Below are 70,187 nucleotides of genomic sequence, written 5' to 3'. Positions count from 1 at the left end.
TCATCTTCAATATTGGACAGCTAAGTTTATTCTCATTCAACACAGGATTTGAGCACCTGCTATGAGTCAAGTAGATGCTGTGCCACGATGTTAAGGATGAGGAAAGAAATAAGCAAATAAAGAGAATTATAATGCAAAATGGTAAGAGTTCCAAAATTATAAGTCTGGAAACAGTGGAGAGGGATGCAGGAAAAGCAGAGAAGGAAAGCTATACCGGGGAAGGGACAGTGGAACTGGATCAATGGGAGTGTGTTATGTGAACCAGGGCAGAGGGCTTTTCGAGGAGAGACTCAGCATTTGCAAGGGCATAGAAGTATGTAAAGGGCTGTCGAGGTTTGAAGTGGCAATCTAATATGGCTACAGCACAAGCTGGCGGTGGTGGGGGGCGGGCAGAGAACAGTGACTGAATCATGAAGAGAAGTCTTGGGCGTGGTGCTAGGGTTTTATGCACGAAAGGCATAATAGAATCTCACAAAGATAACTTGCAGCAGTCTGAAAGATGAGAGAGAGGGAGGCCAGACAAGTTGGTGGTGGGAATCCACAGGAGAATGGGAGGACTTGAACGACATCTGGGCATCTGGATGGATGAAACACTCTAGACTCTTTGTAGGCCATGACAAAATCAAGGTCCCAAAGCAGTCACATGTTTGTGGGGCCGAGCGAACCTTTCTTTATAGAAGCACTTTACCTGCAGCTTTTTCTTTGTACCAGGTTGCTTGATTGTGCCTGAGTACTTGGGAGAGTGGAACAAGCATGGAGTGTGAAGTGGCTTGAGCCTCAGTGTGAATCCTGGCCCTTTGGCTCCTTAGCTGTGTGGCCATGGGCCGATTTCCTAGCCTTTCTGAGGCTAATATGCACTTCCCTCCACCTTAGTCATACATTCCCTTAGTTATATCTTTGGTCTTTTCATCACCTCTAACCACCACCGACAAAGTCTTAATTTCATACACTCCCCTCTGACCTGCCTCTTATAGCCCTTCACCTTACTCACTTTACTACCTCCACAGACGATCTTTGACCTCAGTGAAGCCTCGAATAACCTGACCCAACCTGGACCAGTTAGGGTAAGTTAAACTGTTTTAACTAAAACACCCCACAATGCAATGGCTCAACCCAGATAGGAGTTTTTCTCTCTCAGGTGACAGCACAGGACAGATGTTCCTAGTCAATGAGTGGTTCTGCCGTACACAGCCATTCAGGGACCCAAGTCCCTTTCATCTTGATCCCCTGTGGCATTGTGCTGGATTGAGCATGGGGAGAGGGTGAAAGGGTGTGGAGGAGGCTCTGCCTGGTCTTAACGCCCCTGTCCATTAGGGGCACACGTCACTGCCGCTCGAGTTGGAGAGATCGCAATCCCATGGCCACATATAGCAAACGAGAGAGCCCGGGAAATGTAGTGTGCCTGACCAGCCAGGTGCCGGGTCCTCTTGTGATCACATGGAGGGGAAATGAGTTTTGGTGGACAGCTAGCTGTCGCCTCCCCTCGGGTCCTCTCCTCTTTCCCTATTCAGCCCAGGTTGTGTAGTCTATCACTGTGGTCACTCCCTTGCAATCGCCGTTAATTCCTTGTTTCTCCTCCTCCTTTATGCTAATTTAGAAAAACCTCAACTCTGTACATGTCTGAGTCTGAATAGCTGGAAATTGCCACAGAAAAACCACGTCTGTTCTTGAATTCATGACCACAAGCCTAAATGAGCGCTCAAGACTGCTGAGCAATCCTCATATACTTTCCTTGTCTGTTTACTTTCCCACTCCCTGAAATTGCTGTTTTATACCTTCACCTCTCTTCAAAACCCCTCCCCCCATTTCTCACGGATCACCTTGCCACCTGCTTCATGGCAGAAATAGAAACAATCAGGTGGGAATTCCCTTCTCGTTCCTTTACCATATCAACCACGTGACTTGCACCTGTGCTCATTCTCTGCCTTTCCTCCTGAATGAAATATCTCTGCTTCTATGAAAGGCCAACTTCTCCACCTGTTCACTGAATCCTATCTCCTTTTGACTTCTCAAGGTCTTTGCTTCTTCGATTATTTTCTCTCCTGCATCATCTTTCTCTTGATAGGCCATTCCTGTTGGCATATAGATAAGCTCTACGATCTTCCTTCTTTAAAAACTGCTTTGGCCCCATATTCCCCTTTAGTTACTGCCCGTTTCTCTGCTAACCTTCACAGAAAAACTTCTTGAAAGAGTTGTCTAAATTAAATTTTTCACTTCCCCAAATCCCATTTTTCCTCAACCTACTTCCATATAGGTTTCTGTCCCCATCACTCCACTGAAACTGCAGTTGTCTAGGTCGCCAGTGATTTCATGTTGCCAATACAGTGCTCACCTCTTGTCTGTCTCTTACTCAGCCTCCCAACGTTAGACATAATTCATTTCTCTCTATTTCAAGAAACACTTGCTTCTCTTGATTTCCAGGACAGTACATGTTTCTGGTTTTCTTCCTGCCTTACTGATTGTTGCTTCTTGGTTCCCTTTGCTGGCTTCTCCTCCTCTGCTCTCCCTTTAGATGTTGGAGTGCCCCAGCCTTCAGCCTTGGATCCTTACCTCTTTTTCTCTATATATTCTTTCTTTAGTTGATTTCATCCATTCCCATAGTTTTAAATCCTAGTCATATGCTGATGTCTCTCAAAGTTCTAACTCCAGCCCCGACCACTTCCTTGAGCTCCAAATTCAAATATCCCATGGCTTACACGGCGTCTTTGTTTGGATATCTCATAGGCATTTCAAAACTAGCACGTTCAAAACAATGCTCCTGATTCCCACCCCCACCTCCAACCTGTTTTTCCTCCAAGATTTCCCATATGGCTTCAGTGTCTACCTGTTTACTTGAACCAAAAACTTAGGAATTATTTTCACTTTCTCTTTTTTCTATCCCCCTTCTTTCCTTCCACCATCCACATACCTGACTTCACTCGAAGGATGTGTCCTGAGCAATCAATCGTGATAGTCGTATACTCCTTGCTTATAACTAGAGCTAGAACTAGATCAAAACTGTCAGCATAAGGGATTAATTTAGGAGTATCCTGTGACTTAATTCAGGTCAATAATACCATAAGGTAAAGGTTTCTGGGACTTCTGGGGGGAACAATTCTCTTTGAAGATGTCGGTCAGGAAACATGTAGCTCACATTTCCACTATCCAGCACCTTACGATCATACTCAAAAAGAATCAACCTTAGGATGAAGCTGATCTGGATGGCAGAATGAAGAGGAAAGAAACTGGGCTGTAGATGATGTTGTTGGTTAACTAGATCACACAACCCTGAAACCCACCGTACACCTGGATTCCAGTTCTGTGAGACAATAACTTTCCTGACTATTTAAGCCACTTTGAATTGGATTATCTGTTTCTTGTAGTTGAAAGCAAATTAATAGATGCAAAGAGAAAGGCAGGTCCCCTGTGGAGAGTCACAAAATTCCTGATGGCTGGGTGCCTTCTTAGATTCAGTTCCAGCTTCCATGAGACCCTATGATTTCTGTTCTTGGATTCCTATTCTTGGATTTCTGTAAGATTCCTCAGTCTCCTATAGCCCCCTGCAGCCACACCTGAGCTGGCCTGGCAGTTTCTTTTAACTAAGGATGTAACTAAAATGGGAAATAAAGCACTCAGCCCATTGAGTACTTGACCCGTATTAAGTTCTCAACCCCGATGTGTTTGTTTATATTAACTTTGTTTCTAAAAGATGTAAGGCTGCTCTCAGTAAATCTAGTGTCTTCTCTCCACAAATGTCCATGAATCTTAAGAATCTTTGGAGAAACAAGTTCTTTGGAACCAAAATGTTTAAGAAAAACAGATACTTCAGGAGATGTATCTTTCAGATCTGAATTCTTCCCTGAAGCTCTCTCCTCTCATCCCTGCTCTGCAGGAAGCTGACATGTCAGTGATCTGGGGGAAGCTGCTCTGGATCTTTGGGGAGAAAGCTTCCATTTCAATTTAGCAAAACCCTTTCATTCAGAGTCCTTGCGGAGAAGCACAGTATAAATCAGTGTAAAGCCTAAATTAGATAATTTTTAAAAGAACGGTATCTTCATTATTTTCAAGTACACAGAGTAACTCCATCTTAGCCGTGAAGTGTTCTTTTGTAGAAGCCCTTCGGGACTTTCCTTAATGAGTAGATTATAATTATTGGTAATCAGCATAACAGTTCTCTGCAATGCGTGCTTTGAAAGCAATTGAGCATATTAAGTGATTTTGATGTTCCGGGGGCAATTTTGTTTACAACATTAATCTGCTCAGAGTATACCCTTTATAGCTATAACCCTCTGTTGTTTAAAAAAAAATTCTGAAGGCTCTCCATCATACAACATTTGATTAGCAGAGGCAGAAATAATGCAGGAGGCAGAGGGATGCATAGCAGACTCAGATTCTTTACCTACGGTGCCCTGATAGAATTACAGGAACAGCTCAGGCTTACAAGTGACACCTGGTGCAAACCCTGGCTCTGTCACCCACCAGCTATGATAATAAGAACTTTACTGAGTCTCAGTTTCTCTTCTGTAAAATGGGGAAATTTCTACTCTGCAGTGTTGATTTGAGCACTAAATGAGTATTAATTAAAGCTCTTAATACAGACTACTCAATAAAAGCTGGCTGCCTTCTCCTCTCTAGATCTCTTGGCCCGTGTGGGAGGCTCTCCTACGTCCTTGGTGTCACAGAGACTGCACCCAGCCCTGGCAGTACCTCTTCATTCCCCATGACCAAGCAACATAAGCTTGCCCCTTCTCCAGGCCCAGCCTCTGCTCACCCACTGGAGACCAGTGGCATCCAAGGTGGTGCCATTCTGCTGCCATAGTCTCTGTCTCCAGCAAACCCAGGTCTGAGAAGACCAGAACATCCTAACCCTCTTTGTAGCCAAACACATTGGATAAAAGGAGCTTTGTTTGGGGAGAGTTTGTTATTGTTGTTGATTATGAACATTTATTAAGAGCTTACTATGGGCCAGAAGCTATGCTAAGCACCTTATATAGGAAGGTGTTTACATCAGTTCATCAATTCTGAGATGCATTTTTCCAAATTAGAGTGTATCTGAAGTTGGCATCAGTGTCAGCCACGCAGCAGTTGTGACATCACTGCTGTCATCGCTTGTGCCTGTGCAAATTGAGCATGCTCTTCATATTGTCATCATTTCTGTTGAGTAATATGCATTGTTGATACTACGTGTTAAATGTACATGCTGTTTAAGATGTCTTCAAAAAGATTATACTACGAATCAGTATTATAATGAAAGGTTATTTTGTACTTAGAAAGGCATAGAAGCAGAGCAGGGGGTTAATTTTGGTATTAGCGAAGCAAGGGTTTGCCACTGGAGGAATTAACTCGGGGCCATATTTTTTGCAAAGTAGCAACCAAGTGCTTTTCAGAACTAAGAAAGAAAGACACTTACTAGTAAATGAAGTTTTACTGACATGCTAAGATTCGTGCAAAAGGATTGCCTATCAAACACCAAACAAGGCAAATGAATGAAGAGGAAATTGTCACATCCCTTGGAATAAATGGAAGAAGTTTTAATGCAATGAGAGGCCTGTGTGACCCATGCAGAGCACAGGACTAATCATTAAGGCATGAACCAATTGGTCAGAAACTTCTTGCTGACTTTGAACAGAAGCTGATTAACTTCCAGGGATATGTGATTCAATATAGGAAAAAAAATGAAACTAGAACTGATGAATAAAATGCTGGTGAAACTGGGTGCTCTTCAGCATGCCTCAAATGCCTCTAATCTAAAAAAGGCCTAAAATGCTCTTTGAGTAAGTGTATGTTTTAAGGGTACTGGGATTTGTTTTAACTAGTCCTGGTGAGACACAGAAAAGGAAACGACTGTCGTAAAGGAAGAAGTCTCTAGAAATAGGCGTGGCAAGCCATGCAGGGCCACACGGGAAAGCACCTGAGTCAACCAGGAGGCAGAGGGTGTGAGGGGCAAGTGTGGGAAGAGACTTTATTGTGGTTTCTACAAGAAGGAGCAGGCAATGCAGGGTGAGTAGGCTTGGGACTGGCTAATTTGAATAATTTTGGTGGGCTCTGGGACATGGAGGCTGTCCATACTTGTCTGATACCTGGCTCCAGGGTGATTAAGGCAACTGGATAGTGGCCCAGAGTGTGAGAGCCCCATAAAAGAGGTGATTGGGTTCTGGCTCTGGATTGGTTGATGTGCATATGAAGGTGCACTCCCAGGCGAGTTGTTTGCTATCTCTATGAATTAGCTAACCCTGGGAGGGGCAGTCCCTACAGGGTCAGCAAGGCCCCAAGATGTCAAAGCAACAGAAAATACAAGGCATGGTTAATACAATATGAAATAGTAATTCCAAGTAATAAAAAAGCATTGTCGTGATTTAATTATCTGGGTTCTTTTCTGTTAGTGACACATTGTGGTAGCCAGCCTCCAAGATGGCCCACAGTGATTCCACCTCCTAGATTCATGCTCTTATGTAGTCCGCTTCCACATGGTATCAGGATTGGTCTATGTGGCCAATAAAACACAGTGGAAGTGATGGTGCATCACATTCGAGGATAGGTTATAAAAGACATTTCAAGGTACCCACCTTCTGCACCCACCTCACCCCCTTGATTACTCACTCTGGGGGAAAACAGCTATCATGTCATGAAGACACTCAGACAACCTTCTGGAGAGACCCATTTAGCGAGGAACTGAGGCTTCCTGCCAATAGCCATGTGAGTGAGATATTTTGGAAATGGATCCTCCAGCCCCACTCAAGCCTGCAGATGACTGCAGCCTCATGAGAGACCCTGAGCAAGAACCACCTGGCCAAGCCACTCCCAGATTCTTGACTCTCAGAAAGTGTGTGCGATAAATGTTTTAAGCTGCTGAGTTTGGGGTGTAATTTGTTACATAGCAATATGTAATTATCATGCACATAAATAATGGCATCTTTTGCAATATGACACCTTATATTTGAAAAATGCAGTATTGTTACCCCCCAATGTGGGGCCTTCTGCTCGCTGCAAGACATGCCAATAGTCAAGAGGCAAGGTGGTAGGAGAAAATGGACTTTTTATTACAGCTTGCTAGTAAGATGGAAGATGGCCGACTCATGTCCAAAAGAACCATCTTAAGGGGGCATGAAATCTTACAGCAGTTATAGAGGCCATTGGGTTATCGGGGAGGGGGTTAGGAATGTTGACCCTCTGATGTTACACACTGGGAGTGCCACACCAGATCTTTCAGTTTTCACTGATGATGGCTATCAGCATAGACTCTCTGTTTGGGGGTCATCACATTCCTAAGGAACTCAAAAAAACAAAGTTATTATCTTATCACAGCTGGGAGGTACATGCACAAGCAGGGGTCGTAAAATCTACAGAGCAGTTTTAGATCTCCTGGAGGGTGCAGATCCAGCTGGGTTAGTTTATCAGAGGTCATTCAAAGTTATAATAGAGTTTTTCTTTTCTACAATATGGGTTCCCTTATATCAACCTTGTCTTGAGCCGGTATCAGTATTATCCCCATTTTGTAAAAAAACTGACCTCCGAGAGATTAAGTGATTTGCTCAAAGTTTCATTACTAGTTAATGGCAGGTAAAAGTTTAATCCAGCCTGTGTCAGAATTCATTTAAATCCTGACTTGATATAGGTCTAAACTGGTATTTTACTGATTACCAGAAACATTAATAGGAAATTCTGATATTTTTGTGCCTGTGTATCTGCCTCTTCCTCATAGGGGGATGACCCAACTAAGGTATCTTGTTAAAAGTTGATAATATATCTCACATATTCTCTTTCTCCCTCTTAACACAGTATGTTAGTTGGCTCATTTGTTCATTCGTGTATTAAACATTTATTGAGGACCTGCTAAGTGCCAGGAACTAGGAATATAAGGATGTGTAAGTCATAGCCCCAACCATTGAGTTTCTCGTCTGTAATGTCTCTGAATACCTGTCTCCCTCTCTCTGGCTCACCTGTCCCATTATCACTAAAGCTACCAGTTAACCAGTCTTTGAGTGTGGAGTCAGGAAGAAAGAGCTGAGAGGTAGACTGCTTTTTTTGTGGGAGCCCACTGCTTCTCCGTGTAATGTTTCATTAATTCTCCGATGATGAAGTGCTGTGCCCTGCAGAGAGCACTCACAGCGCCCCAGGGGAGCTCTCTGACACTGCTGCCTGGCATTGGCCCACGTTAACTCTGACAGTAGAAGCGGGGTTCCAGGGCCATGCTGCATGGTAAACAGCTCTTCTGGATTCCATTCACCTTCCTGGGACCAGAGAGCTGGTCTCCAACCACTGTTTCTCTTCCAAGCTTAGTAATTAACTTTGCGGGATTAGAAGAAGAGACTGTCTCTTAGCTTTAATGAATTGTTGAAAGAATAGAGAGGGGTCTGTAGTTCTTCTACAAGAAAAAAAAAGGAGGGAATGGAAATATTCTGGACAGGAGAACAAAGGAATAAAAGAAAGGTAATTTTCAAACTCAGTCTCTTCACCCTAGTCTTTAAAAGGTTTTGTTGGGTGTTATGAGGTTTGAAATCTGTCCTCAGGGAGGGATATGTTACTCAAAATAAGTTGCCTATAGATTGTTTTCCCAAGTCAACCATTTAAAAAAAATTTAAATGTCATTCTGGTTAAATTTTTTTAAAAATAAAGTTTTTCTGAAAAGTGTTTCTCAACTCAGGGTAGGTTAGGGATAAGATTGAGAGATTAGAATCTTGAGGGAGGTTTCCTTTGAAAAAAACAAGTCGGTATCATTTTTATTGGGAAAATGAAAAAATGCATAAGTTTTCATATTACAAACTGAGGAGAGTTTGAAAAAAAATCTTGTGTGATGAGGTTATGCAGAAGACAGAGGGATTCATAATTGGGACACATCCCCTCAAAGTCTTGGAGGGACAGGAGATTTTCCTGGTTATCAAATGGGGGAGTTTTAGAAGGGTGAAAAGCATTTAGAAAAATGTTGAGTTTCCTAACAAGGCAGAATAGGGAAGCTGGAGGAGGAGTCCAGAACATTCTATGGGTCTCATGAAAAGAGGATTCAGGGAGAGGCAGGCAGCAAGTGCCAAGGTCAGGGAAAGATGAGGGATGCAAAGTGGACCTGTCATTGCCAAGGTGTCATTGTCTTCTAGATTTCTGTTTATAATTTTGCAGTAAGACCCTTTTAAGAAGGAAAAAAAATCCATAAACTTGAACACATACAGATGAAAACTTATGAATGACAAAAAAATATCAAAACAAAATCAAATGACAATACATTTATCAAAGGATTCATTTCCTTAGTATAAAGCATTTTTAAAATTATATATAATAAAAAGAGAAACAATCCCAAAGAAAAAAATAGGCAAAGAACGTTATTAGCAGGATGTTCAAAGAAAAAATAAATACACATGGTCAACAACTATATGAAATATGCTTATAGTATTTATTTTTCACCCATCAGGTTAGCAAAGGTTGAAAATGTTTGATGACCCAGTATTGTCAAGAATGTAGGGTGTTCTCACTCACTGTTGGTGGGAGAGTGAGTTGATCAGATTTCTTGAAAGACAAAGAGCAATGTCTTAATAAATATGCATATCTTTTAACCCAGTTAAATTCTATGTATTGAGGCAAAACATTTGCATATGTGAGCAAAACATATGTACAACGCTATTTTCACTGCAACTTTTTCATTATGAAAAAGTGGAAACTACTAATGTGCATCAATAGAGGACAGACTAAATAAATTATGAAACGTCCATAAAATGGGATCTGATACAGCTGTTGAAAATAACGAGGCAGATCCATGTGTATTGATTTGGAAAGCTCTCTGAGACATATTAATTGAACAGCTGTGTTTAGTGTGATGCTGTATTTTGTAGAAAGAAAAAACCATTAAAATCTGTACGGAAACTGAAGTCAACAAAGATATAAATACACACATGCTCGCAGAGTCGTAGAACACTTTGAAAGCATAGAGAAGATGCTATTAACGATGGCTGCCTCTGGAGAGTGGGCCCAGGAGTGAGGGAAGGTGAACATTTACTTTTTAGCTTATTCCTTTTATCTTTGTAATTCTTTTACTCTGAACATGTATTACTTAAATTTTTTAATGAGTTTTTTAAAATTTGTAATTGTGGTAAAAAATACATAACATAAAATTTACCATCTTAACTATTTCTAAGTGTATAGTAAGTAGTGTTAAGTTTATTCACATTGTTGTGCAACCAACCTCTACAACTTTTTCATCTTGCAAAGCTGAAACTCTGTACCCATTAAACAACAATTCCGCATTTCCCCCTCGCCCCAGCCCCTGGTAACCACTATTCTACTTTCTGTTTCTATGTATTGACTACTTTAGTTACCTCATATAAGAGGAATCATACAGTATTTGTCTTTTTGTATCTAGTTTATTTCACTTAGCAGAATGTTCTCAAGTTTCATCCATGTTGTAGGGTGTGTCAGCATTTCCTTCCTTTTTAAGGCTGAATAATATTTTGTTGTATGTATATGCCACGTTTTGTTTATCCGTTCATCGGTTGATGGACACTTGGGTTGCTCCCACCTCTTCGCTATTGCGAACAGGCCTTCTGTGAACATAGGTGTACAAATATCTCTTTGAGATCCTGCTTTCAATTCTTGTGGATATATACCCAGAAATGGGATTTAATGAGCTTTTAAAAAGTATTTAACCAATGAATTCACCTGGAGCAGCAGAGGTGGTGTTGGGTAGACACTCTGTGGGCTAGTTGAGCTGAGTAGTATGAGGGCAGAGTTTTCTTCACTTAACCAGCCCCCCCGGGGGCTGAGCAATTGCATTCCTGCCCCCTGGGCCTTTCCTCTGCACAGGCAGGAGGGACCTTAGCAGGCTTGTGAACCCACCGCTCCCTGCCTGCATTAATTCGGCACATTTCTATAGCTCCCTGAAGGAAGAGATGCTGCGGCAGCATTTAATTAGCGGCCAGGAACATGCTTTCCCAAGGACACGACTTATTTCTCAGCCAGCTGTTGCCAGTTGCTTCCTAGCAACATGCGGCATTCACATCTGATCGCTTTTCTTCAGACAAGAGGGGGTGACTGGTCCACCTGCTGTCACAGCCTGGGGTGGGGGTGAGGTCCCTGGGTCTAGGACTAATTCTTCAGAGGAAGTGAGTGATCTGAATCTGTTATTCCTGCAAAGCCAGATACGGTGCTAAAACCTCTTGACCCTTGAACTACCTACCCTGCCCCTCTCCTTCAAGTTCATGATTAGAGCAGACAGAAAGAATGTCACCAGCTGTAACACAGACAGAGCAACATGGTCTAGAAACGTCCTCTGGGATTGTGAAGTGCAGCTAAGGGAAAAGAGAATGATCTCACCCCACAGCAGGTACAGCCTGCCTTTCAGAATGGACCTGGGTGTGTGAGGGCCCTGGGAGCACCCCATCTTGGGCAAGGGGAAAAGGAAAGCCTCATCTCCAGTGGCTGGCTGACTACTCTGGGTTTCCAGGAGCTTTGGAGAGAGGGGGAGGGAGGGCAGACATCCGTGGCCACTGCCACCCCAGTCTCAGCCTGCCTCTTCTCCAGGGGTCTGAGAGACGGCTCCTCAGGCACCAGACTTTAGGCCTCGGTTCCTTCCAAATGCGTCTGCGGAGGTTGCCAACTGGACACTTTGAGACGAAATGCTGCACAGGGACATGCTTTATTTAGCCTACATGCTGTTCTTACCATTTTGAAGATTTGTAAAATATCCTGCTTTTTCATGTCGCCACCAGGAGGGCCCCAGTCCCACAGTGGGAACCCCTTCAGACTGGGCGTGTGTGCCTCCGGCTGGCAGAAGCCCCCTCCACTCATGCATTGGCCTGCTTGATGTGCATCCTCTGCACCCTTCTACGTCCACGGTGGTGAGCGAGGCTGCATCTGCAGGGGTCCCCTCGTAGTTACTCACTCACTCATTCCACAAACATTTCTGAGCTTCCTCTGAGTGTCAGAGCCTGAGTGAGGCCCTGGGCTGAAAGGACCAGTGTGGGAGATCAAGATTTGGCCACCCTGAAATATATCTCTTTACCTTGATTGTTTTTTCTGAGGGACATTTGACCTCCCCCGCTAACTGCCTAAAGAATTTGACATGGTGGCTCCTTCCTGGAACAGATCTTCTATCACGATGGCTGTAAAGATAATGTGGGATAGAGGTTACAATAGGAAAGGCACCAAGCCCCTTTTATCAAAAACTCTGTCTCTCCCTGACCACATTATTTATAGATGACCCTGAAAAGAATTGTCCTCCTGCCCTCTGAAGTCCCAGGCCACTATCCACCCCCAACACGCTCCTCGCCTTTAGCTGCAATACTTAAGCAAGCAGCTTAGACAGAGGGACGAGTTGCTCATTTCTGAGTTTCTCCCATGTATACATGTTATTAAACTTGGTATTATTTTCTCCTGCTAACTTGTCCTGTTGATTATTTGGCCAGCCATACGAACCTTAAGGAAAAGGGCAGAGGGAGATTCTTCCTCTTCCCCCGACAGTTTTGGCGTAGTCGCCAGGAGCCACACTGGCTGGCAAGTTGCCTTCTCTGCCTGGAAGACCTGCCTTCTCCCTGGACTACTGCAGATGATGAGATACGGGAACGCCTGATGAAAGCCGGCAAAAGGTAAGACTTCTTACCACGTCAGCCTCCCGGAATCTCTATCTGCGGAGTCCGGCGGAAGGAAGTGGTGAGAATTTTTTCTCTTTCTAAATTTAGATTGGCAGGAGAAAATATTTGGGAAACTAGTTTCTTGTGCTTTTAGTGACTCTTGGTTTAAATTTGGTAGAGTACTCTTGGTTTTGATCTTTATCCCTTTTCCTCCCAGAGTAATCTCTATCTTGTTCTGTGTCCTGAGAACTTGGCTTTGTGACCAGTGAGAATATTCTCCTTGGTCTCCACCATACAGAAGGTGCATTTACCGGAGTGCACCTTGGTGGCCAGTCGAGTAGACTGGGGTTCCGAACTGTCTCTTTGTCCGGCTGTGCCAAGCTCTCAGGGGAGTTTGTCATAAAGGGCCCAGTCCATAAGGGCTTTTGTCGTCTTAACCTTCGTTGCTTGTTAGTGCTGGAAAAATCCCATTCCAGTATCGCCTGCCCGGTGTCACAGATTAGCGGGTCTGTGACTGGAGGCGTCCCACACTATTGTGGGAGACCGGAGACACCATCCTTACCGCCTGTGCAACGAAGGTCTTTACTTTCTCTGAATATCTTTGGGAGTGAATTCTGTGGATCATGGGGGCTACATCATCTGCGCCCTCACCAGGGATGCCTCTTGCATCCGTGGTAAAGATTTATTCTAAGCGTGGAAAGTTGCCTCCGGGTCTTTCCTTATTGGATCGAGTCACTATTGGAATAAATATACAAATGAAGATCCTACTCATCAATGGCCAGACGACGGAGCCATTGAATTGGAAAAAACTTCTAAATTGGGGGAAAAAAATTTTTTTGAGAGCTCTCACATAATTGTTTAATTGGTACCTAAGAATTAAGGCCAGAAAAAGGATGGGAAAAATTTGACTAGCCTTAACCTTGAGAGAATTGAGAACACGTAAAAGTGTAAGTGTTGATAAGATTATAAAGGTTGGAATGTTTGAGCTAATTTTATCTAAAGAGGTTACATCAACTTTGCCTGAGTATGTTTTAAAATGTCTGACTGGGAATGTTTCCCTTGTCCAAAATTAGAAGATGAAGACCTATTGATAAAAATCTTAATGATAATTATGTTTAAAGGTATAAGAGGTGATGAAATTTACATGAAATTTTGTAGGAAAAAACTGATGTTATTTCTATTACAGAACTGGTTAACAAAAATAGTAATTTAAATGATGGCTAATTTTATCTAATATCTTATGAAGTCTTATAGGCAATCTAAATAATTATTGGGAATAAGTAACTAAATAGTTGTGAAAAAGATGAATGTTGGATGAACTTTACACAATAATTATGTGTTATGGTGGTTACAGCTTCCAAACTCTTTCTGGTAACTTGAAACTTTAGAGTTTTGCTAAATTTTATGATAAAAATTCTCTGAGTATCATCATTTCCAAATAAGATAAGATATTAGACATTGATTGCTAAATGTACGTTTGTCTACTTTTGGCTTTTCATTACAGGAAAACTAAAAGGTGTCTTGGGTCTATTGGTAAACGTGTTTTATTAAAAGATTGTACTATAAAGTAACATATTTCTAGAAGTTATGAAGTGTTTATAAATTTTCCAAGCCACAAGTTACTAATGTAAAAGAAAGTTTATAATTGTTTACTTAGTTTTTACTTACAAATTGGGGTTTCTAAGAGTTAAAATTTCTAATCAATATATGTGATTGAGGCTACTAAAAAATTAAGAAAAATATGTCTGTGTACAAGGAAAGTAAGATGTATAAAGGTACAAAGAATGGAAATGTTTTATTTGGTTGATTAAGAAAGATAAATTTGTCCTCAAGTACTAGGAGGGAAAAGAAAGACATGGGACAAATTCTGAATGTAAAAAGAAAGTTATAGGTTTGTGGAAGAGGAATTCTGGAAAAGGAGTTTTTTGCATGGTCAAGTTAGCTAAGATTGAAATGAATTTAATTAAAGATTTTATTTATTTATTTTTCCCCCCAAAGCCCCAGTAGATAGTTGTATGTCATAGCTGCATATCCTTCCAGTTGCTGTATGTGGGACTCAGCCTCAGGATGGACGGAGAAGTGGTGCCTCGGTGCGCGCCCGGGATCCGAACCCGGGCCACCAGCATTGGAGCGCGCGCACTTAACCACCAAGCCACGGGGCCGGCCCAGAAATGAATTTAATTAAATAAATGAGTTTTAATAGCAGAAGTAACCTGGTGCAAAATTAAAATTCGGTCTTCTGTCTCTTAAAAGGATAATTTGCTTAAACTTGATAAAGAGGTTACAAAAGATTTTTCTTTACCTTTGAGTAAGTCTACCTAAAAAAAAAACCTGTTAAAATAATTTCCTGTGTTCAAAAGACTGAAATCTCTCTATTAAGGCTTTTTGGACTGTTAATGCTCTGTTTGCTTTGACTTTTTATATTTTTGACAAGCTCCCCAAAATTCATATCTTAAATAAAGTCTTTTTTTTTTTTACTTTTTTCTTTGAGAATTTTCAAAGGGCCCTGGAACTTCTCAAAGAAATTTGCTCTCTTCCTATAAAGAGAAAGATACTTAACTTATTAGGTTTATTCTATATGTTAAACTACATGGGAAGCATTGTCAGACAAGTGATGATAAACCTTCTTAGGTGGTGTTATGTGGGCAAGTGTTATTGACATAGGTGTTTTAAAATTGTATAACATTACTGACATTCTGATCGGTCCTGGTTATCAGTCATAATTCTGGTTATTATTATTTTAAAGTGTTGTATGTCACAAAATTAACCAAATTTCTCTGTCAATTGCCATTTTGAGGTCTTGTTGTTTACAGACTTATTTCTTTGCTCTAACGCTTTTGCAAAATGTTTCAACTTCAGAAAAATTCATATAAAGGACTCTGACATTTACACTGGAGTACAGGCTTCTGATAAACTTTCTGATCATAAAACTGAACTTGGTAAAAAAATTATAGAAATCCGATGGAGAAACTGATGACTTCATGAAGCCGCTAACAAAAAGAGTGGGATCAAGAATGGATTACACAGGACTGAATGAACTGATAAGGATGATTATAATTTTTATGATTTTTCATTTGAAGTATTGCTGAATTTTTAATGTTTTGTTTTTTTTCAGATTTAAGGAAAACTCATTCTCTTTTCTCCTGAGCTAGCTATGATTTATAGCAATTTAGTAAATGATACTTTTGTAAGCAAAATTGAAATATTTCTCTTTTTCTCTCTACCTGATCCCTCCAGAGTTTAAAAACTCTTAGTGAGTGAGTATTGTTGTTTTCATGGCAATATAGTTATTTGCATAAGTTCAATAAGAATCTGTTCTCCTTATAACAGGACATAATTGGAAACACTGGTTATATTACCAAGGCTGTGACTGGAACATCATATTTGCGATATAACCATACAGCTTTCGAGGAATGAAGATTGGACTTTATGGAATAAAGCCACATGGAAATATTGGCCTGGTACCTTATGTTCCAAGCAGCACTTACCAGGATAAGTAAAAAATGTCACTTATCTGGCAGGCACAAGAAACCTCGAAATATTTTGGGGGAACCTCGGAAGAGAGGAATTCACCCAAATCTGTAGGTATTGCAGGCGAAGTCTGATGACAAAATCCTTGGCTTGGCTTTCCTGGCCTCGAGAGGCCTTTGAAGTTCAATCTGAGATTCCTTATAAAAAGTTCCAGGAAAGCAGATTTAAAAGAGCCTATGTGATCAACTGCTATTCTTGCTGTACTTATGTAAATAATTGGACCAACTTTATTGGAACTAGACTTATTTTGCAAACTAGTTAGTTTTAATTTGGCTATCTTAATAAAAATGAGGGTGATTTTAGAAAGAAAAATTATATTTCAGTAAAAACTCTAGTATACATTTGCAGATATTAGATCCTAGTTTTGTTGTCTTTTGAGGTTTTTGTTTTATATCTGTTGACTGGACTGGATCCTGATTTCTTCTAGTCTCCTGAAATATCTGGCTACAGATGTCCAAACTAACGTTTTTGATTTTTTCCATCATTTTCATTTGAAATCACTGAGAACTGAACCTGCCCTTTTTCCTGAAGCCTTGCAAACTGAAGCTGATGGACTTGATACAAACTTAAGTGATTACCCAATGACATCATCAGAGACATTTTAAACTGCAAAAGATACTTTGACGCTGACATCTAAAAATCTTCTTAACTGGCTGTCCTCTGACCTCAGAAACTGGTTTACAATTTGCTCCAACCATTAACCTTGTTTTTCTTTTGTTTCCATAGAAATGCTTCTATTAAATACTTGATTGCTTGCTTCCATCATATAGGAGTAACCTTGAGAGCCCACCTGCATCACCACCTTCCAAAAGGAACTTAATTGAACTGATCTATTATCAGGACTAAGAAATGTGTTCAGTGAGATGAAACAATCTACCAACTCAGCTTCTGGACTATGAAACTTCTTTAAGTTTCAAAAAGACTGTGAAACTTTTAGTTTCAAAGGCGGGACTGTGGGAGATCAAGATTTAGCCACCCTGAAATATATCTCTTTACCTTGATTGTTTTCTCTGAGGGACATTTGACCTCCCCCACTAACTGCCTAAAGAATTTGACATGGTGGCTCCTTCCTGGAACAGATCTTCTATCACGATGGCTGTAAAGATAATGTAGGATAGAGGTTACAGTAGGAAAGGCACCAAGCCGCTTTTATCAAAAACTCTGTCTCTCCCTGACCACATTATCTATAGATGACCCTGAAAAGAATTGTCCTCCTGCCCTCTGAAGTCCCAGGCCACTACCCACCCCCAACACGCTCCTCGCCTTTAGCTGCAATACTTAAGCAAGCAGCTTAGACAGAGGGACGAGTTGCTCATTTCTGAGTTTCTCCCATGTATACATGTTATTAAACTTGGTATTATTTTCTCCTGCTAACCTGTCTTGTTAATTATTTGGCCAGCCATACGAACCTTAAAGAAAAGGGCAGAGGGAGATTCTCTCTCTTCCCCCGACACCAGTAAGGGGTGATCTTTGCAGCCCCGAGTTTACCCGATGAGGAGGCAGACAAGGAAACAGGCTGGGGGGATTCACTGAGAGCAGGTGAGAGATGGGTACACAGGGGCTAGGGGAGCAGAGACCTCGGGCACCTGACCCAGACTGACAGGGTCATGCAAGTGTTACCGCACCAGATCCGTTTTTGCCCGCCGCCCAGAAAGCCAATCACCGAGACGCTGAGACTGCAGAGTGTTTAATCAGAAGGCAGCCAAGTGAGGAAAACGGGTGAACAGGTCTCAAATCCACTTCCCTGAAAATAGGGACTCAGGGGTATTGATGGGGAAGGGGGCAAGGTGGTCTGAAATGATTGGAGCTGAGGGGAGATGAGGTAATTGATGATCTACCCAAGCGTAGTCAGACTTCATGCCTCTTCGAAGGACACGTCTTCACAGAGTGGCGGTATTAGCATGCCCTGAGGGTGGAGTTCCAACCTCTTGCCGTCAGAAGGGCCCAGTTGATGGTTTGGTGGTCTCAATCCAGCCTGAAGTGGACAAGGGGTTCAGTTCCTGAAAAAAAATAGCTCAAACACCCATTACCATGGTAACCCAGGCTCCAGGGAGATGTCATCTATAGGAACCTACTGGGAGTCAGATAGCATATTGCCCAAACAGCACAGTTAACAATGAGTAAGTTTATCATGCAGATTTAAGTCCTTGCCTTCCATTCTGATAAGTTTCTAGGTAAGGCCATCCCCCCTTCTTCCTGGTGCAGGGAAGAAGATACCTTTACAAATGGAGATTTTCTTTACAAATGTAAATGTCTCCTCTAAAGGGTAACCAGAACTAAGAATGGGCTTAGCACGACCCACCCAGGTACCCTGAGATGTCTATGGTAATGGCCTTTTCTGGGGGCAGGCCTCCCATCCCAAACTCCTTTGGTCAGTTAGTGGGGGTGGGGGCCAAAATGTCCTTCAGGCAGAGACGTATTTTGAGTTGGCAAATTCCAATCCCCCATAGTTACTAGCGCTTAATCATCAATGGCTGTTTGCTGGTTTCAGAAGGTTCTGGCAGAGATGTCACCTGAACTGAATCCTTCAGGATGAGAGGAGTTAGCCTGGTGAGAAAAGGGGAGAGGAGGGGAAACGGAAGAGAAGGGGACTCCAGCCAGAGGCATAGGGGCAGAGAGTTTGGCATGCTTCGGGACTGGCAAGACTTTCGATTACCTGAGGCTCAGAGCGCCCTGGGGTGGCCTGCTGAGTGTCTGCACATAGAGATCCCCTGAAGGGCTTAATCTGAGAAGCCATTTGTCGGGTTTGTATTTTCAGATTACTCCCCTCCAGAGTGGATTTGATGTGGTGTGGGCAATCAGGAAACAGGGAGGGGCACAAAGAGGCTGCTGTGGTGATGCAGGAAGTGAAATCTGGATGTGGAGGGGACTCTGAGCTCCTCACTCCCACACCCCAGGGCAGCAGGGACCCCATGAAAGGGAGGAGCAGATCTGCCTTCGTAGGTGCAGGAACAGCTCCAGGTTGGGCCTCCTGCCTTCTGCGTCCAGCCTGCACTCTGACTGCCTCCCTTGCCCACTTTGTTCCTGCCTCTCCCACCCTGACCAGCTCCTTAGAACTGGCTGCCGGGCTCTCTAATGGAAGCAGAGGCTTGGCACTGCGCTGGCACAGAGTCAGTGGTCAGTAAGTGACAGCTATTGTTGGATGACAGGGCTGGTTGAAAACTCAGCTTCTCTCCAAGCTGCTGCCTCTCCGATGGTGCTCTCAGCACTGGGCACCGTTGCCCACAGCCTGTGCCAGCCCAGGTCATCGGCCCTGCCACACTCGACCAGCCTCAGTGCCCTGCAGCTTGTGGGGGATGGTGAGGAGTGCTGGCGGCCTGGCAGTGGCCAAGGGATGGAGAGGAGGGGATGGATGGAGGGATGGGGAGGAGGTGAGCAGTCGTACCTGGGGGAATGAGGGAAGAACAGAGTTAGCAGTGAGGCAAATGGGGAAGGTGGTGCCCAGCCAAGACTGGGGACCCAGGAGGAGGCCCATGTGGAAGGGAGAGGACTGGACACTGTTGGTTGGTGGTGCCCGTGAGCCCTGCAGTGAAGGCATCCACAGGAGAGGTGGGTGATGAGCCTGGAGAGCTGGAGCTCCAGACGAGATCAGGACTGAGGAGCCAGGGAGGGGCCAAGATCACCCAGGAGAGTGTTCTGTTTAGGAAGAACACATAACAACAATAGCTAAATTCAGTTGAGCAGTTATTATGTACCGAGCATAGTGTTTACACTTTACGTAACTCCTAAACCCTCATGACAACCTCCTGGAGCAGGAACCATCACGGTCGGCACTTTGAAGACCAGCAAGTGGAGATGAGGAGACATTTCTCGATCACTCGGCCACTGGCCCTCGGTTACTGAGGGAAGAGTCGGGGTTTGAGCCTGAGGGCTCTGCTCCCAGAGCTTCTGTTGAGAAACATCATAGCTGTGTTCTCTGGACCCCTCTCCTAGGGGCTGTATACATTCCCACCCCTCTAAACAACGGCTCTGTGAGGGAGGGAGGTAATAATACTCTTGTTTTCAGACGAGTACATCAAGGCCCTGAGACTTAACTTGCCCTAAATAACACACACAGTGGATGGAAAAGTCAGGGTTTGAGTCCAGTTCTCTCTGATCCTGATGCCCGCCCGAGGTGAGGATCTTGTGAAAGCCTGAGGCGGGGGCTTCAGGGGACCAGATGCCTGAGTGAAGCAGAGAGCAAGGGAGGGAGAGGGCTGGAGGGACAGAATTCATTAGCCGCTCACTGAGGGAGGGAGTGGTGAGTGGCTAAGAGTGTGGCCTCTAGAATTCCGACTCCACACCTTCTCAGTCTCTGACTCGACTGTTGCCTCTCAAGCCTGTTTCCTCAAGTATGGCAAGGCATAGCACTACTGACTTTCAAGGGTTGTTGTGAGGATGGAATAAGACACTGCACATCTGGCCCCTGTCTGACACAACTTAGTGCCCAGTACACGTGGCAGAAAGCACTCTTCACGTGCCAGGCTAAGCAGCTCCTCTCTCAAAGAGCACACATCCTCTCCCTGGGTCTGAGTGGGTGCACGTGAGTGTTTGAAGGGTTAACCTGGCATTTTCAAGTCATTCTACCCATGGCGAGAAAGGACTGGCTTTTCCCATTTCTAGAGAGACCATGGGACATGACGACCCTCAGTTCTGGCTTCCCTTCCAGCCGCTTCTTACTGATGAAGTGAAAATAGGAAGCCACTGCCTCTCTGCTCCCCCACTGCGCAGGCGAAGGCGAGCCTGTTTCAGCCTGCAGACACCTTCTAGGAGCGTGTTTTATACTGTGTGAGCCACGAAACCACAGGAAGCCTGGCTCAGGGGCAGCAGTACGGACAAAGGCCGTGGAAGATCAGGTCTCCTCCACACCTTCTCTAGAAAAGAGAAAGTGGTGGCTGGGCCCAGCCACTCAGTGCTGCAAGTACCACAGACCTGCGGGCAGTCCGACATGGCAACATCCCTGCAGCGAGGTGGGACTTGACAGGGTGTCAGAAGCCACCTAACTCAGAAGCTCCCACTGCCTTCAAGTTCGAGGCCTCCACTCACCCTTAAATGACTTTAGTGGGCTCCTCCCCACAGTTCTACTTTTCACACCCACTGAGTGACATTGTCATTTGTTTGGTTCCCTCAGCATTTGAACCTCTTTCTGGGTTTGTGGGGTTCTACATTGTATGAGTTCTAACAGGGAGCAAAGACCAGCCCCCCTTACAGGGGCTCTGCCCATCAGCCCATGCCAGACTCCCCAGCCAGCTGTGCAAGAGGGCTAGCATGGGGAGCTCCCTTCCTAGGGCAGTGGCCCCAAATACTAATATTTTAGTATAAAACTGTGTTTTCTAAATACAGTTTGTTACCTTGGCCCTAGGCCCCATAAGACATTAACCACAGCCCTGCTCAGAACAAGCCTAACGTGTTGTCTTTAGCTTACAGGAAACCACAACAGAGGAAGGAGGAGATGGCTGAGACATATAGTTGAAACCAGTTAAAACCAGGTGAAGGCAATGTGGCAGTCTGACTTGACCTGACATAGACCCGCAGCTCATTATACACTCATTGTAATGCATTACCATGCTACATAACACACCCACCAGCGCCATGACAGTTTACAAGTGCCATGGCAACAGCAGGATATGACCAAATAAGAAAAGAGGTGGCATCCTTGTTCCCCCGAAAAGCCTGCCCTGTTCCCCAAATACGATGACTATTCCTCCCCTTCATTACCTTGACCCCTTATAACAGCTGTTTACTTGCCCCAAGAGCTGAGAAGTCGATTTGTGAACATAGTTCCCATTTCTCCATTCTTTGGCCATTGCATAAAGCTTGTGCTGTTGAACGCTCAGCTTCAGTTTCATTTCAAATCCGTGACACCGAACAGAAAAGAACGCTCCGGGGAAGGGACAGATTGTGGGTACAAGCCCTCCTCGGAGCTCCTCTGAATGTGGGTTGGAGTCCCACCAGAGTGAGGTGAAATTGGTAACAAGTTCACATCTGGAAACAGCATAAAATTATTGAGATTCTACTGCTGGAGTAATGAGGATTAGGCAAAATGATTCTCATTTTACGGAATAGGAACCAACTAAGAGAACAAAAATGAGGGAGTCACTGACAGGGCCAGACTCAGTGTGCAGGCCTTCAGTTTTATCATCTTTCCACTAGATTCTGAAGGTCCATCCATAGGTGTCAGTACACTTTCTGAAGAGGTTACAAAGGTGCTTCTTTGGCTTTCCTTATCAGAGCACAGACAAAAGGAGTTGAAGGCCCTGCTTGAGTTCCAGGGGAGATCTGCTGCCCAGGGTGCCTTCTGGAGGGTCACAGGGAATGCTTTATATACATAAATGAGCTAATGTTTCTTGGGCACTTGAGCCAGACATTGTAGAATTCTTTATGTCTGTTAACTAACTGAATCCTCTCAGCTCTCTGAAATGTCTACTATTAATGTCTACTATTACTGTCTCCATCTTACAGAGGAAGAACTGAGGCTCAGAGAGACTAAGTACCTTGCCAAAGGTCACAGAGCTGGAGCAGAAGTCAAGTCGGACTTCAGAGTCTGCAGCTCAGCCACTCCGTCTCCCCTCCATGTAGGGGCCCTGGAGAAGGGTGTGGATAGAGGGGGGCAGATGGCACAACTGGAACTCACACTGCCAGCAGCCGGCCATGTGGAAAGGGTGGAAAATCCACATCTGAGCCACAGATCCAAACCAGGAGGAAGGAGGGGAGATGCTCTGAGGGATAAGGCCCCTGTGGGGCTCTTCTCTGACCAGGGAGGACAGGTGGCAGATGGGCAGCCATGAAGCCCAGCCCCAACCAGCTGTTGTTTGCAAAGGAGGGCGAGTACATGGTGACAGCTGGATTAGGTGTACCCAGCAACCTCAGTGACTAGTGGGTGGAGACGCGCAGTGGGCCCTTCTGGCTGGCCCTTCTAGCACCTCTGAGCCCTGGGAGCTTAGTTCTTGCTAATCTCCACTCCCATGGCAACAGAAGCTGACAGGGTCATCACTAAGGCCATGGAATCTCCCACCTCTTGATGTCCAGGTACTTTTTCCAAATTATCAGAGAACTTCCTCCCTTCCAGAAAGTAAGATGTAAAACTAGGACAATGGGCCCAGAGCGTGTAACCAGAGTGAATCGCATCTCTCCTGTCCTACTCTCACTTCCTCTCTCTTCCATGTCCTCTATGTCCCCTTTGATTTGGGTCTCCTAATTTGATTTGTTTTGTCTGTTACCTGCCTCATTTCACAAAGGATTTGAAACAGCTCTCAAAAATAAAATTCAAAATAATCGGACAACAAAATAAATATTTGAATAACTTGGGAGCAGAGGAATACATGGGTAAGCCACCAGAGGTATATGGAATGCTAGGATTCCCTAGTCACCCCTCTTCAGAATACTGCTTCTGGAACCATTCTAGTCTGTCTTTACTTTAAAGCTTAGAATGACATTTTGGGCATATTTTCTTTTTCATATTATATAAGCAGTTGATTCATTAAATAAATTTTTATTAAGTACCTATTTTAAAAAAAAAGAAAAACATCCCCGCCCTTTTCATTTCTAAGTTCTTTTCTCACATTTTGGACTCATCCCTTTGGTGTCCTTTCAGAATCAGATACTGGCTAATGTTCTGAATTACAGACCATATCGAGAACCCACTCCTGTGTATCATTTTAGTCCTTCATCTTGTTGGCAATCTGGAGTCTTTCTACTTATTGTTTTGGAATATTTCTCCAGAAACATTCTAGTAAACCATTTTAAAAATCACATTTTCTAATGCTCCCCAACATTTTCATGGCATTTTCTGGAATATGGCTGAAGCTGCAGCTGGGTCTGTGCTCCCCTGCAGTGTGGGCTGGTCAGGGCAGACCCGGGTGATTGGGAAGGCTAGGAGTGAGGCTCCTGCCCCCACCACTATTTAGGCTCCTTTATCCAGTGAGTCCTACAGGTGTTTGTTGAGCACTCATCACATGTCAGCACTTGCTTAGGCTCTGGATACCGCAGATCCAGAAGTCCCGGCCTTCATGGAGTTCCATTCTGGCTAATGAGACAGAACACAAACGAGGAAACTAATAAACAAGTGATATCATCGGTTTGTTTTCAAAAGATCACTCTGGCTGCTGGGTGGAAAATAGATTGTGGTTGCGGGAAGGGGTGGTAGGAAACAGAGAGGCCAAGGCGACAGGCCAGGCAACACTAGGGTGACAGCAGTAGGCATGGTGAGAAGTGGGCAGACTGGGGTATCTTCTGGGGTAGGGCCAGCTGGACCAGCTGATGAATTCTGCAAAGGGGTAAGGAAAAGGAACCAAGGATGACTCCAAAGGTTTTTAGCCTGAACTGGGTAAGTGGTTCCATTAGCTACCTTAGGTTAGACTGGGAGAGGGAAAGGGTTTTCTGGGGATGGAATGAGAATCAAGACTTTTATTTTGGCCATGTTACGTCGAGATGTCTATTAGACATTTCAGTAAAACAATCTGTAAGTTTCTAGTGATCAGTCACCACTTCACTGAATCTGGGCTGGGTGTGCAGGAGCAGAGGGGTGGTCCCCAAGGAACAGGCTGCCCAGCGCTGCACTGCCTGTGATGAGGGCAACCCCAGATCCCCTGGAGCACCCCTGTCCAAGGCAACTTGCTCTAGCCTTATACATTCATTCATTCATTTGACACATCCAACATGTATTTATTGAGTGCTGTGCTGGGTATTTTTCCATTTGCCCCTCAAAAGCTCATGTTTATGGTGTAATCTAACTGGACAACATGTTCTTTTCTGTTGTTCCATTTAGTGTTCTAACTTTTGAAGAAACACGAAAGCCACCTGAGTGAATAGATCTGTTTATACCATCTAGTTAAGTTCCATGAGGCTGGGCTCCTGTAACCTGGGCCAGTGGGAGGACATGTGAACTCAGAACCGTTTTATCCTGTGTCTCTGCTCCTCAGGCCACCACCTCCATCTCCTCCTGAATGTTGTCATGCCTCTGATCAGAGTGCTGCTCAGAATCCTCAGGTGTGCCCCAAACTCCTTTGCATGGTCTTCCCAGCCTGCCCCTGCCCCCACTTGGCCCCATCCTGTCCTACACATCACTCAGGAGGGGTGTTTTCAGAGCACGCAGCCAGCTGGTGATATTGTCCTGCCTTCTAACCAGTGTTCCACTGTTCCTCTCCTGCCTGTGACACTCTCCACCCTGTCACTGGCGCAAAGGCCCAGCTCAGCAGCTGCAGCCCTCTGAGCCTTCCTTCCCTGGTCCACTGCTGGAATGACCGCCTTGCTCCTCTGTGCTCCTGAAGTGCTGGTCCTTTGAGGATGGAAACCCAAGTCCAACCAGGAAACACTGCTGACCTGTGCCTGGGAAGCGGGACTTCTCCTCTAGTCACAAGGCATGGAGAAGGCGAGAGGCCATGTCCCCACCGCCTACCAGGCTCTGTGTGCAGTAGGAGCTGGCTCATATAATCTTGGAGGGCCTTGAGTGTGTCTGACTCACACCTGGCCCAGCCTCCCGCTTGTGCAGGATGGTAAAAGGCCTTCTTCCTGCTGCCTTGGAATGTCAGCTAAAGGCCCACAGCTGAGGACAGCAGGTGCTAAGTCCCCTCACAGTCTAAAGCTGTGCTTTTCAGCAGGTCTGGGGCAGGGTTACTGCAAAGGTGTTAACCTGGAACTTGTTAGAAATGCAGACTCTCAGGCCTCACTCAGGACCCACTGAATCAGAACCTGCATTTTTAACAAGGGTCCCCTGGGGATTCATATGCACAGTAGAGGATAAGAAGGGTGGTAAAGAAAAGGGCTAATCATATCCATGCGGGACTTAATAAAAGACAGTAAAACGAATTCAACAACCACCACCCCATCCAGGCGAAGGAAGAGAACTGAAATGTGAAAAGGTGTACTATGCCAGTCAGACTCAGTTACAGGAAACAGAAACTACTTCAGCTGTTTTAGGCAGAAAAGAATTTCTTACTAGAAATTAGGTGTTTATGACACCATTGGAAGGGCCCAGAACATCCCTGCAGACCCTCTAGGGAGCTGCTGCCTCTGCCCCATCAGGAAGGCAAGGCTTCTGGAACAACTGTGGGCATGGGTACCTCAGACCACGGCCTCTCCTTGACCTGAGGATGGGGATGCTGCCGCAGCCACTGCCACAATCACCCCTCAACACTCGCAAAGCTGCTGTGGGAAAAATCCACCATCTCCCCAACCAAAGCAGGGATGGGGGTGGTCTCTTCTTCCTTCCAAGTCTTACGCATGCACAACTAATTAGTGAGACCTTATATACAGCCACTACTGCTTTCCCCTGCTCTAAAGTCAAGTGATGGGAGAGGGGGCTTGCAGAGTTTGGGGTGCCCATGGAAGGGGAGAGTGGTGTCTCAGGCCCTGGCCAGAAGCATCTGGAGCTGCAGAAAAACTGTGAGCCTGCTCCCCAGCACCTCTAAAGCAGAATGCGTCGAGAGTTCTTGGGAGCACAACTCTGATGGGTCTCACGGAGCTTGGGTGGGGCACATACTTGAAGACAGAGAGGGGGGCCTGCTTCCCGCCAGGAGAAGCCTGGAGGTGAGAGGTTGGCAGAGCAGGGTAAGGAGAGGGGGCAGTGGCTGGGTAAGCCATGCTGCTGCCATCTGGTGGGGCAAGGATAAGTGGGGCGTCCCCAAGGTTCCTGTGGCTCAGTGGGCACTGTGGAAGGAGCCGGGGTTGAGCCAACATCGCTGGTACCTGATCACCTACTGGGGCTCAGGGGTGCCCGCAGTAGGGGGCAGGCCACAAGGCCAGGAGCTGAGATGGGTGGGGAGAGGTCAGCCACAGAGTGCACACACTTATCGCTGAAGGGGTCGTGTTCGGGTTCTCCAGGGAGCAGACTCTGACAGTGCCATGTACAAGATGTTAATTAGGGAGTGGCCCAGGATGGATGCCTATGGAAGGGAGGGAAGGAGGCAGGGTTGGGCAGAGAGAAGGTGGGCTGTGGTGCAGGCCTGACAACCTAAACCAACCCATGGGGTTCAGCTGGGGCTGAAAGTGCCTGTCAGAGCCGGCCCCTGTTCGGCTGAAGTGGCCAGGCCCTTACCTGGGCCTTCATCAGTCATTGGGTGGGTGTGCCACCTGGAAGAGTGTGACTGGGACAAGGCAGCTGTCTGCGGTTGTTCCTGGGGCTGACAGCGCTCCCAGCAGCTGGGCGACAGGCCCTTCCTTGAGGGGTTTCTGGACAGCACAACTCTGTGTCCACCACAGAAAGGCCCAGGGCAGAGGTCTCTGCGTGGGTGGGGACTTGTCTCTGAAGAGTGCACCCTGGGCCCATGCAAGGGCCAGCCTGTCGTAACGGAGGTGTGATGGCCAGTGTTGGCCAAGAGAGCCCCACAGACAGGAGGACAGGCTTTGCACTTTTCCCCTAGTTCCATCCTCCTCCATCCCAACCCTGGAAGAGTGAAGACCGAGGCTGCAGACGGGTGAGGGGAGAAGCTTTGAACAGCCGCGAGACTGAAGTTTTGTTACAGGTTGGAGTGGACTTTCAGATCCCTGAAAGAAAGTTGTAACTTTCAAAATGGGACTTATTCTTACAATTGACAGTAACCACAAAGCCATGGAATCTTCCTGAGATGCGGTTCAGGGGTACAGGAAGGCAGATCTGACATGGTTGATTTGAGGCAGTGATGGGAGAAGAATCAAGTTGGATCCCAGTACTCCAAGTCTGGCCTGTTTCCTGGACGTGTCCCTCACCGAGGGGATGCACAGCGCTGGTTACATCCTGGGGGGCAAGGGAGGCGAGTGGGCCTGTGCTCTGCCTGTCACCTCCTGGGAGGGCTCTGGAGCCCACGTGGTGACCCAGTTTTCTGCCTCTGTCTGAGCGACGTGAGCTCTGATTATAGGAGTGTGAGGGCTCTAAATGACTGCAAAGTACTTTTCAATCAGACAGAAAATAGGTGAGAAATGCATTTCCGTTAATGCCCCAATTATCCCAATCCCAATAGGACAAAAACATGTGCTTTGCCTGCTCCCAGGGACGTGCTGTCAGTATCCTCTGATTGTCCTCTCCTGGAAGCAGCTTTGTGCTCAGCCCGCACAGCCGAGGGGCTGGAGAGGGCTCCTTGCAATGGCTGAGGTTCCTCTGCCCCTTCAGAGGGCCCATTCACCTCTCAGAGGCCTACTAGTTCTGGGCGTCAGTGAAGAGTTGGGGCTGCTGCAGCCCCACAGATCCCTTCTGTTAGACACTCCCTGTGGCAGCTTCAGTGCTTCTTGGCCCTCTCCCACCCAGAAAGAGCAATTTTGCCTCCTGAACCTCTCTTGAACAGGCCCTGCCTGACAGTTCTGATTGCCGCTGTTCTCCGTCAGACTCGCATCTCTCATCTCTTCTCTAGGGGAGAGTCTGTTCCTTCCTCTTCCAGCTTCTGGTGGCTCCAGGCGGTCCTTGGCTTGTGGCTGCATCACTCCAGTCTCTGCCTCTGTGGTCACATGGTCTTCCCTTCTCCTGTCTGTGTAGTCAAACCTCCTGCTGCCTCCATCTTATAAGTATACATGTGATCTCATTTAGAGTCCACCAAGATAACCCAAGATTATCTCCCCATTTTAAGATCCTTAACTTAATCACATCTGCAAAGACCCTGTTTGCATATAAGGTTACATGTACAGCTTCCAGGGTTAGGACCTGGTATCTTCGGGGGCCCTTATTCAGCCTGCTACAGCCTCCCTACTTCAATGATGCTCTGAATTGTTTGCAGTTTACTGCACAGACTGTGTCATTTCCGCACTGTGCCCTTTGCTCATGCCGTCCTCTCTGCTGGAAACTTCCCCTGTTGCCCCTCATCCCCCACATTTGCCTCCTAAATCTTACTCTTATTTTGAGCTCAGGAGTCACCTCTTCTAGGAAATGTTCCTTGATACCACTACCATCACACACACACACGTGCTCACACACACACACACACACACACGTGCCCGTTCTTTGGTAGCACTGGTGGTGTTACAATGGACTTGGACTTTTTCAGAATTTGTCTCCCTCACTAGCCTCTAGGCTGCTTAGGCCAGCTATCAGGTTTTACACCGGAGATATTGTATCTGAGTATTGATAGATCTTCCAGGAAGGAGGGAGGGAAGAAAGACTCTTGAGGGAGAGACGCTTCAGTCATTTGGCTTTTTAATTTAATTTTTGGCTGCAAATTCTTAACAATCTAGCTTACTCTACAGGTGACTGGATTTAAGGGAGTAGAAGACTGGGTGTTTAGGTCCTACAGAACATTTTCTGATTAAAATCACAGGGAAAAAAGCTTTGATGATGATAATAATAACGATGACGATGATGATGGCAGCAAGATGGGCATGCATCTGCGTTCATCACTATGTTCCCAGCCAGGACCCCACAGACTGGAGCCTGAGGGAGCAGTGTAAGACGAGAGCAGAAGCATCCTGGATGAGCACCAGCTGTGTACAGCGAAGTACACAGTTGTCTTAGCAAACACCCCTAGCAGCCTCATGAAGGTGGAGTAGTTGAGGTTCAGACCGATGAAGAGCTGGGATTCAAACCCGGGCCTGCATGTCCCCAGAACCCAAGTCTCTCCACCTCAGCAGGCTGCAGGGGATGTGCAGCAGGGAGCCTGACTAGGGCACGGGCTGTTGGAGAGAAAGGCTGCTGCATTTCTGGGGCCCCAGTCAGGCTGTAGTTGCACCCTGAGGCTCTCCCCCAGTGCGGTCCTGGTACCTCAGGACCTGGGCTTCCCTCCCACCCATGAGTGAGTGTAGGCTCCTGGGATGCCAGAGCCGCATCCCACTCAAGCCCCTCCTTGTCCTGAGGGGGTAAATGAGGTCCGATGGGGGAAGAGCAGTGCGGCCTGACAGCCTGCGTGCTGGGTCTAGACAACAGGTGTCCTGCTGGCCAGGGCCGCCTGTGACACTACGCTGCCCCTCAGTTGACATTTCCCTTCGGTTCAAGGGGATTACACAAATCCAAGGTGGTTGAGCCGCCACAGGGCGCTATGGAAACGGAGCCCTGCACTGTCTGCCCCTGCTTCTAGCCAAGCGATAAGGACATGCAGGCCGACTTGTCTGGCCAGACTTATGCTAAATCGCGGAGCACGTGACCAATTTAACTTGAACCCGGGCGGGCAGAGGGGAGAAGGCAGATTAATTACCAGAAAAAATTTCTGAGCCAAGTGAGTTGTGTTTCCCCAAATACTGGACCACCAGTCGGGCAGGGGGTGTTACAGGGTCTATGGGTGTCAAAATATTTACTAAAAAACATGTTACTGCACACTTCAGCAGATAATTTACATAATGCCTGACGCTGCAGCTTCTATACATTTTTTATAAACCAATTCATTTCTATTTTTATTTAATTGGTTCATTAATTGATATGAATAAACAACAACATGTACCTGGCACCCTCTTCTAAAGGTGAAAAAGTCTTCTTTCCTCCTGTTTCCCAGTCACTCAGTTTCCCTCCCTGGAGAGAAGGCCACCATTTTGGGGCATGTCTTTCCAGACACTCAGTGCATATATATTTATGTACATATATCCTGTCCTTTTCCACAAAAATCAGTGACTGTACTATGCACATTGTCCTGCCTGCCCCCCTTTATTTTTCACTTAGCAATACCTTGGCTTGTTTCATGGCTAACATTCCATGATACGGATGGACTGGAATTTCCTTAACTAGCCACTCATTGATGGGCATTTAGGTCCCAATCTTCTACCGTTCCTCACAGCACCTCAGTGATTATGTATCCTGCATACTTGCTACACACGTGAAAGAACATCTGAGCTGCACTGTCCAGTACAGTAGCCACCAGCCACATGCTACTATTTACCTTTTTTTTTTTTTTTTTTTTTTTTTTTTGTGAGGAGATCAGCCCTGAGCTAACATCCGCCAATCCTCCTCTTTTTTTTTTTTTTTTTTTTTTGCTGAGGAAGACGGCCCTGGGCTAACATCTGTGCCTATCTTCCTCCACTTTATATGGGACGCCGCCACAGCATGGCTTACCAAGCAGTGCGTCGGTGCGCGCCCGGGATCCGAACCAGTGAACCCCGGGCCGCCGCAGCGGAGCGCGCGCACTTAACCGCTTGCGCCACCGGGCCGGCCCCTACTATTTACCTTTTGATTAATTCAAATTAAATAAAACTTAAAATTCAGTTCCTCTGTCATGCCAGCCGCATCTCAAGTACTCAAGAGTCACGTGGGCTAGTGGCTGTATGCTGGCAGTGCAGAGCATTTCCATTATGCAGGGAGTTCTACTGGAAAGACTGCTCTCTACGACAAATTCCTAGAAGGGAATTACGAAGCCGGAGGTCTGTACATCTTAAGTGTTGACAGACATTGTCAAATTTCCCTCTGAAGAGGCTCCAGCTATTTATGTTCTCCCGATTAAGAGCTCAGAGAGGGAGGGCACTTTTATTTCAGAACAATTGTATGGAATATTGGGGGAAAAAGAAGAAATGTTCCCTGTGTACTGATTGCAAGGACGTTCTGTTTTCGCTGCCGGTGCCCACGTTGTTCAAGTAAGACGCTGCTGTTCCCAACTTACAGCAGGCATGCCAGTCACGGGGTGCCCCGCACAGGCTGTCTCCCTCTGAGGCTTGGCCTCCTGCCACCTTGCTGAGGTCTGCTTCTCCCCAGCTCTAAGCCTCTTCCCTCTCCTCTCACTGAGGTCCAGGGCTCCTCCACACCCCGACTCATGGCCCACGGGGTCTGAGGGCAGAGTGCGGGTCTCCTCACATTCCCTGTGGCCATGACACAGCCTTTACCAGAAGACTCAGCATCCTTGGCCAAATCTCCATTTCCTCACCTCCCACTCTCTTCCGCCCCTTTCCCTTTGGTGAATGGTGAGAGTCATGGGACCAAATCCAGCGAGCATTGCCCAGTGCTCATCTTGCGTGAGCTCCTAGCTGATCTCTCAGCCACAGTCTGCACTTGGACTGTCCTTTCCTTCTTGAGGTGCTTGCCCCTTTGGCTTCTGAGATGCCACACCTGCTGTCTCTCTGATTGCTCCATCCTCTGCCTCCTTTGCAGTCTTGTCTTCCTCACAGCATTTACAATTTGGCCATCTTCTTTTCCTCATTCTCTGCTTTTTTCTTGGGCAATCTCATCCCCGCCATGGCTCTGATTAGCATCATTTGGGGAATGACGGTCATGCATTTTATTTTAATTCCATGTCCTTGATTACTAGTAAGATTGAGCATCTTTTCATGGTTTCTGACCTTTTGTATTTTTTATGAAAGCAGGTTAGAAGTAGAGCAGACATTGCTCACAGGTTCCAATCCAGACCACGGCTATGACAGGTCCCTGTCCTCGTTTTCACCCCTTCTCAGCACCTCCATCCACAGTCACCACACCGAGCAGCCTGGCCCCAGTCTACAGCCTGCATTCTTTTCCAGGACTCTCCTCACCCCTCCTTTCCCTCCGTGGTCCCTAGAGCTCGATTCTGAGAGGAGACAGCCTCTCATCACCACACTCCTCCCCCTTCCTCCCCTAACTCTGCACATCTTACCCCTCAGTGGCCAGGGATAGGTGTCAACATGCTGCCAACACCTCATCCCCCTTCCGGAACATTGTTCTGCCACCTCCTCGCAACAGTCCTTCTCTTTTGAAGTTCATGCTATCGATTACTCCCCTCTTCCTCACCTCTTATGCTCCTTCCTGTACTTTGGGCCTCTCCACTTTGTTTGGGGACTTCCACTGTCTCACAGATTTCTTCTCTTATCCCCTTCCCTGACATCTGCTTTGGGGCTTCACCATGAAGACTGACAACTTTCTTTGTCCACATCTCAGTTTCTTGACTTAAACCTCAGTGACTCTTATTTTCACTCTATTTTAGATGCCTACATACCTAACTTCATCGCCTGTAAATGAGCTGGCTCTAAACTCTAATTCTGAGGTTCTTTCTTGACTACAGCCTTCTACATGCCCATCTCCCTTTCTCCATCACATCTGTTGAACCTACTCTATTCTTGGTGTGACCCCAAGTTTTTTGACTTGTTCCTTTTCTCTCAATCCTTTGGTAAGCTTTTACTGCTCGGCCAGTGTCCAATCCTAAGGATACCCGCTGATCCGTTTGGTTGTCTTGCCTGCCATCCCCTCCACAAAGCCTTCCATTCCATCCCTTAAATGGAGGGGATCATTCTTTCACTCAAACACCAATAACATTCATGCCTTTTATGGACTTCTTTCTGACTCAGCCACATGCCTGTCTAGCTCCCTTACACTGTGAGCTCCAGCACAGTAATGACAGTGTCGTCTCTGCACCCCCAGTGCCCAGCCTGTGTTTGTGCAATAACTCGTGTTTGCTCAGTTTGGTTGAATGGACATTTCTGCTTTGACAGTGACCAGTCCATCACTTTGGGCTGATAATACTCAGATTTAAAAGGCAAGGTCACTCCAGAATAGGAAAAAATGAATAGAGAAAAAGAATAAAGGAGCCCAGGGGGAAGGTATGTACACATTTTTTTAATGGCCATGTCAGAGCCAGGTTGCAGGCAGAGGTGACTGGAAATGGTTTCTCCTAAAGTGCTGAGAGATATTCTGCCAGCATCCAGGTACTCTAGGTTCAACAGGCCTTATTTTTTTGGCAGTGACGATACTTCTTGGTGTCAGGTGATGACTTGGGCTGAAAGAAAGGAAAACACTGTGCCTATGCTGAAAGGAAAGAAATTGTACTTGTCTTTTTGCCGGCAGAGGCAGAGACCAGGGAGAGGAGGAGAGGGGAGGGGAGGGGAGGAGAAGAGAGGGGAGGGGAAGGGAGGGGAGGGGAGGGGAGGAGAGGGGAAGAGAGGGAGGAGAGGAGAGGAGAGGAGAGGAGAGGAGAGGAGAGGAGAGGAGAGGAGGGGAGAGGCTTCCCTTTAAGGCCACCAGCTTTGAGCTGGCAGAAGCAAAACTGCAGATGCACTCATAGAAATAATCCGTGGCCCTGCTGCCAGGAGACAAGGAAGTGTGTCACATAAGCTGATGCCAACACTCTGCTTGTGCAAATACTCGGGACCCAATGCTAGGCTCTGCCTCTTCTCTGCCTGGGGGAAGAGCAAGCACATGGTGCACTTGTGTTCTCAGGACAGCGAGGCCTGCTGCTGGAAGGGCTTGTGGCCGCAGGGCCCGGGGCAGCTCGGTATTGTAGGTAAACCATAACTGCCTTCGTTGGTCAGCCTTCGCTGAGGTGCCTCAGTCTCCCTGAGGAGGGCCAGTCTTTGAGAGGCCAAGACCTAATGATTAACAGGTAATGCAGTTTAAGAAAGCACAAGTTTCATTGGCCTCTCAGAGCCTGGACATGACCGTGTGCACTGAGAGCTCATGAGAAAGCAGTGTGCGTTGTCCAGGACACCCTTACAGACAATGGTGACCCACACTAATTGGCTCCTGGCGGTTGTGCCAGGCATCTGTTTCTGAGCCCAAGACTATTGATCCTTTAGGGTTCCCAGTGTCCTGTCTGTGCTTGTAGGCTCTCCTGGGCAGTGTCTTCCTTTTCAAAGCCCTCGTGAATAAAATAACACTTTCTCAGACTACGGCGTGCAGAGGATTTCTTGAGGAATGACAGGGACCACCTGTGCTCACTATTCTCCACCTGCCCCTCCGAGGACCACCCCACCCTGCTCGCTGCCTTCTTGCTTCTCTCTGGGTTCAGCCACAGGGGACATCAGCAGGTGACCAGAGGGTGGGAGCAGCCAGGGTGTTTCTTCCCTCTCTCTGCCAGGCCATGGTCATGGCAGAGGCTGCATCCCCCTGCGACAGCCCCTGTGAGGTTCTGGAACTTTCTTCCCCTGCCTTTGCCGCTGGGCGGTAACCGCTTCCTGCTGTTGCTCGGCCTTGAGTGCTCCAGCATGTTTATTCCCTTAACCCTGCCCACACCTCTAAAGAACCTTCATGAAGCTGCTTTTTTAAGCCATTTAAACCATCCGGGTCTTTTCAGGCCCTGACTGATGAACTGCCCAATTGCTCCAGGCCCTCTGTCCACCTGAAGAAAGGCAAAACCATATCAAATCACAGAGCAGTTCTCAAGAGCCCTGCGTTTTTTACGCATCGTGTTTACATGTAGTTTTGTGGTAAAATAGTGTAACTCTTTCTGGCAGTGGTTAACACAGAAGCCTCCAGTTAGGTTTCTTTAGTCACTGGGCACAAGTTCACCTTCACAGATCCTGCTAAGGATGGAAGAGAAGGCAGTAGGGAGATATTTTTCCTTTTAAATTCACATCCAGGTCATGGTCGTCCCCCTTCTCTGCCCCTGTGTATCACAGCTGCTTTCCTATGTAAGAGGGCATTTGTGGATTAACTACATCGAGTTCAGGCAGATGCACTGCTCAGCTGGCTGGGCAGATGCGGAAGCCCACAGTGCCTTCCCCTTGGCGGTCAGCAGGCCCCTCCTGCAGACTGGGCTCGGAGGCCCGGTGCTTTTGTGTATGTGCACCCCTCCTCTTCATCTCTTGGTGCTGCTCTCATCCTTGGCCCTCTCTGACCCAAGGAGGGGTCTCTCTAGCCCTCACCTTTGGTTTCTGTGTAGCATCCAGGGACCCTGGAACCTTGACTAACCAGCAGGTAGTCCTGCCTGGGGAGCCTGGCCTGAGCCCCCTTGTGTCAGCACCACCCAGGCTCCACACCAACTTGCTTTTCTGCACTTCCCGATTTGGGCTCTGCTCTCGAGCATCCCTCCATCCACCCTATTTTCTAGAGAATCTTGTTTTATGTCAGTCTAGCCTCCCCCCTTTAGGGTCACTCAGTTTTGGGTGTTGAGACTGCTGAATCCCGTGGAGTGTGTAAACGATGACTTTACTGTGGGGAATCTCTGATTGTCCACTCTTAGAGAATCCGAACGCAGGACAATCCTCCCTCACTGTCAGGGCTGACTTTAAACATACCCACTAACAGTGAAATCTTCTACTATCAGGATACTCGAGAGGCAGGAGGCAAAAAGCTCTCAATTTGGGGCCGAATTACAAGTTAATAAGAAAAGTTGCTATAATGAGCTCGGGGAACCTTGGTTAAGGGGCTAAAAAGGAAATATCTGAAACCAAAGAGGAAAGTGTCAAGGAAAAGCAGCTCACATTGACATTTTAACCCTTCCATCCAGGGTCTCACCTCACTTCACAATCTCTTTTTCAGGAGGAAGTGGGGATTACTGTTTGCAGCTCTGGAAGCAAAAATTTCATAAATTGCTAGAGACGGTGGAGATATCTTTATTTTTGCAGAGCAGAGGTGGCATTTACTGGTTGGAATCTGAGCCACAGCTGCCCTGGAGCTCCCCTTGTGTCCAAGAGAGGCGCGGCCTCACTTCCGGGTGCATGGATCTCCAGTGGAAGGAACAAGCAAAGGCTACCACGTAAGGAGGCAAAGCTCTCCCTTCCTGCCTGAAGGATCTCCAACAAGCCCTCATCTGGAGGGCTCTGACAGTGTGCTTTCCATGAGGTCCAGCAGGAGGCGCGACTGAGGTCAGGTTCAGGCGCAGGCTCCCTTGCCATCACAGCCTCCGAGCCTTCCTGGGGCGGCAGCCGTTGTGTGGGATGGGGGTGTTGTCTGTGATTGAGATCACTTCCAGGCCCCCCATGGTCAGTCCCTTGATGGCAGACTGCAAGGAGCAGAAGGAACAGTAGCATGGCACACTCCCAGAAACAACGCCCCAGCGTGTCCTGATAGGGCTCAGAGAGGCACGGGGTGGGGTGGGGAGGAGAGTGGGGAGGCTCACTGGCTTTGATCCCTACAATCCCAACCCTATTCTCTCACACAGGCCTCCCAACCAAAACCCTTAACTGAGTCCTCAGTGCTGTCCACTTCTCTAGGTGCACCTGCACTTCCTCCCTTGAACTTTACGATCTAAGAACAAAGACTACTTGTCAACTCAATACACCTTAAGCATTACACTTTTGTGGTTTCCTCTGTCTGGAATGTCCCATCTCTCCCACCACATCTGGCTAATACTTCGTTATTTTTGAAAAGTCAGTAGAGATGTCACCTCGGTGGGGAAGCTGTCTTCATCAGACCAATGGGCTCCCGGCACCCTGGGCACAAGCTTCACCACTGCCCTCACTAGTCTGCATGAGGGATCCATTTGTGATAGTCCCCCAGGGACCACCTTTCTATGCCCAGTGCCTGGCACACAGCAGGTACTCAATAAGTGTCTGATGAATTAAAATAAGTGATCTGGGCTTGCTCTGAGCAGCTTAGTAGATTAGAAGAACAATAGAAAGAAACTTCAAGCCATCATGGAAATCCTCTACAGGGTCCTTTTCCACTCTCTCTACTCTGCTCTCAAGCCCGCTTCTGCACGAACTAAAGAAGCAAGCACACTCACAGTGGAGAGTCCCGGTCACTTACCAAGCGCCCTGGCCCCAGGCCTTTCACAACAACTCGGATGTGGGTCACGCCCTTCCCGGCAGCTTTCTGGAGAGGAGCAGCAAGTGGTTAGTGCTCCAGAGAGAGAGAACTTCTACCAGCTCTCTTGCTACTGCCACCTGAAGCAACAGGTGATGAGCCCCAGGGAAAGAAACCCACATATGTGAACAGGCAGAGGACAGAGAAAGCAGCAAAGGACAGACGGCCACAGTGCAGGACACCAGCAGAGAGCACAGAACTTGTCAAGTCACAGATTTACAGTCAACTGTGATCCCTTTTAGCCCAGGACAGCACTGCCACCTAACGGAGATTTCTAAATATCACTCAGATTTGTCTCAGGTGGGTAAATGCAGAATTTCAGACCATGAGGAGGTCCTCTGGACTGCAAGGCTGAACCTAAATACCCACTTAAAAAGTGTTACCTTATCATTTTAAATCTTTAGTTACAGTTATATCTTTCTTTCTTGATTATAAAGGCAGTTCATTATAGAAAGTCTGGAAAACACACAGAAGTCACTCAACCTACCATGCAGAAGCCACTGTTAACACTGACATACTTCTTTTAAGTGTATATAATCTGTCCATTGGTGGACATTTAGCAGATTTTGATGATCATTAATACATAGCAATCAATACTTTTGGGCACTGGGCTATGTTTGAAGGTCAAGGTTTTCCTTCAGGAAACACTCGAGTTTGGCAGTGTCAATCTCTGTAAGGCCTGTGCTACAGCAGACAGTGCACACAGGCTTTGTCCCAGACCAGTCTGGGTCCAGTTCAGGGAACGGAACTGGCTGCGTGGCCCCGAGCAAGTTGTACAGTCTGAATCTCACATAGCCTTGAAAAACGCAGTCAATGCCAAGGGTCTTCTGAGGATTCAGGATAATGAATGTAAATATCTGGCACATAGTTGATGCTCGATAAATATACACATAGCAGCACACTGCCAATCTGCTTCTAGAAAGGCCTGCAACAGTTCACACTCAAACTGCTACTGCATGAAAGACCTCACCACACCACCTCTTCTCCAAATGGACTATTATCAACAACCCCAGCCCCATCCCACTGGTCTGTAAATTGAGGCAGCTTTGGTAAGCCTTCAGTACCTGGCTCTTACCTCTTCTAGAATGAACCAACAAGCGTTTCACTTCTACTGAAACTGAGAGAAAGAGAAGAGAAGCCTTTTCACACAGACCTCTCCAAACCACCCCAATGTTAGGGTAACTAACAAGGGTTGGCAAATACCCCATTGCTTCTGAACAGCTAGTTCAAGGAGAATTCTCCTCTCAGGGATCAGCCATGCAGAAAGTGGAACTCACCTCAGAGGGAGCAGAAAGAACACACACTTACCGCTGCGGCAGCTATGCCTGCTGTTTGTGCTGCAATGCCCGTGCCCTTTTTGGCATTCCGAAACCCCTCCGTGCCACAGGAAGCGCGGGCAAGCGGCTGGTTAGCAGCAGAGACTACCTGGATCTGTGTGCTGGGAAGGCAGGGGAGGCAGAGAGGATATAATGACTGTTCAGGGAAACGAGACAGTGCTAACCTATGCCCTTACAAGCCTGAACGAGAAGGAAAGATATCCAGCTGCTTTCCTTTAGAGCTTTTCGGATGAATGTGTTTTGAACTCCTATAGAAGGCATCAGGAAAGGTCAGAATTATCTTGGTAAGCCTCATCGAAAACTGACAAGGGGCTGGCACCATAGCCTAGTGGTTGAGTTCAGTGCACTCCACTTCGGCGGCCCGGGTTCGCGCGTTTGGATCCCAGGTGGACCTATGCCATTCATGTGGCAGTGACCCACATACAAAATAGAGGAAGACTGGCACAGATGTTAGCTCAGGGTGAATCTTCCTCAAGAAAAAGAGGAAGATTGGCAATAGATGTTAGCTCAGGGCGAATCTTCTTCACCAAAAAACAAAAACAAAAACACAGAACTGACAAGTCATCAAGTCATATAAACTAAAGAGAGCTCTGTTATGGACTCAATGTTTGTGTCCCCTCAAAATTCCTGTTGAAATCCTAACTCCTAATGTGATGGTATTTGGAGGTGGGGCCTTTAGGAGGTGATTAGGTCATGAGGGTAGAGCCCTTATGAATGGGATCAGTACCCTTAGAAATGAGACCCGGGAGAGATCCCTCACCCCTTCCACCATGTGAGGACACAAGGAGAAGCCAGCCATCTGCAACTTGGAAGAGCTCTCACCAAAACCCGACCATGCTGGCTCCCTGATCTGGGACTTCCAGTCTTCAGAACTGTGAGAAATACATGTCTGTTGTTTAAGCCACCCTGTCTGTGGCATATTGCTATAGCAGCCCAAGCTGACTAAGACAAGCTCCATAACCTGAGGGTGGTTAAGTGTCATCCAGAAGAAGGGTGGCACATTTTCCTCTGAGGATCTTCCCTGTAGCCAGTGTTTAAATTAAATTTGATGTCCTTGTCTGGCTTGTTTTTCCTAAGAAGTTAGATGTTTCACATCAGGTAATTTTTAAAAAGACTTTTCATTAAGTAAAGTTTCAAATACACCCAAAAGTGAATACAGTAGTACATGAACTCCCATGAACTCATCACTCAGCCTCAACAATTATTAACTCATATCCAATTTAGTTTCATCTATAAACCCTGTTTCCACTCCCTTCTTTCCGCCACTAAAGGATTATTTTGAAGCAAATCCCAGACCCATCATTTCATCTGTAAATATTTCAGCATACATCTCTAAAAGATAAGGACTCTTGGGGCTGGCCCCGTGGCGTAGTGGTTAAGTGCGTGCGCTCTGCTGCTGGCTGCCTGGGTTCGGGTCCCGGGCACACACCAATGCACCTCTTGTCAGGCCATGCTGTGGCGGCGTCCCACATAAAGTAGAGGAAGATGGGCATGGATGTTAGCCCAGGGCCAGGCTTCCTCAGCAAAAAGAGGAGGATCAGCATGGATGTTAGCTCAGGGCTGATCTTCCTCACCAAAAAAAAAAAAAAAAAAGATAAGGACTCTTTAAAAAAACCCCACAAAACATTATCATACCTAAAAAAAGTTAGCAATATTATCATATTGGATTATTTTAATGCTTATGACACTCTATTCTCTAAGATTAAGAAAAATTTTTTTAAATAAGTGAAACTTTTTCTAATCATCTCTAACAAGTTAAATTAAAATTAAGAATAACTTCAAGAAATCCTTAGACATGTTTTCCATTTCCCCTTTGACCATCACTGCCCTGCCTTCTGGTCTGAAGAGCTCCCTGAGAACTCACAGTGAAGAGAGTAGTGGAGGAGTGGTCATGAAGAGACCTCCTGGAGTCAGCCCTGGGCTCCGCCATCTGTTGTTGGCCTGGCTATGGCTGCCAGGGCTTTCCCTCTCCCAGGGCTTCCTGGGTTTTCTATACCGAACAGAAGCATAAGAGAATTGCCTGTCCCTGAGACAACCTCAACAGAGATCTATAGAGTGGGCCACAGACACTTAAAAACACAAACAGAGAGCTAACCATGTCCTTATCCTGAGAAGGGAAGAAAAAGAAATCCAGTTGCTCTCATTTTGAGCTTATCAGATGAATGCTGAAAGGAATCCTATGGCCTCTCACCTGTGCCCCACACTCTATCCGTGACTACCAACAGTCTCTCGTGTGGTTCTGTAAATTGCTTTGTGGGCAGGCCGTGACCAAATACTGATCTCATCTCCAAGTTGGGGCTGGCTTACAAAACTGTCACTCATGTCAGCAAGGCTTCTGCTGCCAAAACACAGCTGGGAACTCTCTCAACACCCATCTGTGAGCCACACAGCACGCTGGTCTCGTCATGTGAAATCACCATTCACGTTTAGCCCTACAAGGTTGGAGGTCAGCGCATGGTGGCCCAAGGTGAGTACTTTAAAGGGACAAGACTTATTTGGAGGTTTATGTTTTGGTTAGTTTGTTAATAAATCAAAATTCTTAAATCATCTCTCTCATCTTATTTATCTATCACCCATCCCCTATCCCCCAGGACTCAGTAACACTTAATAAATACCTTCATGGAAGGACCTTCTGCCCCTAACATACACTCTCTCCAACTCTTGAGCAGAACCAGGCAATACATTTCCCAAGGAAAGCAAAGAAAGCTTATCAATATGATACGCCCCACCTAATTCACATTTTCATGATATCTGAATAAACTTTATAAAGACAGAGGTGGTTTCCCAAAACAAGAAGGACGGAGCCCGGAGGACCTCTGCATCAGCACCATCATGCGGCACCCAGCACCCTGACTTCCACCCCCAGCAGGGTGCCCAGGGCCAGCCCTGACTTGCCCTCCCCAAGAAGGGGAAAGAAGCCCACCCTAGACCTGCCCAGGTGCTTCCCTTCCCGCTTACTTGTTGTAGGATGCTTTAATGTGTGCGATTGGGATCTCCTCAAACTTCTTTCCTGCCCACCTCAGAGAGCTCTCCTGTCCTGGAATTGGAGGGTAAATGCTGCAATTAGAAGAAACATTTTATATAAAATTGTTTGTTTTTAAATTAAAAAAAAAAATACGCCACAGGGTTTTAAAAAAATCAAACAGTACAGATGAACTAATAATGAAAAACAGCAGCCCTCCACTCGACCTGCTCCTGAGGTCCCCTAATCCTTCGGATGCTACCGCCATATCTGTGAACACTGTGCTTAACTGGCTGTTTCTTGAGTTGCTGACTGTAGACACATCTAGCGACTTTCTACTCCAAGAAAAGAGAATTTAATCCACACTCCCCACCTTCCCTTGTCCCTTCTAGTATAATCAGATTACTATTTTCAATCCTCTATAGGCTACTCTTACTGCAATTTAAAAAATAAAGTCAAACCTCTATTTCTTGTTTCATCAACCACAAATGATATCTTGACTTTCTATTAAAAAAAGACAAAAAAATTTTAATAATACTTTAAAAAAAAAATCAGTATCCCCTAGAATGGAGGTCAGCAAACTTTTTCTGTAAAGGGCCAGACAGTCAATATTTTAGGCTTTGCTGGCCATGAAGTTCTGTTGCAACTACTCAACTTTGCCACTGTAGCACAAAAACAGCCACAGACAACAGTAAATTAATGGGCGTGACTATGTTCCAATAAAACGTTATTTACAAAATACAGGCAACTGGCCAGATTTGGGTAGGGGCCCCGGTTGTCAACCCCTATCCTAGACCAGTGGTAATCCATGCTGGCTGAACAGCAGAACACGTGATTCTGATGCTTAAGCTCCACCCCAGACTTCTGGACGGGACCCAAGAATCCATTTCTAAAATACCCCAGGTGAATCAGATGTGAACTCAGGGTTGAGAACACTGGCCTCGACATTGTGTTGAGTTCAAGATCTTTCTCTATCTCAGTCCAATCTGTTCTCTGGCTCTCTCTAGGTCAGTACTCTTCATTTTCAGGTGGAGAAATTGAGGTACAATTAGAGGGACAGGGTTAGCTAGGGAAGCCAGGCCTTGGACCTAGGAGACTCGCCTCAGTCAGAGCTCGGCTCAACTTGCTGTTGCTGTGCTTCCTTTTCTTCAAACACACACAACCGTCACTCAGCATTCGAGAAGCACGTAAACCTGCTGCTGCACCCTGCCTACAGGCACAGATCAGATCAGAGTGGGTACCCCCCTACAGCCACCTGAAATACAATGGACTCTTGTTCAGAAAATACACTATTATCTGAGCACCATCCTCTGCAGCCCTACCTGCTTTCCTAGAGATATGTTTAAAAAACAAAACAAAACAATAACACAGTGGTATTCAAGAGTTACAAATGTATTCTTTCCTGCTAGGCCTGATCTTAAAGATGGTTTAGCCTCTCAGTAGGCTACACACTGAGACAGAAAGAGGATGAGGCTCTGAGATGACATTTTTTTTTTTTTGTGAGGAAGATCAGCCCTGAGCTAACATCCATGCCAATCCTCCTCTTTTTGCTGAGGAAGACTGGCCCTGAGCTAACATCTGTGCCCATCTTCCTCCACTTTATGTGGGACGCCGCCACAGCATGGCCTGACAAACGGTGCGCCGGTGCGCGCTCAGGATCTGAACCCGGGCCGCCAGCAGCGGAGCGCGCACTTAACTGCTATGCCACGGGGCCGGCCCCCGATGACATTAATGTTTAAATCATCTCCCCGTTGATAATTTCCACTATTGACTTGGGGGGTCAAAAAACTAAAGACTACTAAAGTCTAAACACACCACTGTAATGCCTCTCATATATAGCAAGGTTTTTGAACGAGGAAGGATTTGGAGCTTGAACCACTTAATTGAAGGCAAGTACAAGATTAGGCCTTTAAATCTCCCAGGTCCAATGCACAAATGGACAAGTGTTTCACCCCAAGGGAGCCCAGAAAAAGGAAAGACAAAGCCTTCTGGCACTGGTCTGCTGCTTCTTCATACCCATCCTCACACCAGGGAAAGGTAGCAAGGCGCCAGCACACACGGCATCTCTTCTGAACGGCTGAGGACTGAAAATAGCTGTTCTCTTCTGCTGAGGGTCTGAAAAGGAGGGCTGACTTCTGCCGTGGGCACTTCAGGCAGTAGTTTGCTTATCCCCAGGCAAAACCAACCCAAAGTGACCCAGGATGTGGCAGATGCTGGAACCTGGGCTGGGTAAGGTGTAGTTCTACTCCCAAATGAGAGGGCCCTGCCTCATGGTCTTCAACCCATTTTCTAATTGTGGCTAAAGACGTTTTTTAAAATACAAATAAGTGTAGAAAAATGCAAAGATTATAGCTCCTGGCTCACTACTCCTGTCATAGTTACCTACGCGATTTCTGTAAGATCCTCCCAACCCCTTGGCTTATTTCTTGACCTCCTTTTCCCCAATGATCCTGTGTCCTCCATGCTACCCTGGCTACTTACTCCTGTGGTCACACCTAGCCCTTGTCATTACCACATTACCACACCTGCAACCCCATCATAACCTCGGTTTCCAGCACCACACTCAGGCCGCCAGCTCCTGGCACACCCCCTGGCTCCCTCCACTACCCTCACTCCAGGAATCCCTCAATCCCCCGATCCTACCACTTTTTCACTTTCCCTCACACCACTCATGCCCTCACTGCTCCCTTGACTTGGAGTAAATCCCATGACCGATCATTATGATTACTTCCTTGCATACTCTCAATTCTCCGCCCCCGCTTACTTCACTGCACCCTCCCGGCAAACCCCTAACCGTGGTGAAATTAACCTCTCCAGCCGCTCTGAGCATCTGTACAGTTGGTTAGAGAAAAATACACAACATGTTGACTGGTCTCTCTACATATCATGGTTTCTCAACCTCAGCAGCAGTTACATTTTGGACAAGATAATTCTTTGTTGTGGAGGGCTGCCCTGCACATGGCAGGTGTTTAGCAACATCCCCGACCTCTACCAACTAGATATTGTCCCTGAAGTTGTGACAACCAAAAATGTCTTCTGACATTGCTAAAAGTCCCCTTGGAGGCAAAACTGCTCCCAGCTGAGAACCACTGTTTATCTGAATAACTTCTAACACCAAGTGGGCCCTCAGCACGGCCTGGCAATCATACAGCACATCCCCAGTTCAATGATCCTTCCACTCTTCTGGATGACTATTTTATACCTTCTTTTGTCCCCTCCAACCTCCAACTCCTTCCTGCTTCTTCACTGCCAGCTGATGACCTTCACAGAGAAATAGAAGCAATCAGAATTTCTTGCAGCTCCCACTGCCAAACATCTGTGCCACAATCTTTGTCTTCTCTCCTGTTATGATGCTCTACTCCTGTGTTAGCCTCTCAAGTATCACTCCAGTGATGTTCCCTCTCCCGCATCACTGTTCTTTCCCCTCTCTGCTGCATCATTCCTGTCAGCAAAACAGGCTATCATTTCCCCAACCGAAAACAAAAACCTCTTGATCCCAAAGCCTCCTTGAGCTACTTACTGCCCAGTTCTCTATTCCCCCTTACAACAGAACCCCCTTAAAGAACTGACTATACTTGCTGTTTCTTCCTGTCTTCTATTCTCCTTGAACTCACTCCAATCAGACTTTAGCTCTATCACTCCACCAAAAATGCCCTAGTCAAGCTCACTAACCAACTCACAACGTTAAATCCAATGAGCAGTTCTGTCATCAGCATATTGACCTATCATATCAGCAGTGTCTGACACAGCTGATCTCTCTGCCCTTGAATCACATTAAAAAAAAAAAAAATCTCTCCAGGTTTTCTTACTACCTCTCTAGAGGTTCCTTCTTCGTCTCTTTTGCTGATTCTTCCTCATCTCCCAAATTTCTAAATGCCAGAAGGCTCCAGGGCTCAGCCCTTGGCCCTCTTCTCCTCTTTATCTACACTTACTCTCTTGACGATCTTATATAGTCTCATGGTTTTAAACACCATTTATACGATAAGTCTTCCAAATGTATATTCCTAACTCAGATGTCCCCTGAACTCCATTTCTAATAGCCTACATCGTATCTCCATTGGATGTTAATTAAGCAACTCAATCTTAACCACCCAAATCCAAACTCCTGCAGTCTTCCCCATCTCAATAAATGACAACACCATCTTTCCAGTTGCTTAGGCCAAAATTTTAGAGTGCTCCTTCATTTCTCTCCTTTGTCACACTTGACATTAACAAATCCCATTGATTCTACTTTCTGTATCAGTCCAACCATTTACACTCACAGCCTCACAGCCGTCACCCTGGTGAAAGCCACCATCATTTCTTGTCCGGATTATTTCAAGTCTTCTAACTGTTTAGAAGACTTCTCCCAGCTTCCATCCTTGCTTCCCTACAGTTCAATATCAACACAGCAGCCAAAGGGACTTTTTAAGATGTAAGCAATGTCATTTCAACTTTCTATCCAAAATTCTCCAGTGGCTTCCCATCTCACTCAGAGTAAAAGCTGAAGTCCTTACGATGGCCTACAAGGCCATACAGGATGAAGCCCCACGTTTCCTGCAACCCTTGCCCCCATCTCCCTATTTTTACTCCTCACTCCACACTGGCCTTCTTGCTATTCCTCACAAACACTAGACACACCCTCACCATCTGTCACACTCCCATGTTTTACTTGTTTTCTATTTACTGTCCCCTATCCACTAGAATTTAAGTTCTATGGGGGTGGGGATTTTTGTGTTTGTTCAACGATGTGTCCCCAACACCTTGAACAGTACCTGACATTGCTGAATTACAACAGAATCTTGGCTTACATGCCTTCAGCAGCTCCTCACTGCCTACAATGGGGACAGTGTACAAGTCCCAGGATTACCGATAAGACCCTCAGCATTCTGATTCCTTTTTGACTTGCTGGCCTCAGCTGCCATCACACACACACTTGAATACACCATGTTCTTTCATACTGCAAGCCTTCAGACTGTTAGCTTTGCCTAAAATGATCCCTTTCATATCGTCCAGCTGAACTCCCATCCAATTTGGTTCTTAGCTCCACATTATCTTCCCAGCAGTCTTGCCTGATTTCCTCAGGAGTGAGACACTCATTCTTTCATACTTTCAAGCAATCAGTTCTTACCTCCAGTATACTACTGATCAGATTATGGTGATAATGTTTGCATGTTTGTCTTCCCTGGTAGACTGTGAACTATTTGTGGGGAGGAATGATTTTGTATTTGCACTCCCAGCACCTAGCATGGTGCCTGGCACCAAGTAGGTTCAGTAAATGTTTGTTAAATGGATGTGAAGTACGTCCACTCAGCAAATACAGGTGGTGGTACTGGTGGAAAGCAAGATGCCAGGCCCTAGGACTGAGCACAAAAACCACCCTGGACCTTAGACCAACTCTAAAAAGTGCACAATAATCTAAACCACAGCGTAGCACCTCCCTCCCTCCCCTCCTTTTGTGTCCGATGCCCAGGGAAGGTTGTTAGTCTGACGTGATCCCCCTTCTTAGAGGGAAAAAAGGTTGATCTCTCCTATATGCCTTCGACATTTACTCCTTCACTCATCAAATGTTCACCGAGCATCCACTTTGTGCCAAGGCTCATCTCATTTGATCCTCACAACCTCTCTTGGCATTATTTCCACTTTTAGACGAGAAAGCTGAGGCTCAGAGATTAGTTTGCATAAGGTCCCACAGATGGCGAGTGACAGAGCTGGGAATTCACTGGTTCTCCGACTCTGGAGGGTGGTGTCGGTCTCTCGAGGGCTGGACCCAGTGGTCCTCACCTGAAGCTGCTGCTGCTCGGAGTCGGAGCCGCCGCCTTCTCAGCTTCCTGCTTGGCCGCCGCGTCTTGCACCTGCTGGGCGCCACTGTGGATGGTGGGGGCCGGCGCCCCGGCCACAACCCTGCGGGGGAAAAAAGCGCAGTGAGGTCCAGGCCTAACGGCCACTGGACTCCAGGTGGCTCGTGGGACACGGGCAGGAGGGCAGGCCCGTGGGTGGCCGTGGGCTCGGAGACAGTAATCATTCTCACCTGGTCGTCGGTGGCCAAGCCCATGACCGCAAGAGCCAAGACCCCGCGTTTCTTACAACCTGCATGACTTGAATCGACCCCAGTCAAGTCCCGTCGGCGGCGACCGAGGAGCCGGGCTTAGCTGGAGCGGGGCCAGCACCACTAGCGCTTGTGGGGGAGGGTGCAGAGGAAAAGTCCTCTGATTCCTCTTCATAAAGTCCATTAAATTTTTTTTATTCCCATTTAAATGCTCTATAATAAATATAGTTGCGAGTGTTAACTGAGAACTTCCCCTCTTTTTCCTAATCTTCTAACATGAGATCTTCGCCCACCCCTCCATATTGGAGTGGTTCATTCCAGTAGTTCCGGGGACTGAAGACCTCCCTTCAGGCCGCTCCCGCACTGCCTTGTGGGAACCTGGGATTAGCCCAGGAGCCCGCTGGGAGCCACGGTACTTTGTGGGAGGGCAGAAAGATGGCGGCGCCCGTAAGGCGGCCTCTGTTAGGGGTAGCGAGGGATTGGCGGCGGTTCGAGGGGCTCTGGGCCAGTGGCCTGGGTTCTCGCAGCCTGGCCCTTGCGGCCGCACCCTCGAGCAGCGGGTCTCCATGGCGCCTGTTGGGCGCATTGTGCCTGCAGCGGCCACCGCTGGTCTCGAAGCCACTGACACCATTGCAGGAGGAGATGGCGGCTCTACTACAGCAGGTAGGATTGAGGTGCGGGTCGCGGCCTTAAGATGCAGTTGGGGAAGCAGTACAGGCACGTGGGCCTGGGTTCTATCCCGACTCCGGCGTCAATTAGTCTGTGTGACCTTGGGCAAGTCACCTCACCTCTCTGAACTTCCCTTACCTGCAAAATGGTACCCACGTTAGTGGGTTGGTTTGGTACGTGGTAGGCGTTCAATAAAAGGTAGTTTGTTTTCATTGGTCTTCTTTATCGTCACCTTAGGCAGCTGTTTGGAGATGCACTCGTTTTTCATTCAACACACTAGGGATGCGGTGGTGAACTAGATGGACTCAGCCCCTATCATAGGTAGTTGACAGTTTGGAGAAAGTCTTTGTGATGTGACGAGTGTTAGGAGAATGCAGTGGGCACGTGTGTAAGGTACCTGTGATAAAGTCTGTGTGAGGGGCAAGTGAGGAAACGGGCAAAAACCGGGTGTAGTAGCTGTGAGGGTCTTCAATCCCCACAGATAGTATAGTTGAAGGCTATTATGTTTTTCCAGGATCTGAGATGCTTTTGTCTTGGCTACTGTGAGCTATAAACTTCACTTCTTGGCTTTTTACTTAGTTTATTAATTTACTTTGCAAATATTTTATTAATCACTTTACAGGTAATCATTTAGTATCTACTTTCTGCAGACACTGTGCTAAGTGCTAGGGATGTGGTGATGAATCAGACAGACATAGCTCTCGTTCTCAGAGCACTTCAGTCTAGTGGAGGGGGACCAGTCAGTAACCAAATAGTTGCATGACTGTACACTAATTGCAGACCCTGGTAAGTGTTGTAAAGGAAAACACAGGGCACTCTAAGAGGGTTTAACAGGGACATTTGATTTGATTTTATCGGAGATGTCAAGGAGTATCTCTCTAAGAAAGTGATAGATAAATTGAGATCTGAAGGAAGAGTAAAAATTCCCAGGAGAAGAATGTGAGGTAAAACATTCTAGAAAAAAGGAACAGCGGCTGTAAACTCCCTGCGGCAGGAAAGCCCGTGGTGAGTGAGATTCTGATCAAAGACTGACATGACTGGAGCATGGTAAGTGGGCAGGCAGTGCCCGTCCCAGTCCTCTGTTCTTTGTAGCAATCTTGACCTCCAGTCACATTCTAACATTCTGGCAAATGTAACTCAAGCCCACAGTGCAGGTGAGGTTTGTTCCTTCCCTGTTTTCTCTGTGGTGTTTTGATTGTATATCTGGTTACGTTGGATGGTAAACTTCTGAGTCTGTCAAGTGTGCTATAGCTGTGTTATATTCGTTTGTTTTTTTGTCCTTTTAGTTTTCCCAGATTGAGGTAGATTTTTGCCCTTTTAATTTTCGCAGGTCGAGATAGAGAGAAGCCTGTATTCAGACCATGAGCTTCGTGCTTTGAGTGAAGCCCAGCGACTAGCAAAGAAGAAAGCTGACCCTTATGATGAAGAAGATGATGAACGGAAAATACTGCTGGTGCAGGATTTGGAAGATGCGTGGGAGCAGAAATTCCTACAGTTCAAACCTGGAGCTCGCATAACAGGTTTGTGGTCTTTTCAGGCCAGCAAGAGGGAAGGGAAAGGGGAGTATTCTGGTTCCCAAACAAAGGACAATTGCTTAACCCCTGCTTTGTGTTTTAAGTAACAAATAATTTCAAATGATAAAACTGCTTTCAAGTGGGAGAAAAATAAATTATTTTCCCTGTTCCTCACATCTACTCTAGTAAAAGTTTTAAAAGGCCTCTGTTATTTTTGAGTGGGAGGTAAGGGGGTTGGCATAGCGTTTTCTCTCTCAGTTAAACTTTATGAAGGTTACATGAGTTTAACTCCTAGTTTGGGACTGAGAGTGGGGGAAATTAAGCCTTTCCCACTCGTTTGCTGTGTTTTATCTGAAATCCCTCCTAAAGCAGGGGGTTGAGTGCTCTTATCCTTGTTTCACAGATGAAGACCGAAGAACAGAGAAAGTGGAAGCTAGTTAAGTTAGTAATAGTGTGAAAACCAATGAAGTAGTAGTGTTTGAATTAGTATGGATATCGCTTCTTTTCCAAAGGCTCAAAGTACTTTCTTTATGTTTTGCCCTTCAAAGGAGAAGTTCAGCTTTTGGTTTCCTCTTCTTACATTTTAGTTTCCTCAAGATTGTGAGACTCTACCCTGAAAGAGGTCAGAGTTAGATGAGTCAAGGTTTTAATTTGATTATAACTTCTTTGAGGGCAAGGATTGTGGCTCTACCTTAAAAAGGAAGTCTGTAGAACTCGCATCTCCTTGGTTCTGGCAGGTCATAGTCGTCTTGTCTCCTTTGACCCCATTTTCTTCTAGAAGCTGATAAAAAGAATGACCGGACCTCACTGCAGCGAAAGCTAGACAGGAACCTTGTCCTGTTGGTCAAAGAAAAGCTTGGAGACCAGGATGTTTGGGTGCTGCCCCAGGCAGAGTGGCAGCCTGGGGAGACTCTCCGAGGAACTGCTGAGCGAACCCTGGCCACACTCTCAGGTGAGTTCTCTGCCTCGCTCTAAACCCCACAAGACTTATTTCAGTCTCAGCCAGAGGATTTATAGGCTGACTATGCGATGGCTTTAAGAGTAGGAGATGGGAAGGTTAATGGAAACTTGAATATTTGTAAAAATTTCAGCTAGAAAAAAATCTTAGGTGAAAGTCTATCTTTGTCCTACTGAGATTTTTAAATTTTATTTCATTTTTATTATGTGTTTATTATAATAGCATGTTGGTTTTATTGATGGTAGAAAAAAAGTTCTTTCACTTGTAAAAGATATTTGCTTAATTTAACTCCATATCTTTTCCCATTCTTTGTGTGGGTTGAATTTATTTTTTCTCCTAAAATCTGTTTTTTTGTTCTCCAAATAATAATATCCACCATGGCTACATCTTCTTCTGAAGGGAAAGTAGGAGGTCTGTCAGCAGATTTTGACCAGGATGTTTCAGTCAATGACTCCTCTCTTCATAGAGACTCTTCTTATATTAGTTCTGAGCCTGGGGAGATTGGTAAACTGCTGGATTGGCTGAGTGGATTGTCTTGGCTGGCCATCACCTCCTTCACAGAACTCAAGAATTTGGTCGTAGGTACCTTCTTCCTCCCATGCCTCTATTTGAGGGCCTGATGTTGCTTAGTAGCACTTCTTGATAGTGTCCATAATCTGAATTCAACAGCTACTGTCATAGCTGAAGAATGGAGAGCTTCAATTTCTGCTTGGTAAAACTTGTCATCTTCCCAATAAAGTACAAAACATTCATCGCCAGGTTTCCCCAGTTTTGCATACTCCATAGGTATAGATGATTCTAGTACTTTTTCTGATTTAATTGGCCTACATCTTCTTTTGGGTCCACTACTGTAAAATATTTTATCATCACAGGGTGTAGCTGTAATGGGCCTTGCTGGCTTAAGAGGTCCTACTTGCTGTCCTTTCACTAGCATTTCTGTCTCTCCATTTGAAACACCAATGAAACTGTTAGTTCGGACAGGATTCTGGTAATCAGTATTTACATTAAAATGTTTTTCAATTTTTACATCACTGAAAGCTTCATTCTTTATTGTTTGGAGTTTACTGTCATAAACTTCATCCAAACAGGACTTGCTGTTTGGTTTTCTCTTTTACCAAGTTTTTGATTATTATAATCCATGGATTCTTGAGGAAGTGGATTTTCTTTTGCCTCTGCGTAGGCTGGACTTTTTCTTGATCTCCTTTGCATAGAGTTATCCCTTTTTTTTTTTTTTTAAAGCACCATCATTGTGCTGAGAACTTAAAGAGCATGAAGTGTCTTTAGTTCTATCCTATCTAGAATATGGCTTGTCACACTTGCTTCTTTCTTTAGCCCATACTTCAGATTCTGAAGAAGTACTTGGTCTTTCAGAACCTCTGTTTCTAGGTAATCCACTGCCTTGTAAAATCAACTTTGAATTTTGGGTGTCTCTTTGAAAATGAGGAGTTTTTTTATTTGTTGGCTGTCTGGTGTCATTACAAAGAAGATACCTTGGTTTATTATCTTTTACTCCATTTTGCTAAGTATTTGATAGTCTGTCCCTAACGAAGCAGCTGTGGCTGTGATTTAGGTTCCACCCCAGGGCCTGGCTCAGAGGTAGCTAATTGAAAAGCACCCAGACTTTCTGTGAAAGAGGCTTGTTTGCTTATCTTAAAACATTGGCCTGAGGGGCAAGCATCCAATTCAGTGCACTTCTTGGGGCCTGCTGAAATACCCTCCAGCGTGGTGCCATCCCTGCACTCTCCATCTCCCTCACTGAGATTTTTAAATTTAGTACCTTCAAAATCAGTGTTCCTACCATTCTCTCAGCCTGCTTCTCTTCTTTTCCTTGCAGCCTGGCTTGTTGGCACCACCACTCACCCATTCACCCAACTAGAAACTTCAGAGTCATCCTTGACCTCCTTCTGACATCCACAAGTTCTTGAGGCCTACCTGATCTGTTCTAAATCTTCACCAGCTTTATTCCACAGCTTCAGCTGTGACCCCTTTCACATCTCACTAGACCAGGGTTTCCCAACCTTGGCACAGTTGACATTTGGGCAGGATAATTCTTTATGGGGGCTATTCTGTGCATTGTAGGATGTTTAGCAACATCTCTGGCCTCTACCCACTAGATGCCAGTAGCACTAACTCATTCCCACTCCCCCTAGTTTGACAACCAAAAATGTCTTTAGACATTGTGAAATTTTACTTGCGGAGCGAAATCATAGTGGTTGAGAACCACTATATGGCATTGTTGAAGTGGATGCCAAATAAGTTCCCCTTTGCTTTCATGTCATATTCTTCAGTGCTGCCAGAATGAGCTTTCTGAGACACAGATCCCTTGTCACTCTCTGCCTAGAATTCTTAGAAGGTTTCCCATAAAAGTTCAGACTTTCAAGCACAAATCCTTTATGCTCTAGTCCTGAGCTCATCAGTCTTCTGTCTTACCGTTTCTGAGTGTGTGTGTGTGTGTGTATATATATATATATATATTTTTTTTTTTGTGAGGAAGATCAGCCCTGAGCTAACATCCACGCTAATCCTCCTCTTTTTGCTGAGGAAGACCGGCTCTGAGCTAACATCTATTACCAATCCCCCTCCTTTTTTCTCCCCAAAGCCCCAGCAGATAGTTGCATGTCATAGTTGCACATCTTTCTAGTTGCTGTATGTGGGACGTGGCCTCAGCATGGCCAGAGAAGCGGTGCGTCGGTGCGTGCCTGGCATCCGAACCCGGGCCACCAGTAGCAGAGCGCGCGCACTTAACCGCTAAGCCATGGGTCCAGCCCCATGAGTGTGTATATTTTAAGTTCTAACCTAGCAAACCTTTTGCATTCCTGGAATAATGTGGTCTTTCATGCCTCTCTGTTTTGAGGCATGCTGGTCACTGACTGGAATGCTTTACTCCTCCTTGGTCTGGTTGCTCAGTTTTTAAGACTCAGCTCATACATAATACCTTCTGTGGTAGAACCTTCTGCAAGCGTCTAGGTGGAGAGAACTTCCCTCTAGGCTCCCATAGCACTCGTGCGTGCCCTCATTCAGTTTATGCGACAGATATTTACTCTGTGCCGACCATTAGCTGGACACTCTGCAGGCAGTGGGGTCATAGTGATGAAGAGGACACTTCCAATGCTCCCTGGGAGCTTATGTTCTAGTGGAGAATACACTCTTTCCCTTACTCCCCTGCCCTGTAATTGTTTATTAACACATTTCTCTCCCCAGCCAGAATTTTGACTGCCTTGAAGATATAGACAGTATCTACTCCTCTCCATCATCCCAGCTCTCAGCAAAGGACCTGGCACATAGGAGATACTTGCTGAATGTTGATTGAGTAAACGTATTTAGTAGTCTAAATGCAGAGCCTACTGGCCCTGCTACCAGCATAAGTACCTGCTAACGAAATGTCAGCAGCTGGTGTATGCCCCTTTGATCCTTTCCTACCATGGGCCTGTGTGGCCTGCAGGAGAGGTAGTGAGACAGAAGAGAATGGGTAAAGGCCTTTGCTGCGCTCCCAGTTTCCTGAGCCATCACATAGGAGTTCGCAGCTGGGTTACTTGCCAGGATCCTTGTGTTCAGATGCTCAGTTTCCCTCTTGTCAAATGTTCCTGACTGATGCTGGCTCAGCTCCACTTTCTGTGTGCCTGTGGAACGGGGTGCCACTCGGCTCTACACTTTCCTCCTTTAACATTCCCATTGTCATAAATAAGTGTGAAAGGGAATATATAAAAGATAAATTGATATTTAATAGGTGCATGTAAAATAAAATGTTGATTTGTTGCGAGTTTATTAAAATGGCAAATAATATAAAATAATTAAAATGGCAAAGAAAGGCTCAGGCACTATAAAAGTATACGTATAGAAAAGTCAAAGTCCTTTCCTTTCTTCCCCATTGGCACCACACTTCCCTAGTATTTCTGCAAGATGGAATTCCTAGAGGTGAAATTAAGGTTGAGGATAGACACATTTAAGTTTTGGTAGGTTCTGCCCACTTGTCCTGCAGAATGTACATAAAGTTCTAGATTTTTAGGAGTGGTGCACAGGGGTGTCTGTTTGTCTAGACCTCGCCAACATGTGAAATAGTCTCTTTCGTTTCTGCCTATCCGGTCGGTGTAAAATGGTCTCTTTTGGGTTAATGTTTTCCTGATTGCTAGTGAGATTAATCATCTTTTCTTATGTTTATTGGCTGTGTGTATTTCTTCTTCCCTGAACTGCCTCTTCAGATTCTTTGCTCATGATTGATTATATTTTTTAATCCATTTTTTCCAGATTATAGAAAAGTAATACTTATTCATTGAATTAAGTGGAAAATTCCAAAAAGTGTAAGGAAACATATAACTGTTTATATGCTAATATAATTCTACTGCTCACAGATACCCAGTGCTGACATTTTGTATTGTAGGTAAGCTCACATGTTACATAAATTCCTCATCTAATGCTAGTCGTGCTGTTTTTTTTTTTTTTCCTGTGAAGAAGATCAGCCCTGAGCTAACATCCATGCCAATCCTCCTCTTTTTGCTGAGGCTGAGTGGCCCTGGGCTAACATCCGTGCCCATCTTCCTCCACTTTATATGGGACGCCGCCACAGCATGGCCTGACAAGTGGTGCCTCGGTGTGCGCCCGGGCCGCCAGCAGTGGAGTACGCACACTTAACCACTATGCCATGGGCCCGGCCCCTGTGCTGTTGTTTTTTGATATTGAGCAAAGCAATTCATTGTGTATGGTGAGAAAATTATCAAACAGTGTCTAGTAAATGTCGTATAGGATAGGAAGTAATTTTCCCTTTTCAGAGGCAACCACCATTAACAATTTTTTGTGGATCCTTTTAGAAATTGCAAGCACATATTTTATCTTTTTTTTCCCCACATAGTGGGAGCATATATATATATACAGTTACATACCTTCCTTTCTCCTCTTCTATACTTTTAAGCATCTCTGTACATCAGCACATGAATACATATCTTAACACTTTTTTATGCCATCATACTATCTCATAATGTGTGTACTGCAGTTTGTTTACCCAGGCTGTGACTTTTACAAGTGAAGCTGCAGTGAACATCCTTGTACACTCATCTTTGCTCATGTGGGCAAATAAATATATCTGGGAGGATAAAGTTCTAGAAGCAGAGTTGCTAGATCAAAGGCTATGTATAATTAAAATTGATAACTCTTGCCAAATATAGCAGTTAACTAATTTACACTCCCACAGTATGTGTGAGAGCACCTATTTTTCCCTTATTTTTGACAAGCGGTGTCGAGCTCAAAGTTTTTGAACCTCAGGAATGATATGTTGTTGTTCTAACTTGTATTTATTTAATTATTAATAAGATTGGGCATCTTTTACTGAGTTTGTAGGTCATTGATATGTATTTTCATGTGAACTTCCTGTTCATATGCTTGGTTCATTTTTCTTTTAGATTTGTTGGTTTTTTTCCTCATTCATTTCTAGGTACTTCTTATTTCTTAAGATATTATTCCTTTGTTGAATGTGTTGAAAATATTTTTCCTAGTTTCTCATTTTGTCTTTGACTTTTTTATGCTTCATTTTTCTTTGCAGACAGATTTAATTTTTATGTAGATAAATATGTCTTTTCTTTCTTGGACTTTTGAATTTTGTGTCTTGCTTAGGCGTTCCCCTCTCAAAAATGATGTGAAAGCATCCCACATTTTTTTTCTAGTACTCTTATTGTTTCTTTTTTCTTTAATGAAAAATTTAAAAATACAGAAAAATTTATAAAATATTAAACATCCATGAAACCACCATCCAGAACGAAGAAACCTCTTATGAAAATTTTAAATTTTTATTGTTAAATCTTAGATCTATATGGTATCAATTTTGATGTGAGGACTGAAGTTGAAATTCAGCTTTATTTTTCCTATTTAGCTAGCCAGTTTTCTAAATGCCCTTTAGTAATTAATCCATCATTTTCCCATCCTTTGAAATGCTAGGTTGGAGGTATTAACCCTTTGTTATAGATTACAGATATGATATTATCTATCCATCTGTCTTTGTCTTTTAACTTTGATTATGATGTTTTCACCCTACAGAAGTCAAATCAGGTCCTTTTTATGGTTTCCATGTGACAGTCCCCTTAAAAGGCTGATGAACTTTGCTTTACAGATACTGAATGTCTTGGTCCTTCATCAACAGGTGGTGACTGGGCTGAGGCTAGAAGCTCCATGCTCTGATTCCCAGGTAGTGGTATTTGAACTGCATTGCTAACTTCTGTCTGAAAGCAGTAGGTTGGCAAGTGGAGTGGACCCAGAGAATTGGGAGCCCCTGGGCCAGGAGCATTTGGATGGAGAGGAGAGCAGGCTCTTCAGGAATGACCCTTGTCCTCACTCCCAGGGATTGCTTTTACCTCCGGCTGGAACTGGCTCTCATAGAGACCCCTGGTGATTTTGGGAGCCAGTGTAAACAGGTGGGTGTATCCTCATCTTCCAATTCTGTCCTCCCCTCCTCAGAAAACAACATGGAAGCCAAGTTCCTCGGAAATGCACCTTGTGGCCACTACAAGTTCAAGTTCCCCCAGGCAATGAGGACAGAGAGTATTCTCGGGGCCAAAGTATTCTTCTTCAAAGCACTGCTACTAACTGGAGACGTTTCCCAGGCCCGGAAGAAGGACAGTCATGTGTGGGTCAGCAAGGAGGAGCTGGGTGACTATTTGAAACCAAAATACCTGGCCCAGGTTAGGAGATTTCTCTTGGACCTCTGATGGACTGAGCTGCCTCTGGACAATGCTCGAACAGGTCTGCGATCGGGGCCTTGGGCGTTTTGTTGTTGCCCCATCTTTGCAGGGAATATCAAGCAGCGGACTACATTCTGAGAAATAAATGAGTTTATCTTTGTGTGTTCTTGTCTGATTTGTCCTTTGAGGACTACCGGCTTCTCCAGGTGAGGAGAGAGCCATCTCTTAGGGTGCCTTTCCTTTTTTCCCAAGCTGATAATTGAGTATTGCATTACTTTATAGTGAATCAGCTGACTTCCTGGGCCCAGGAAGAAAGAACAGAAGGAAATGAATCAACCTCCTAAAAGCCTGGAGTTTTGTGAAAGCTTCTATGCCCGTGAAAAAAAAACTAGTTCTGTGTAGTTTCTTAGCTATTTTCTGTTTTGTTTTTCCCTCGCTTTCTATTGCATATGAAAGTGTGTCAATCTAGCCTAGGAAATAATTCCTTCTTTTTTTTTTCTTTCCTTCTTTCATGCATTTTTCCTTTTTTTTTTTTTTTTTAAGGCATTTTATGTTTAAACAGAATTGAATCGTGTCTTATCTGTTTTGAAACAGTCATGTGAAATAAGCAGGGTCAGTTTGTTATCTCCATTTTACAAATGGGGCATCATGGCTGAGTGTCACTCAGCTAAGAATCTTACTGCACATCACTGGTGGTGCAGGAGAATGCTGATCTCTTGCCTCTGGGTTGGGGCTCTTGACCTCTTACTGTGTTGATTGGGTCGCCACTGGTCCTAGTGCCTGGCACATGGAAGACACTCAACAAACATTTGCTAAATGAGTGGAAGAGAGCGAGGATCTCAGGCATGCCTCTCTGTGCAGTTCCAATAGCAAGGTTGCAGTCCTGGATTCCATCAGACTTCCTGGTTTCCTCTCAGCCTTCTGGGTTAGACAGATGATACAAGCTTGTGAAATGGGATTTCTGTTAGCCTCATGTTCTTACGAAGGGTCAGGGAAATTGCTTTCTTTCATCAAAATTGAGATGCCTAGACCTTATATTCCCTCCTTTCCTGAACCTCCTGCATGTGCTCTTTCCCCTCATTACTGAGGGGTGATGTCCCCTAGCTGAGGCTCACTGATTTCATGGGCAGTAGTGGCACCTTTGGAGTGAAACCTGGGCTGTAGGAGAGGTAAGGGCAGTCATAGGACCAGGAGTGCTTTTCTCTCTGGGTTTTGGGGTGAGTTGTGTATGTAACTATACTCCATACTTGCCTTAGGGACCTCTAACCTAGAGAGGAAGGAGTCACCAGGGTGAGGTGGTGACTGTTTTCATGACTGTAATATCATGATTTATAGTAAGAAATATGTATTTGGTCTTCATCCTCATTCCTGGTACAGAGCTCCTAAAAACCTTTGGAATTTCCTAAGTGTTGAGAGCAATCAGGGTGTCTTTTGTTATGTTGATGAAGTGCCTTTTGGAAAGCCCCTTGGTAACCTAAGGATAGGGCTTGGTTGCCAGGGGAACAAACCTTGTGATTAGAGGTTTGGAACTTTCAGTCCTACCCCCTGACCTCTTGGGAGGGGAGAGGGGCTTGAGGTTGAATCAGTTGCCAATGGCTGATGATGTAATCAATCATGCCTCTATAATGAAGCCTCCATAAAAACCCAAAAGGACAGCATTCAGAGAGCTTCGGGATTGGTGAACACCTGGAGATTTGGGGAGAGGGGGTGCTGGGAGAGGGCATGGAAGCTCCTCGCCCTTTCCCTATACCTAGCCCTGCATATCTCTTCTATCTGGCTGTTCCTGTGTTATTCCTTGTAAAATAAACGGGTAATCTAGCAAGTAAAATATTTCTCTGAGTTCTATGAGTCGCTCTAGCAAATTAATTGAACCCAAGGAGCGGGTCCTTGGAACCTCAGATTTATAGCCAATCGATTAGAACCACAAGTGACTACCCGGATTTGTGATCAGCATCTGAAGGAGGTTGGGGAGTCTTGTAGGACTGAGCCGTTAACCTGTGGGATCTGATGCTTTGTCTAGGCAGATAGTGTCAGAATTGAGTTGAATGGTAGGACACCCACTTGGTGTCTGAGAATTGCTTGGTGTGGGGGAAAAACCCACACACTGGAATTGGGACCAGAATCTTCATGACTAGTCATAAGATGGTCTGTTTTGTTACAAAGCTGTTTCTTTAATAGGATGTAGTGTGTATACAATTGGTAAATAGAGAAACAGTGTCAGGATAACCTGAAATTAGGTTAGTTCCTGTAAGATTTTCCCCAGAACATTAGTATTTTGAAGTGATCAGGGACAGGACTGAAGACCTTAAGAAAAAAGCTGAAAATGTTATAGAAGTGCCTTCCTTTATTACATGTAGTGGCTAGTTTAGTAGCTTCAGGAATCACTACCAGCCTTTCCACTGTGTTAGGTTATCTGGGGAAATTGAGTAGAAAGGAAGATGCTGTGCAGATGCCAACCTCCCGTTTGTTTTACAAAATTGACGAGGAAGATCCTGTCCTGGATCACATTTTTTATTTTGATGGAACTGGTCTCTGCTAGGACCTTCATCTCAAAGGACCTATATCTCAGGAAGAAGCATTTGAGCCCCAGGATTTAAGGCTGCAAGGGACCAGTACACATGCCAGTGGGAGTTTATCTGCAGTGGCATCATCATTGGGCTTGGTTCTGTTTTGCTTGTGCTGTGGCTACAAAATTCCATAGGTTTTCAGTGGTCTGCCCCAACCCCTTTTTCCCAGAAGCTTTGTAATTTTTGGAGTATGATTTTGCAGAATGCAAGTTTTTTCGGCATTATAGTAGAAATGACTGTACATGCTGAATGTCAGTCTGAATATTCCATTGGCTGCCAAACATGACTGAAAAATTGTTTCTAGTCTGTCTGTTGGGAGAAAGTCGCCAGGAAACAAAGTAAGAGGTAATGTTCTCTGTGTTTTAGGGAATGGGAGCCTTCAAAGAAAACAGTGGGAGGAGCAAAGAGTAATGTGTGTGATGTGGGGGTTAGGAGTTGCAGCTTGAGGTGTGTTTGTGCACCCTAAGAAGCGAAATGCCACAGTGTGTATGTGTGTGTGTGTATAACGTGTAAAACAGACCACCCAGCTCACTAGAAAACTCCTGCAAAAGTTTAGCCCCTACCTGGTCTGCCTTCCCAAATGAGTTCCAGTCGCTTCTATTTTTCACCATTGCTGGCACTACGGAGAAAATACTACCACTTTTATGAACTTGTGTTCCTGGTAACTTATCCTCAAGAGTTACTTCCTGCTGGGCCCTTTCTGCACGTATATGTGCTTCTACACTTAGCATTTTATAGGACAACGAGTTGTTTGTTAGTCTGGCTCTTATACCTAACTGAACTTCCAGATCCTAGGACAGAGCCTGCCTCGTGGCCATACTCAAAAAATATTTAAGTGATTCAGCTTCTTTCTCCATGAGCACTGAACTTGGGAATCAGGAACCCTGGGTTTGAATTTATTTTATGACCTTGGGCAAGTTACAACGGCTATCACTATTAACAACAGCAGAGTGACCCCTGACTGCCAGGAACTGGGCTGGAGTCTGTCCCTACAACATAGATTTCTATTCAAACCAGCACGGCGACCATCATCCCTGTTTTATAGATGAGAAAATAGACTCAAAAGAGGTTAACTTGCTTAGGGTTACTCGCTAGTAGGTGGTGCGGTCAGAATATGAACTCAGATCTGTGTACAAAGCTAATTCTTAACCTTTCTTAAGTTTACCTTTCTCATCTGTAAGATGAAGATGATACTATTTCTCAGGTAATGTGATAATTTATGTGAAAGTACTTAGCATTGTGCGTGGCTTGTTATAAACACTCAGTGAACGTTTCCTTCCTTCCAACATATTTAGGCACTTAAGTTCTCCTGAATTCAACTGTATCATCTTTAGCTTTTACGACTCCCATTCTCACCTTTTCCAGGTTCTATATTGTGCCAACCACATGTTTCTGACCTATTTGGAAAGGGACATGGGAAATTTGGACGTTGATGGATTCCACCAGCCTATCTCAAAATGGGTGGGTGGCAGGTCAGTCCCATAACCACATCCAACTGCTTGGGCATGTTAGGCCTGTTCCACCCTGGACCAGGAAATCCAGAGTCACTGTTAGGGACAGGCTTACGCGGCACTAAAAACAGAATGGACTTGCTGACCCATTCTGTTACCCCAGCAGGGGGAAAAGGAGCACAGCTGAAAGGTCAGCAACCCAATTATTAAGAGCTCACAGCTCACTAAGCTGCAAGCACACACAGCAAGATAAAGCCTGTTTGCCTGGAATCTTTGGGTAGCTTCAGTCCCCCCCACCCCGCTCTGCTTTATTTCCTAGAAGCCTAGATTATGTATAGCCAGTCACTTCAGGCTATCAGTCACCTCCCACCTGCCTTGGAATGTCAGTGCTTAGACCACAGGAAGTGAAGGAGGAAACTGTTCTGCTCCCTGCTTCCAGGAGAGGTGCTAGAAAGGCTCGAGAATCTGTCCAGACAGCTGAATCACTGCTGCAGCTGCGGGGCTGGCAGCTGAGGGGCTGGCGCTGGGAGGCCCCCTGAGAGTCAGGGTGGGGCTGGCCAGAGAGGGCTTTACTAGACCAGAGCAAGGAATAGGTGCATGTGCATGTATGCATATGCACACATGCGCGTACACACACACACACACACACACACACCAGCTACCCTGGCCCAAGCCACCCTCAAATGGGCTGGAGGAGCCAGCAACAGGTTTTGTTCAGAGGACTTGGCAGCACAGGCACCCTGTTGGTCGCTGAAAAATCAGATACTCAGGCCCCAAGTAGCTTCTGAGTGGCTGAAGAAGGGACTGAGGTCGGGGGAGAGACCCCTAGGTTCTCCTTTGGCCCAGGAAGGGGAAGATGGCTCTAATACAGTCAGATTAGGACCATTGAGAGGAGCAGGGGTCTTTGAGAATGACAGGACTGGTGGATGAAGTTGAGAACACCCTGGAACTAAGGGGTTTGGGAGGACACCTCCAGGTCAGGAAGCCTTGGGGTAGACGGGTGAGAAGAGGAGAAAGGACACCCCCAGACTAAGCAGCTAGGTGGGGACAGAGAGGGTAAGGCGGGGCTTTGGGACTGGTGGGTTGGGCTCACATGCATGAGCACCATGAGGTGGCAGGTTTCGCCTGACAAACACTTGGGTTCTTGCTACCTCACTGGGCCTGGCCTTTAGACTGCTGGATGCCTTGAAGAGGCCCCTTGCCCAGGCTCTACAGAGCCCCCAGTGCCTTGTCCTCTGGGGTTAAGGGGCAGCCTGAAGCTGACATGCAACTGGCCAGCACAGATGCAGGGCATGTTTGTATACTCTGCCTCACTTGATTCTCAGGTCAGCCCTGTGTGGGAATTTTTACTCACACCATGTTTTGATCAGCAGACAAGATTGGGGAGGTGAAGGGACTCTGAGAAGGTCTCACGGCCAATGTGTAGTGGAGCCAGGATTTGAACCCAAAGCTATGTGATTCTAAAGCCACTCACTGCCCCATGCTGCTTGGACGATTACTTTTGTGTCAAGTTCTCACACCTGTCACCAAGGGGCAATCTACTGCAGGTCCATGGACCCCTGGAAAGGCCTGAACTGGGGTAATTTGGGAGATTATGAAGAGGATTTGGAGTTGAGAACAACGAAACTGAAGAGATTAAAGTTATTGAACTTGAAGAGGAGAATGACACGAGTCATGGTCTTCAAGTGTGTATATTACTTATACAAAGATGTTGATGAGTGTCCTTTGAATTAGAGATAGTGAGCTTGAAATGCAGCAGGAGGAATGTTGGGAAATTACAACATGGGAAGAATTCCTTGACATTTAGGATTATTAGACAATAAAGTGGATTCCTGAGACATTCCAGTTACCATTCAACAAATATTTGTGGAGGAGGTGGTTTGACTCCCAAGCACTGGGGATAAAATGGTGATCAAAATACTCCTGGCCAGCATCCTTAACGATGGTTTAGTGCTGAGGGTGGGGGCAGGAAACAGACCCGTCAACCAGCAAAGAGGAACTGTGCCATGGGAACACATGTGCTGTGCACCCAGCCCAGTCAGGGGCTAAGGGAGGGCCTCCCAGGCAGTCAAGGCTATGCTGAGACAGGAAGACTAAAGACGAGTAAGTGGGGGGAAGGGGAAAGGTAGGAAGCGTGTGTGCAAAGTCCACCGAGATCTGAAAGAAGTTCTGCGAGGCTGGAGCACAGTGCGTGTGGGAATTATTTTGCAGTGTTTTAAGTTCTTAACTGTCCAAGACAGCTTAAGAGTTGTTTTGTCTGAAGGCAAGAGAATGAGTTCCGTGATATCTTATTACATGGAGCCACATCTTACCTGGCGGCTGGATTCTGAAGTCGATGCATAAGTCATAAATCGTGTGTAGTGAAAGTTACCATTGAAATAGCCCTTAGAAAGGCATCACATTAGTGACTGGAACAGGCTTCCAGGGGAATCCATTGGGTTTCTCCAATGATAGAGAATTTGTCTATCTCTATAGATAGATAGAGTTTATTTGGTTGAACACAAGATTAACCAGTTGGCTTGTGTTTAGGGACTATGTTGTATAAAACACTAGGATTCCCATACCTCTCACTGAGGGGCAATTGACTGCAGTCAGTTCCTGTGTCCCATACTGCGAGAATATGAAGGGGATTCAGAATCACACAATACCATGAGATGCTCACACAAAGATAGGCATTTGGGATCCCTGCTGTATTTGCCTCACTTATCTCAGGCTCACTCCAGAGCAGGAGCCCATGGGAACAGTAAGCTCATTCGTAGTGGATAGAAATCCCTGCACTGTTTACAGATTACTAGTCTCACCTTTAAAAAATTCCAGTACAATACTTTGAATTCATAAAAGTCAAATGTGCATATGATGTGATTCTGTGATATTCTTTTGGTTCCCTGTTGTTTCTGTAGCTCCCTGCACCCTCTCATCTGCAGCAGCTAATTATCAAGCAATGAAGCTTGTGTTTTAACCCATATACTCAAAGGAGGCTTGGTCTCAAAGGTGATAAATTAACTTTTTTTTTTTTTGAGGAAGATTAGCCCTGAGCTAACATCCGATGTCAATTCTCCTCTTTTTGCTGAGGAAGATTGGCCCTGGGCTAACATCCATGCCCATCTTCCTCTGCTTTATATGGGACGCTGCCTCAGCATGGCTCGATAAGCAGTGTGTCGGTCTGCGCCCAGGATCCGAACCCACGAACCCTGGGCCGCCGAAGCGGAGCGTGCGAGCTTAACCGCTACACCACCGGGCCGGCCCCAGTATTTTTTTTTAAAGTAGAGAGATTTGGGTTTTAAAAAGTTCTTAAGTCAAGCCAGTGATGGGAGTGATTGAGTGATTAAGTTGGGTAATTCTAGCCTCAGCCAATAAGAATATGTGATGACTGTAGTAATGATTGTAGATTTTGTGTATGGCACACAAACTGACTGAAAGCAGGTCCAAGTGGGTGCATCAATAAAATAAGAATTTAACTTTTTAAGGTGACTACTTTGAAGCAGGTGATACTCATTTGGATGGAAAAGTATGCTTGCTAAAACAGTTATTATGTTTCTTGTAGTCACACTTCATATGCAACCTTCTCTGAACACCATCCTCTTAGCCATTTTGTGTGCATACGTGGGAATGAAAAATTTTTTTTTTTTTTTGGTGAGGAAGATCAGCCCTGCACTTACATCTGCCAATCCCCCTTTTTTTTTTTTACTGAGGAAGACTGTCCCTGGGCCAACATCCATGCCCATCTTCCTCTCCTTTATATGGGATGCCGCCACAGCATGGCCTGACAAGTGGTGCGTTGGTGCAGGCCTGGGATCCGAACCGGCAAACTCCGGGCCGCCGCAGCGAAGTGGGCGCACCCAACTGCTTGTGCCACCGGGCTGGCCCCAGGAATGAAAAGTTGTTTTTTTTTTTAATTGATGTTTTTAATGGTTTCTAACATTGTGAAATTTTGGGTTGTACATTTTTGTTTGTCCATCACCATATATATGACTCCCTTCACCCCTTGTGCCCACCCCCCACCCCCCTCCCCCCACCCCCCTCCCCTCACCCTCACTGCCCCTGGTAACCACAGTCCAGTTTTCTCTGTCCATGTGTTGGTTTATAAGGAATGAAAAGTTTTGCATACATATCTGTCCCCAGAGAAGACACATGGCCACATTTTCTTCCACGTCCATAGAGGACATTTCTATACACGTCATTTCTTCCAGCCCCGTTTCTCACCAATTTCTCACACACAGCCACACACACATACACACACACACACTCTTAAACATCATGTCACACAGCTTTGCCAGTTCACAGCACACATACACGTACACACCAAGAGCTTTAAATATTCTCATCACACATACACATACCCTTGAATGTTCATATCACACACAAACCCGTGGATGCTTGCTCCTATCACACATTTATACAAACCCTTGAAATCCATCTGGTACATACATACCCTTGAACAGTCACACTAACACACGCACATGCACGTTCTACACACACACCTTTGAAACTGATACCATAACACACATGCTCATTCTTGAGCATTCATATCACACATAGGCTCTTGAATATTCACCTCACACACTCAGGTCGTTTGGCTGTTGCTCTCAGATCTGTTTCCTACCATTCCCCTGCTGTGCTCTGCAATGGGTGTGTGTGTGTGTGTGTGTGTGTGTGTGTGGTGTGTGTATTGGGGGAAGGTGCTGACCCTTGAAAATTACATTTCCCAAGCTTTCTTGCCACTGGTTTCCAGTTGAGTTTGGCCAGTAAGAGGTACTGGTGAGAGATTGGAGGGTGAAGGGAGAAGCCATTCTCCCCATTCTTTGCCGAGGTGGCCTATCCAGCATCCCCTCTGTGGTCCCATCTCCCACTGGCAGCCTTCTTCATGATTCCGATTCCTGTGGATGATTGAGGCTCCTGGCAGCACCATCTCCCTCCTCTGTTCCTCCAGCTCTAGGGATGGTGGTGGCTCTACTCTTGCTGATCTCTGGGTTGCTTCACCATTGCCCGTTTTTGATTTTCAATCTTTCCAACACTTATGTGACTAGTTCTTCTATTAAATTCCCTCTTCTGAACTACCTGGCATGGGTGACTTTTCCCTAACCACGCCCTGACTGCTGCTCAGCTAACACCTTTGCTTTAGAATGTTCTCATCCCTGACTGACGGTCTTTCCTCCAACTGTGCTTGGATCTTTGTTGAATCAAATCCTGGTACAGAGTAGATGTCCAGTATTTGTTGAATGAATGAATGCAGTGACAGCCCCCTCTCCCCCCGCCACCTCCCCATCCCAGGATTTTTCTGGGGTAGAGCTTGTTGTATCCCTGAACTCGGTGGCTCAGGGGCATCTTCAGGCTTCTCTGGATGGATCACAAATGACAACAGTGAGCCCAGCCACATGGGGATCCATGTTGTCTCCGCCAGAGCCCATTTGGAGAGTGGAGGGTGAATGGCCCTCAGCTGAGTCGTGGAAACCTTCAAGGAACCTCATGCATCACTAGATTTTACTTCAGTAGGCCAGAGCAAGGGTTTCAGAAGCAAGGGGACTCTCACTGCCTGAGATAAATAGGAAAGAAGGGGGGTATTTCTCCCTAATGATTTGGGTGCACCTGTGGTCTGAATGCTGGCCCCCAAATCTCAATTCCTAGTTCAGAAGCTGACTTGGGCAAGCTGTTCTTTGTCTCAGCATTCTTGCTTATAGAATTCCTATTTACAAAATGTCTAAGGAACTGTTTGATCTGGAACAAGTAGTATGCCCCCACGTGGGCCTTGGTTTCCTCATCTGCAACAAAAGAAAGTTGGATTCACAGTGCTCATGGGGGCTGCCATGTGTTGGTGATTAGGTTTTGGTGATCAGAGTGGGTCCCAGGCGATACATGTGGTGTCCACAGGGAGGCACCACACACACATGCATATGGGGCCCTGGATAATCCAGGCCAAAAGCTGTGCTACCCGTGGCTTTGGAAAGCCCAGGTTGCCCCTTCCTCAGAGCCTCCCTGTGTGCGAGTGCCTCTGAGTGGCCATTTGCCTGTTACAAACTGAGTTAAAGCATTGTAGGCCACTGTAAATATGCAACGATGTGGTGAAGCTGAGTTCACCAACCCAGTTACTAACACATTAGCAGGAGCTCATAGGATTAAGCACAATCGTGAAGAGGGTGAGGGAACTCAGGAGAGGTAAAATTTGAAAGGGAAGACAGAGCCAGGGAAAAAGTAATAACACCAACATCCAAGCGTTTTCACATATATTTGATTCAATTTAATATATTTTTTCTTTGAGCAGACTTTTTGCTAGATTCTCCCTGTTGCCCAGTGTCCTAAATTTGTGTGATGTTTACAATATGCCTGAGGAAGGCAGGGCTATATGAAGTATCCCTAATTGACAGAGGAGGGGAGCTGACAGCTGGGGAAGTGAAGTGGCATGGCCATCGTCACTCACCTGGTAAGTGGCAGAGCTGGGACTTCAATCCAGGTCCTGCTGAGTCATGAAGGACACCCCGGGGTCCTGGAAACAGTCAGTAGGGTGGGCACCTGCCTTAGGGTGGTCTTGGGTGATTCTGTCTGGCAGGCAGTTCCTGACCTGTGGTGAGGAGGCAGTGCTGGCTGGATTCACACACAGCAGTGGTCCAAGCAGGTGAGCTCCTCAAATCACGTGCTTCCACCTCCTCTCTTTACATCTGGAGTAATGAGGCCTTGAGATGAAGAGTCTCGTCTGAGGCCGCACACAGAGCCAGAGGCAAAGGTGAGAGACCCCGGGAGTCCTGACTCCCAGCCTGGGGTTTTTGCCTAGACACTGTGTGGGTCTACCTGGCCTCAGCGTGAGATCCGATACTTTCTGGAAGGCTCTGAAAGCCTAGGGGCCTCCTCCTGCCCTCAAATACTAGGCTCTGAGGAGCCAGCATGGCTCTGGTGACAGCCTCTTGGCCCCCTGGCAGGGCTCCTTGGTCTTCATGACCCCCTCCCAGCAAAGCAGGGATTACCCAGCACACCTGGGCCTGTGGAGGTAGGGAGAGTGGCTTTTTGCTCTGCATAGCTTTCCCTGGGATTGCAAGATAATGCATGTGAAGGAATATTAGCTCATCCAAGTTTTTGGATTATGTGGAAATCAATTTGTGGTAATCTCCCTGGCCATCTGGTCTTGGCGCCGCTGGCCAGGACCTCCCAGAGGCCTTCTCATGCGCCCATGCAGGGCTGGGGCCAGGGCTGAACAAGCTGATTGTGCCTAGGGCCAGGCCAAGATTTTCCAAGGGGCCTGGAAGGGTTTCTGCCCACAGAACTGGAGTGAGAAAGGCAGGACAGGGCGGCTGCAGCTTGAGCGGGGATGTGGAAACCCGTTCATTCCCCTTAATACTGCATGTGGATGGTCTACCTGTTTTTGTAATGAAAACTCAACCTCACATTTTAGAAGGCATCATTAGGCACATTTCTGGGGCTGGGGTGGTGGAAAGGGAATTTTTCTCAAGATTAAATGCAAACATCTCCTGTTCTCCTTAAGAAATATGGCCGAGCAGTGGAGTGTGCTTTTGAATCCCTGGGCCTTTCCTGCCTGTGAGGAATGGGGAGTCAGGTTTTCTGTAGCTAGTAGTTTGGGCTCTGGTTTCATGGCTTCCAGAAAGCCCCTAGCCCCCTGAAGTTACTGATGTGGGGGAAGAATAGAAGAAAGGCAGTGTTATATAGGAGAGAGGCATGTGGACTCTGGCTCTCGATGGCCAGGTGTGGACTCAGCTCTGCCACTTAATAGCTATGTAGCATTGTGCAAGTCATTTGACCTCTCTGTGCCTCAGTTCCTCATCTGCAAAATGGGAAAACCAATAGGACATATCTTGTGGGGTTTCTGTGAGAATTAAATGAGTGTATGTATTTAAAGCACTTAGAAAATTGCCTGGCACCAGGATCCCCGAGCACAGAGACTGTCCTGAGCGTGGGGTTGTAGCGAATACTTAGTACCAGTGGTGTGCAGGTGGGCAGGGGGAGGGAGCATTGTTTTGTAGCACTCACCAATTTCTACGGCATAAATACTCCCACTATGGCTGGTTTTGAGCCACCACTGTGGTGTTACTAAGTGAGAAACTGGGAAGAGGTGCCCAAATTTGGCTCTTAAAAGTTAGTGTGAGCTGGTTCCAGCACGGCTCTGGCCCAGTACCACTGGTATGATAAGGCTGCTAAATAAATATTAAAACTTTTCATCCTGGTTGGTAAATAGCCACTGCCTCAAGAGTCCACCTCCTGATCCGTTAGCCCTGGCCACTCCCTTCGTGATCCTGCCAGACCTCCCCCTGGTCCATTAACTGAAAGAGTTATGAGAGCCCTGCTCCTGTGATTTGGCCAGTATCAGCTCTGATAGATCAAAGCTGTGCCAGACCAGTTGATAAATTACTTGAGTATTACAAGTCTGCAGCCAAGAGGTGCCAGGCCAGTAGGCTGAGTGACCCTGGCTTGTGGACGTGATGCCCGGCTCACTACTGTCGGCTGCCTTGTGAGGCCCCCTCCCCATGGTGTCCCCCAGCACAGCCAAAAGACCAAGGTGGAACCCTGTGTCTGGAGGGTGAACTGGGACGACAGGGAGAGTACATCCCTGTTAAAATAGGGTTTGCACATGATTTGCTTAAATGATTAAAAATGCAATCAATATGAACTGCTTCACCAGCTTGGAATGTAAATACCATGACATTTCTTTTATTTCTCCGATTAATTGCTGAGCAGTCTTTATTAT

The 70,187-nt window shown here is 46.0% G+C and overlaps 2 protein-coding genes and 1 pseudogene across 6 annotated transcripts; 1 reads left to right on the top strand and 2 right to left on the bottom strand.

Moving 5' to 3' along the window:
- Window positions 1-21,827: 21,827 nt before the first annotated feature.
- MRPS11 (mitochondrial ribosomal protein S11) lies at window positions 21,828-47,903 on the bottom strand. 4 transcript variants are annotated; one of them, XM_058542408.1, is made up of 6 exons: window positions 47,657-47,893; window positions 47,410-47,529; window positions 41,643-41,741; window positions 38,656-38,785; window positions 37,291-37,356; window positions 33,013-33,601 (listed from the first exon to the last, which is right to left on the bottom strand). In XM_058542408.1, exons 1-6 carry the CDS (start codon window positions 47,719-47,721, stop codon window positions 33,542-33,544), a joined length of 540 nt encoding a protein of 179 aa, XP_058398391.1. In that variant the 5' UTR covers window positions 47,722-47,893; the 3' UTR covers window positions 33,013-33,541. The 4 variants fall into 4 exon arrangements, with proteins under 4 accessions (XP_058398394.1, XP_058398391.1, XP_058398393.1 ...); XM_058542407.1 differs by lacking the exon at window positions 33,013-33,601 and adding an exon at window positions 36,140-36,544 and having other exon boundaries at window positions 47,657-47,871; XM_058542411.1 differs by lacking the exons at window positions 33,013-33,601; window positions 37,291-37,356 and adding an exon at window positions 21,828-24,069 and having other exon boundaries at window positions 47,657-47,903.
- Window positions 47,904-48,085: 182 nt separating this feature from the next.
- MRPL46 (mitochondrial ribosomal protein L46) lies at window positions 48,086-57,640 on the top strand. Of its 2 annotated transcripts, none has more exons than XM_058542406.1 (4): window positions 48,086-48,337; window positions 49,674-49,863; window positions 50,639-50,809; window positions 57,257-57,640. In XM_058542406.1, exons 1-4 carry the CDS (start codon window positions 48,110-48,112, stop codon window positions 57,505-57,507), a joined length of 840 nt encoding a protein of 279 aa, XP_058398389.1. In that variant the 5' UTR covers window positions 48,086-48,109; the 3' UTR covers window positions 57,508-57,640. The 2 variants fall into 2 exon arrangements, with proteins under 2 accessions (XP_058398389.1, XP_058398388.1); XM_058542405.1 differs by having other exon boundaries at window positions 48,088-48,337; window positions 50,636-50,809.
- Window positions 51,256-52,679, bottom strand: LOC131405248 (tudor domain-containing protein 3-like; annotated as a pseudogene).
- Window positions 57,641-70,187: the final 12,547 nt, after the last annotated feature.

The sequence above is a fragment of the Diceros bicornis genome, chromosome 5, assembly GCF_020826845.1.
Source record: "Diceros bicornis minor isolate mBicDic1 chromosome 5, mDicBic1.mat.cur, whole genome shotgun sequence".
Classification (NCBI taxonomy): Eukaryota; Metazoa; Chordata; class Mammalia; order Perissodactyla; family Rhinocerotidae; genus Diceros; species Diceros bicornis.
This window is presented reverse-complemented; position numbering and strand designations above follow the sequence as displayed.

What these genes read in the sequence shown, in the direction of transcription:
- MRPL46 (XM_058542405.1), top strand. Translation starts at nt 48,110, where the DNA reads ATGGCGGCGCCCGTAAGGCGGCCTCTGTTAGGGGTAGCGAGGGATTGG. An exon ending in TGGCGGCTCTACTACAGCAG is followed by an intron (nt 48,338 to 49,673) that starts GTAGGATTGAGG and finishes TAATTTTCGCAG; the next exon opens with GTCGAGATAGAGAGAAGCCT. An exon ending in ACCTGGAGCTCGCATAACAG is followed by an intron (nt 49,864 to 50,635) that starts GTTTGTGGTCTT and finishes ATTTTCTTCTAG; the next exon opens with AAGCTGATAAAAAGAATGAC.
- MRPS11 (XM_058542407.1), bottom strand. Translation starts at nt 47,721, where the DNA reads ATGCAGGTTGTAAGAAACGCGGGGTCTTGGCTCTTGCGGTCATGGGCT. An exon ending in GCTTGGCCACCGACGACCAG is followed by an intron (nt 47,530 to 47,656) that starts GTGAGAATGATT and finishes TTTCCCCCGCAG; the next exon opens with GGTTGTGGCCGGGGCGCCGG. An exon ending in CCGAGCAGCAGCAGCTTCAG is followed by an intron (nt 41,742 to 47,409) that starts GTGAGGACCACT and finishes TTCTAATTGCAG; the next exon opens with CATTTACCCTCCAATTCCAG.